Here is a 71,523-nt window from a genome sequence, read left to right as displayed (position 1 = left end):
GCAAACAACCTGTCTTGGTTTAGCCAAGATCAAAGACTTAAATAAACCGTCTATTCCGAAGCCCATACCTGATAGTAATAGCACTACAGATGTGGAGATAGACGTATCCCATATATTACACCAAAACAGAACAAATCCTGATTGGAAAAAATGGTTGATCTGGCCCACAGACACAAATAACTGTCAAGATAGATTCCTGAACAAAAAACAGGGGTTAAAACAGAACAGGCCAGACCCAAGATACTCCCAGAGACAACATCCAGGGATAGTTACAACATACAGTGTAGGGAAACTATGCCTTGAGTGGCTACAGAAATCCACACTGGCTGAAATTAAGCAACACTTGACTTTACTTAAAGACGGTGCTGACTTGCGTGATTACATACTGGGACCACAGCGTCAAAAATGTTTCATATACGCCGGTATATACGCTGCTCACAACAAAGCTAGGAAAGTGACACAAATTGAAACAGCTGAAAAAATACGAGAAATTGATTGTATAAATTTGGAAAAATCACTTTCTGTAGTGAACAATGGGTTAACGACTCTGTCCTCCAGAATATATTCACTGGACAGCATTGTATCATCTGCTATTGATATAATAGAGCAGGACTTACTAATTGCGTTCTATTGTACAACTTGGCTGGACGTTGCAAAATCTGCGTTCAGGCTACGTGCCATGGCGTCTAATCAACATAATGCATTATTCTCTATCTTTAACCTTACTGATAAATAAATCAGTTTGGCACAAAAAGGAGCAAACTATACGATTCTGAGCATTGAAAAACTTGAGAGATTACCATTGACAATGTCAGAGAGACCCGTCATTGAAAGGATAATACACGGAACAATTACAATTCCGATAACAACGTTCCAGTTTAAGTATTGCCAAAAATATATACCAGCAGGCCTGTATGAAAGGTTGGGTAAAGGATACATAAAGTCAACATGGAATTTACCTTATACACACAAATGTTATAGTGAAGGAAAAAAAGAGGTATTCCTTAGTGGTAACAATTGTAAAAAATCACTAAGCGGTACACTTCTGTGTCAAGGTATTAACTTTCTTGGAGCCTGCGAAGGGTCATCAAATAACCTTTCATGTCACCTGCATGGCACTCCTGCAACACAGATAGAGCCATTTTTCAGACAACTTTCCAACGGCAGTTATGCTCTAATAAGTGACCACAGCTGTTGTGGCATGGTGCCAGGAAAAGCCTATCTCGTGAGCGTTACTTCCATGGTCACTTGCTGTATGCAAGTATTGTATCCAAACAGCAATCCAGACATGGAGGCGGCAATATGGCCTTCTTTGAATATCTCTTCTATTCGAATTGATACTTTAAGCAGAATGAAGTCTATTCTTTTACAGACAACTGTGCCTTTAACCTCGTCCAAAGAGACGTATGATCTGCAAGTTGCAAGGACAACAGCAGCGATACATTCCCTATTATCAACAAATTGCCCCGTCCATTTCGTAGAAATGTTAGGTCAAATTTTAAACATGTCTGATACCAGTGGCATCGCACATGTATTTAAGACAATTTTTTCGGGACTGTTAGCACCCTTTGAAACAGTTCTGGGCATCTTTCGGAATTTTGTCCATTCCTTTTTCGGCGGCCTGCCTCTTCTTTTGGGACTCATAGCAGGAATTTTATTTTTGATCCTTCTGTTCCGATATGGCAAGCCAAGCCACAGACAAAACTCCAGCTACGATGGGAGAAACGATCTTAGCAATACGCTACCGAGACCGAATCACTAAAGTCCTCGAATTAGCCCGGCTAAGAGATCTGAGTACAACTTGGTTTCTTTCATTCAGACCAATCTGGCAAGATTGCATCTTACCTGTGTTTCGATGTCTGCTATGCGGAGAAGAATGCATGTTGGACGTCTGTCTTACACTACCATCAGCAGTACCAATGGATATCGATACTTTGCTAGGTCCGGTAACGACTCATGCAACGTGTTGTCCCCAGCGGCTACCTATTCTGATGACGGCATTCGTTGAGACTTCACCATTACGAGTAGGTGGCGGTGAAGTACGAGAGGAAAGCAGCACCAAACAGGTACAACCTTCTGTGAGCATTGCTGATCCAAACATCGATGATAGCAATCATTCTCACATATGCACAATTTCAGCATTTTCGAACTTGGTCGAACTTTCACCTGATGTTGTAGAACAATTTTTCGCAAGCCTGTCCGATATGATGTTGTCCCCTGAACAACGAGAATAACTTTTAAAAAAAACGAGCACACAGCGTTCCCTGAACTCTGAATTCGGCCTTCAGTTTTGATAAACAATATTACTGAAAACATTTGGAACTATTTTTTCCCTGAAAGCGAAATTATTTTTTCCATTTCCAAAATATTTACTTTTTTCTGGCACATGGTACTCTGCTTAAAGTAGAACTATTCTTAGAGAACAGAGCTTCTATTTTTAGAGATACTAGAGACAATATTTTACCTCAGCCTCTAGCACATGTATAGTATTGTATAAATATGTGATGAAATGGTCTCGACCTTCTTTTCTGTATTCAGAGCCATTTCATGTGTAATTTTCGCAATTCATTCAGCTGATATATATATATGCATTTAACTGAATGATACCATTGCTTGAAAAACGTACAGTACCAATACTCATTTTCATGTATATGCAATACACCATTTCAAATGCAATTTATGTATTTTGGGGTGGGTTGGAAAACACATGCATAGTTATATGTTTAGTATTGCTTAGTAATTAGTAATGATGGACATTAATACGTGGAGTGGGTGTTGTGATTCTATCTAGGACCCTAATTCGATATTCCCGATTTATGCCCTTATGTGGTTATAACAAATAATATTCTTATAAAGGCATAAGAATCATATCCATATTTAGTAATAGCCAATGCAGTCCAAATACGGCAAGGCTACTCCCATAGACTCTTAGAAAGTACAACGCGTTCTTTAACCCCTTCAGCGCTAATGACAAGGGTAACTCGTCATGGAGTTTCCATTGATTTCAATGGAGCTCCTAGTAAACCCCTTAGCATCCAAGTGGTTAAACAAACCAAGCCTCCAGCAGCCCGGGAAATCCCCCTGCTTTTGTTTTGATTTGCACAAGAACTCCTGGAGTCCAGAAAGAACTGTTAGTTCTTAGTGACGTCTTATGTCCAACCTTACGTCAAACTCGGCACCTTTCAGGTATAAATATACCAACGTTGCCTTAAGCAAACACATGGTGGTTTGAAGCAGAGCGGCTATCTACTTGCCCGAAGCCCAGGTGATGCGAAAGCCGAAGGAAGCCGACCCTCCCATTTTGATGCACTGAGAGAGACGCTGTCTTTTTCTCCAGCCGAGAAAATCCAGCTCCGGTGTTTCCAGTCACCCTTGCGGGTTGCTGGGAGATCGAGTCCTGAGAGAGAGATACAAGACCTCCTTCATTCTAGAACCGAGGTACGGAGCTGACTAAACCCTTAAGAGAATTCTTGATTCAGATTCTTGGCAAAAACCAACTTAACTTAAACTGCAACTTACTTTCTCCTTCCCAAGTATTAGGCTTAGGTCAGGTACACCGGGGTAGGCGTATCTTAGAAGCACCAGTTGAGTACGTTAGTCAATGTTTTTATGTATGTATATATTTTATCCATTTTAAAGTATCTTATGGCTAAGAAACCATATCAATGCTTTTACAGTATTATTTCATAAAACTACTTTTACTGTACGCACTTTACTTCAAGATAAGTATTGCAATTGTGGCAATTCATTTCTCTTGCATGAGAAAGAAGACTGCTCAATAAATAACACCTTTTATTGAAAACGCCCATCTCTCTATTTCTCTGCACTCTGGTGAAATTAAGCATGCACGATTGACTGAGTGAAATAGCTTTCTATTGTTTTCACACGACTCTAGAGATATACTCTTTATTCTGAGGGAGCAAAGTTGTCATGTTTATGCGGAAACTAATCCCTTCTTGACTAAATCAGGAGAGTTAACTCTTTCCTGAACATTCGAGAAAGTTTCTAGTGACCTCTGAGCTAGCTGGCAAAACTAATTAAGTCTAATATAGTCAGTAGAGACCTAGATGACCTCAGTCCTACGTCTACACTGCTGTTTATATTATTCCAATGCGCAGAGCCTATTGGGAATATAGGAACTACACTACAGGGAGACCAATCTGCGAAACTCTTGCTGCACAACTTTTACGTAGCCCAGTAGTCCCATGAGGGGGGAAAGGGTAATCAGTGTATTTGTGAGATCTTCTATCCAGTAAGGATATATGGCCATTGTTGAATGAACCTAGTGCCCCCCTCAGTTAAACAATGGTATGCCCAAGCTCCAGATACTATCATAGAACATTGCGAGTCTCACCTCCAAACTGGATGATACGGAGTGGGGATGTTCATTGAACATAATGAGATCTGCATGTAGAAATCTATAAAGCCCAAGCTAGAGGTGTGGCCCTGTATGGGGCAGAAATCTGGGGCTACCGGCTACCAGACTCTCTAGCCAAAAAAGAGAATTCCTTTGTTAGATAACTGCTGGGTCTCCCGACAAGCACTCCGCTTACACCACTCCGTATGGACCTTTGGGTCAGACCAATTGCAGTGGAGGTTGCTCTTGGACCCCTTCCATTCTGTCGTCAGCTATGGAGCACCCCAGAATCGGCTGCATTCAGCGAAGAGCTTAAGGAGGTGTTGAGTCTAAGGGAAGCTAGCAAATTCCCATGGCTGGCCTTTATCAAAAACACTTTAGCAGCAATGGGAATGGGTGATCTGTGGGCTAACCCCTAAGAAAACTGTTCAATAACATCTAGGAAGGCTCTGATAGAGAGTTATAGGGAGCTTAATCTTTCCTGAATGCAGGGTAGGCCTGTGTTTGGTGTATTGATTGCAACGTTTTTAGAGATAAAAAGCCAATATAGGTTAGAGCCAATCCAGGTTAGAGCCAATCCTTGATGATATCCAGCTAGCCCTTGCAAAAAAGCTTTATTTACAGTTTAGGTACGGGGTACTCCCATTCACATGTTTTCACAAACAATTGGGGGGTACATTAATCAGGGAATTTACGACATGTAATACTGCACCCGAGACAGATCATCACGTACTATTCTTCTGCTAAGGGTACAAGAAGGTGAGATACGATGGCTTTTGCAGTTATGCAGAAATTTAGGAACTAAACACTGCATGCAGGCATTTATGATACTAAAATATGACACTAGCATGCCGATTGTGTACTCCGTCTCACGTTTTTTATTTTCTATGTGGTGTGTTCGTCGAGCTATTTTAAAGCAAGAACCTGCTTGATTTGATCATATCATTATATTGCAGAATTTGGCTCTTTTTAAGTTGTCTTTGTAATATTTTAACGGCGTAAGACTGTATCTTGTGATGTTGACGGTGCTACACAGCGATGGCAAATAGTTGTGTGTCCCTGTTAACTGGACAAGCATCCGACATTAGTCCATTGAGACGCACTTGAGCAGTTGGTAGGGTGTATAAAAGCTGGAACTGTGTGATAAACCTGGAGCCGAGGCCTAGCCTCTGTAGTAGTGGGTAAAGATACTCCCACTTCAACAAATCAAATGTTTTTGTGGCGTCTAGCAAAGCAGCTGCAGCTGAAGTTTGCGGATACAAATATTGCATCACTACGAAAGGATTCAGAGGTTATGGGACGTAGATCTAACTGGGATGAAGCTGGATTGGTCAGGCCGTATCGTCACAGGTAACAGCAATTGTAGTTGGTTTGCTAGTACTTTAGCAAATATTTTATTGTCAGTATTTATTAAGTACAAGGTGTGGGAAGAGTCACACTGGTTGGCCGGCTTGTCAGGTTTGAGGAGGGTGACTATGACGGCTTCCCACAGGGCATGGGGGAGGGAACCCGCCTCTATCTCATCCTGGTTCATATCCAATAGTTTGGGGGCTAGGAGCTGGGAGTGTTCCCTTGTAAAAGGCCGCAGTTAATCCGTCAAGGCCTGGGGCAGGAAGACTGGCTATCTGGTATATTTCATCCACCGAAACGGGAGAGTTTAGAAATTCCTTGTGGGTATCTAACAACCAGACCAATTAAATAGCGTCCAGGTATGCCTGGAGGTCTGCGCCCCACTATTGCGGTAGCAGAATAAAGGTGCACGTAAAAGGCAGCCGCAGTTGCAAAAGGTCAATTGGGTTGGTTCGGTTTTGGCCCTCTGCATCTAAGAGGTCTGATATGTGGACCGAGACGAGGGGCTTTGGAGCAGACGCGCAGATGTTTTTCCAGGGCGATCCCCTCCCCATATCTACGAGCTTGAGACTCCTTGCCTAAGTGTGAGTTTCACTAAGTGTCTCTTCCTGATATTCAGACATTTTGTCGTGAATACTGGCCATCGTATCCGGATCATTGGAATGGAAGAGGTCAGATTCCAGAGTTGAAATGTCAGTCTCTAGTCTTGCGAGCATTACGCGAATAGTCATAAGATTACCATTTGGTTTTGTGATACATGTGCCGCATATAAATGCCTTGAACGCTCCCAGAGCACGGAGGGTGAGCTGACCCATCCAGTGTTCAGCTCATTTTATTTGGGATTGTGATGAGGAGGAATGGTCATGTTCTTGGTGGCTTGCGTTGTTTTGTGCAGATGTGCTGTACCAGTGCCAAATACATGAAGTGCTGTGTAGTGTAGTGCCTATGCACGTATTTTGGCCAACAACTTTTTATATTCTCTGAACTATCCCCACCCTGAACCCCAGTAACGATTAAACATCCCCTATCCCACCCACACCAACCCCCAATTGGTTTGTGATTCCCTTCCCCCTTAACATTTATAACTGGGAATTATCCCTTGAGGCAGTGGAGACTCCAAGCTGACTACTCGCCAATAAGGCTGGGTGACCGAGTGGTGGGAGCTATCAGGGTCTCCCAGTCTATTGCAAATGTGGCATAGAAACATACATATAATAAACCAAAGCACACAGCAGCAGACCAAGGTTTCGCACATCAACTTTGCCTGTTTCAGAGTTATTAGGTGGTGCTGCTACTCTCACCATCCGCTGCCAAAGATGTATATCATAGCAATAGAAAAAAGGAGCAGAGAGGCGCACTCAATGAAATTAGTAATGCAAGAAGTCCATTAAATAGGCAGATCTTCTGTTTTCTTGAATATATTCTTTATTTTCATTCACATAAAAACGGCACAGCCAACGCGTTTCATCCCCAATTGTGCCTAGGGAATTTCGTCAGGGCTGAAAAAAGACATTTACATACATAAGTATTTAGTTTATCTTATGCTAAAAATTACATATAAAATGGAACATGTCCAGGCTAGTAAGTGGAAGATGTGATCCTTACAAAAAGACAAACTAGCAAAATTTAAAATACAATCAAAACAAACCAATAGATCCAGATATATTGGACAGATTTAGTGTCTGCCATATGACAGAGCTACTTATCCCCTTACGGGTGCATATGCTCCCTCACCAGTGCATTGCAACCATACAACCAGTTCGAGCAATCATGCTTAGAGCTGATGGAAAGGGAACCCAGGCTGTTGGAGAGATAAACGCCTGGAAGATGTTGAGTCATTATAATATGCATAAAGATTAACGTGTCCATAAGAGTGGTGTGTGGTCAAGAAGACCATAGTCCAGAATTCACCAGTACGGACCACCCGTGAGAGAAAAAGAAGAAAACCATTAAGACACCCTTTTTAAAGTTGAAAAAGTCCACAGCCTCAGTGGCCCAGAAGATCTTAAAATACCCTAAAACCGTGACTACATAAGTTTCATTACATCGCTCACCATATATGTAACGATCCGGTTAATGCGGTGGTCCTAGAGAAAGATGCTCTATGGAAGCTGATGTGGAAAAAGATCACAGTAGGTCGCAGAGTTTTCCTAAGGCAAAAATACAACATTGTAATATAAATATGGCTCTTATTAGCCCCCATGCTGGGGCAAGGCGTCCAATACATGACAAGACAAGATGATTTTCTCTCTGTGCCCGTACGGGTGAATGATGTCCCAACATGCATGCTATCCATGATGTTATATTTAAAGGAGGACCCCGTACACATAGATGTAAGTGCAATCATATCCTAATTCAAGATATGCCCCTGGCGGTAACCAGAGAGAAGGGGGAGTTGGATAACCCGAGACCGAAATAAAATGGTGCCATATTGTATCGTATATAGCCAAGAATGGCTGTATAATACCTGAGCAAAGTGAGCCACTCAGGTCCGGTTCGAATAGAAACGGGACGCGATTTTCTATTCGAACCGGACCTGAGTGGCTCACTTTGCTCGGGTTATCCAACTCCCCCTTCTCTCTGGTTACCGCCAGGGGCATATCTTGAATTAGGATATGATTGCACTTACATCTATGTGTACGGGGTCCTCCTTTAAATATAACATCATGGATCTCTTGGGACATCATTCACCCGTACGGGCACAGAGAGAAAATCATCTTGTCTTGTCATGTATTGGACGCCTTGCCCCAGCATGGGGGCTAATAAGAGCCATATTTATATTACAATGTTGTATTTTTGCCTTAGGAAAACTCTGCGACCTACTGTGATCTTTTTCCACATCAGCTTCCATAGAGCATCTTTCTCTAGGACCACCGCATTAACCGGATCGTTACATATATGGTGAGCGATGTAATGAAACTTATGTAGTCACGGTTTTAGGGTATTTTAAGATCTTCTGGGCCACTGAGGCTGTGGACTTTTTCAACTTTAAAAAGGGTGTCTTAATGGTTTTCTTCTTTTTCTCTCACGGGTGGTCCGTACTGGTGAATTCTGGACTATGGTCTTCTTGACCACACACCACTCTTATGGACACGTTAATCTTTATGCATATTATAATGACTCAACATCTTCCAGGCGTTTATCTCTCCAACAGCCTGGGTTCCCTTTCCATCAGCTCTAAGCATGATTGCTCGAACTGGTTGTATGGTTGCAATGCACTGGTGAGGGAGCATATGCACCCGTAAGGGGATAAGTAGCTCTGTCATATGGCAGACACTAAATCTGTCCAATATATCTGGATCTATTGGTTTGTTTTGATTGTATTTTAAATTTTGCTAGTTTGTCTTTTTGTAAGGATCACATCTTCCACTTACTAGCCTGGACATGTTCCATTTTATATGTAATTTTTAGCATAAGATAAACTAAATACTTATGTATGTAAATGTCTTTTTTCAACCCTGACGAAATTCCCTAGGCACAATTGGGGATGAAACGCGTTGGCTGTGCCGTTTTTATGTGAATGAAAATAAAGAATATATTCAAGAAAACAGAAGATCTGCATATTTAATGGACTTCTTGCATTACTAATTTCATTGAGTGCGCCTCTCTGCTCCTTTTTTCTAGAAACATACATATGCAAGTAGGGATAGTCAGATGGAAGCTAATGTAATTTCCATGGACTATCACTATTCGTTAGGGTAATCTTAGCATGCCTGCCGATAATCCCCACACTATATTTAGAACAGCGATAGGACGTATTCACTATAGTAAAACATAAAGAATAACTGGTTATTAGTCATTGTGTCTCTGCTGAGGGTCACAGTGAGTTTATCGGATACAGGCTTGTTTTGTCTTTTGTTTGGCAAACTGGAGAGCTTGTTTTGCATCTGTGAAATAATGTACCTTACCATCTTGTGTGATCTTGAGTTTTTCCGGGTATAATAGGGTGTATTGCACAGTTGCCTTTTGCAGCAGTTGTTTGGCTGGTAGAAAGTCCCGGGGCAGCCTGCACCGCCATGGTGAAGTCGGGATAGAAGGATATATTGTTGCCCAGGTGTTGGATTTGTTCCTTTTCTCAAACTAGCCTGAAGATCGTGTCTCGATCCTTGTAATTTAGCAAACTAGCCACAATGGGCCGGGAGTTGCCCTGGGTGGAGGTATGGGGCAGAGTGACCTGTGGACCCTTTCATTGATGAATACTGGTGACACTCATGATCCTAAGAGATCTTTCCTCAAGGTTTTAACAAAGTCCTCCATCTTGAAGATCGCTGTGGTCTCCGGCACCCCACAATGCAAATGTTGTTGCACCTCGACTGGATTTCGAGGTCTTTGATCTTTATATTCCAGTACTTTATCCATTTGCAGGAGTTGTTCCCTTGCGACTGCTTGGTTGTCGTCGGCATTAGATATGCGGATTTATAGCTGATCAAGCCTGGTGTCGTGGTCGTCTACTCACTTCTTCACGCGGTGTAGGCACGAGATGAGCAGATCCAGCTTGGAGTCTATGGTTTTCAAACTTGATTTGACTTCCATGAGTACTTCCCTTAGATCAATCTCTTGCTCATCGGAATCCTCCCCGCGAGTAGGACCAGCCCCACTGTCCTCTATGTGGTCAGCTTGCTGAGTAGTATGTCGCCTTTGGAATGAGAGCTTGGTCAGTCGACCCTCATGTTTACACCTTGACGTAATGCAGATGGGGTTGTCAATGTATTGTCCGGGGAAGGAGGTGATATGCCACCCGTTAGTGGGGGTTGGGGGGATGGGGCCCAGTCCCACCTCTACACAGTGGCTTACAGAGCCCTCCACGCTGCTAGATGGCAGAGAGTAAACCACTGGAGGCTGCATTTATAGCAGGGGCATTAACGTAAACCACACTAATATTGGGCTTTGTGGGCCTGTTGCAGTGGAGAAGCTAACTAAATTGGTTGGCATTGTGAGGCAATGGCAGTCCGTATTTTTCAGAAGCTGTAAAAGCAGGGTATGTACCCACTCCAGAGTGCTGCACAGCTGAGGGACTTTGGGAAAGTGGTAAAGAAAATGATCTGGGCAGTTATGGGAAACTTATAATCTGGACCTTCTATGAGGCTGAGTAAATGAAAACATTTGAGTACTTAGGTAGTAACTTGGAGGGACCCTTTACCACCTTTAAGAGACTTACCTATGCAATATGTCAGACATGGAATTCTGAGTATGATGAACCCCGAGCGAGTAGGGCATAATAATTCTTACTAGTAATGACGAGCGAGACGCAAACCAGAGACCCAACCACAGAGCCATCGGAAAAAGACCTGCTGTAACCATTGACCATGCCAAATTCAAATGAGAGGCCCACTTGGGTTAGACATTTACAGAAGACGAGTGGGACAGAATTACAGTCTTTCCCCACGAGGTAATATCTAGGCATGCCAGATTTAAATACATACAATTTAATTAGTCACATCAGATGACCCTGACCCCTTTGAAACTATACTGCAATAATCCCAGAATGCCAGTACCTACCCCTGATTTGAGGAAGATAAGTGTCCTCGTCCCCCTGGTTTAAAGGTGCCACAAATGGGCTGACTATTCCAAAGTTATTACGGCAAAGCTGTCAAGCAGAAATAATTTACATAGTCTGCTTTCTGGGGGATGTGCTCAATCCCAAGAAAGCCAAATTTGCATGAAAATTCATCGATGGTTGATTTTACAAGCTAAATATCAGTAAAATGTGCCAGGCTTGCAAGCAACCTGTGAGGTTGTAGTGTAGTTCCTATATTCCCAATAGGCTCTGCACATTGGAATAACATAAACAGCAGTTTAGACGTAGGACTGAGGTCATCTAGGTCTCTACTGACTATGTTAGACTTAATTAGTTTTGCCAGCTAGCTCAGAGGTCACTAGAAACTTTCTCGAATGTTCAAGAAGGAGTTAACCTTCCAGATTTAGACAAAAAGGGATTAGTTTCTGACAACCGCATAAACATGACAACTTTGCTCCCTCAGAATAAAGAGTATATCTCTAGAGACGTGTGAAAACAATAGACAGGTATTTCACTCAAGCTGCAGGCAGTGGCATCGGCACTTTGTTTGAGGACAGAGCATTGCATTATATTGGGGGATTTTAACATCCATATGGACGAAAGGAATGATGTAGATACGATAAAAATTTGTGATATCACTTCTCCCCTTGGTCTTTCCCCCTACCTCACTATGCCCAGTCATAACAAGGGTCATACCCTTGACCAGGTCTTCTCCACTGTCCCCATCGATGTTTCTACCCCTGTTCCGGTGCTTTGGCGGACCATTTTTTGATTAAATTCTATATTCTATGCACTACCAAGCCTCCCTGTAGTACCCCGCTACGGCCGTGTCAGGCCCCTCTGGCGTATCATCGTGTAACCCCTGAAATGCTGGCCCAGGCTTGTTTACTTCATCCTTGTCCACTGTCTGGGGTCTTAGAAAAAGATCTTGCTTCTATGCAGGCATGGCTTATTGAAAGGTTAGATGAACTTGCCCCTGAGACTGCCCCCCGTAAATCTATCAAACGGGTGGGGCGTGGCTTGGGCGCCGACTCTGATGGCGGCGTGAGCCCGGAGCTCCGTCCAGGATCCCGTAATTCTCCTGATAATCCCTGCACCGGTGCAGGCGCAACGACCGGAGAGTTCGCCCCCCACACTAAGCTCGCAGAGGCGAATGTTGCGGGTCCGGCGGAGGTCCTGAGGCGACAGGGAAAGCCGGCGCGGAGCTCCTGCGAGATCGCGACCCAGCGCCTAAGATGGCGGCGGCGGCCCCGAGGCTGCGGTGACGGAGGTCGGCGAAGCTGCCTGGAAGTGTTGCGGGAGGAGCGGCTGCCGGCGGACGCCCGGCGGGACGGCGACCTACCAGCACAGGAGGAGCCGGCGACATCCGCGCTGAGGGGAGCGCTCGCCGGGTCGACGGTGGGTGGGCTGGTGGCCCTTCCCCCACTGCTGCGCAGGTCCGAGGAGCGGGCTGCCATTCGAGGTCGGGGCCATTGCTGGCGATTGCCGAGAGGAGGAGGGGGCGGCCAGCCCGGAGGCTGCCGGGTGTTGGTGCGCTGCCGTGGACCCCTATGCTGAGGCGGACCAGCTGATTGGAGGGAGACCCCGGGCTGCGCCCGACCTTTGGATGGGCCTGGGAAGTTGCAGGCAGAGCTGCGTGCCCGCAGTGGGGCGGCCCTAACTAGGGATCGGGAGCACGAACGGAGAGGACGACGGGGCCTCTGCCTCGTGACGCTGGGGGCTCTCCCAGGGCCTGACCCGGTGGACTGCTTTGAGGGGTCCGCAGAGGTGGCGAACTTGGGGGCCCACTCCTTTTCTACACTTTTGGGCCTCCGGCGTGGGCTGGCGACGGGACGCCGAGTGGTGGAGGACGGCCCGCTTGCGCGGGGCACGGTGGGATGCAACCCCACACTGCAGTGTGGCTGGGGCCTGAGGGAGGCGCAGGGCTGTGCTGATCCTGGGACCACTCATGGACACTGCTCCTTATTTGTCACCGGTGGTGCTTCCTTAAGCTGGACGGCCCTCGGTGGCGGGCGGCGAGCCTGCTCCAGAAATAGGTGCTGTGCTGCCCTAGGGCGATAATCTGACCTGCGGATTGAGGACTGCAGCGGTACAGTTCCCCCTCAAGTGCTGTGTTGAACATTTGGGGGTTCTATCAGATGGCGGATGTGGTTGCCGATATGGCGGCTGGAAGGAGTCAGGGCACGACGGCTGGGCCGGACGGGGCGGACGCCCGACAGGAATGCCCGGATACCACAGCGCAGGAACGCAGGTTGAATGCTCGCCTGGATGGCATATTGGAGGCGATTACTGCGACCAAAGAGTCATTGCACCAGGATATAGGCCAGGTGGCTACGGGGCTGGGTCTCCTGAGGGCGGATCACGCCAAACTGTCTGATAGGGTGAAAGACAATGAGTCGCTTCTTCAGGAGCTTAAGCCTGCGGTGGTCACCGCGGAACATAAACTTTCTGATATCCTGGCCCGACTGGCGACGCTGGAGAAACGAGCGGAGGACTCCGAAGGTCGCAATCGCCGGAACAACGTCAGGGTGGTGGGCCTTCCGGAAAAAATTGAAGGGGACGATGCGGTGCGGTACATGGAGGACTGGTTCAGATCCACGGTTGCTCCTGAAGGCTTGTCCCCGTTCTTTTCTGTTGAGAGGGCGCATAGGGTCCCGTCTCGTCCTCCCATGCAGGGCCGTCCCCCCCCGACCAATGGTAGCCAGGCTTCTGCACTTCAGGGACAGGGACCTTTTGATACAGAGGGCGAGATCGGCGGGACCCTTCCAGGTGGACAATAGCCGAGTGACTATCTTCCCGGATTACACCCAGGAAGTTCAAAGGAATAGAGCGACCTTCCTTGCGGTCAAAAAAGAGCTTCGGGAGGAGGGTGTTCAATATTCGCTGCTCTTTCCGGCCCGGCTGAGAGTGATATTGGATGGACAGACTCAATTTTTCCACACCCCTGATGAGGCCTGGTCATGGCTAGAACGGTATAGGATGGGGACTGACCGCCAACACACAGATGGGAAGGAGAAGAAGAAGCCGACGCAGGTCCGTAAGTCTCAAAGAATCCGCAAACGCGACAGGCTAAAGCAGGCGCTGAAGGAGGAAGCGCTGGCAGCGGAACGGAGGGGAGCGTTGGCTGCCACGGCGACGATAACGGGCTCGCTGCACCGGGAGTTGGAGGAGGACTCGGAATCGGAAAGCGGAGGCCGCAAATCAGGTGGAGAACTTTCCGAGGCGGACAGCTCTGTGGGACCATCGGTCACGCCGCAAACGGCGGATGGGCTGTTTAATGTATAAGTGTGGGGGTGCGCTGAGGGCTCTTCGGTGGTGAACATTGGTCCAGTTGGTCAGCGTTTAGCAGGTACTCTGTTGTAATTTTCACATGGGATCTTGGGCATGGGGAGTGGGTTGGCCTGCCGCGGGTTGGTGTTGAGTTACCCCCCTATTGCCCTTACGGCTTCTGTGGCGGCTGCCACAGATTAGTGAGCTGTGTGTATTGTTGTGGGTTTGGATGGAGGCTGTAGCGCCGTTGTTAGGTCCTGTCCTGGGGAGTGGGGTTGGGGTAGTTTGTTGGGGTGTTGGGGGGGTTGGGTGTGGCTGCAATGATGTGCTGGGTTGGTTGATGCAGGTGGAGGGGAGGAGAGACAACAGCGATGGGGTCGTTACCTGATGTGAAGTGCTTAACATGGAATGTTCGGGGACTCAGGACGATGGCTAAGAGATACAAAGTGCATGCTTATTTGGTGAGGCGGGGTGTTCAAATTGCAATGTTACAGGAGACTCACTTAACCAACCTTGAATGTGATGCACTGCAGAAAAGATGGCGGGGCCAAGTGTTTGGAACCTCTTATTCGGCGTTTGCGAGGGGGGTGCTAATATGGGTCAGGGCGGGGGTCCCATTCCAGGTCACGGACCGAGTGGTGGATCCCGGAGGTCGTTATGTGGCAGTGAGAGGGAGGCTGCATGGTTCTGAGGTGGTGTTAAGTAGTGTTTATGCCCCTAATGTTGACCAGGCCCGTTATTTTGATGTCCTGTCGGGCTCCTTGGCCCAATTTCTGACGTGCCCCATTGTCCTGGGAGGGGACTTTAACTCTATCACAGATATAGAGTGGGATAGGTCCCACCCGCCGCTAGCGGATTCCCCGGTGCGTAAGCTGTCGGAACGCAGAAGGGACTGGCAGAACAGGTGGGGATTGCTGGATGTGTGGAGGATGCAACATCCTACTGATAGAGATTATTCCTTTCATTCGGGGCTGCACGATCTGCATGTCAGAATTGATTCTATATTGTGTGACGCCCACATGGCGGCCATGGTGACCCACACTGAGTATCTGGCTAGGACCATCTCGGACCATAATCCTCTGCTGATGGCGATCAGATGGCAGAGGGCGAGGTCTGCGATCCCTACCTGGAGATTACGACCGGACACCTTAGAGGACCTGGTGTTTGGAGAAACGGTTAGACAGAACTTGACGCTGTATTTTGATGAGAATGAGGGCTCGACTGCTACGAGGTCGCTGGAGTGGGATGCGATGAAGGTGGTGGTGCGAGGAGTGTGCATGGGCAGCTTCTCGAATGTAAGGACGTCCGTCCTGGCGGATTTGGGGAAAGCGGAATGTGTGTTGAGAGACATTGAGAGGGATAGGCCGGAACGACCAGATTTGCAGGAACGACTACTGGAAGCGAAGGAAGTGGTGGCGAGGGAAACGGAAAGATTGCGATGTTATGATTATAAGCTATACCTCATAAAGGTCCATGCGGAGCGGGATAAGGTGGGCACGTTGTTGGCAAAGCTTGCTGACCCAGTGCCGAGGAGTGGCCCAATTATGTGCATCAGAACCGAAACCGGGGAGGTGGTCCATTCACCGGAGGCCATTTTACAGCGTTTTCAGCGGTATTACACGGGCCTATATGATACTCGGTTGGAGGCGGGTCCCTCGGCTGTCGGTGATTATTTACACGAGATACAGCTCCCAATGTTAGACGAGGAGCAGGCGAAGGATCTGGGGGGTCCGATCACTCTTATGGAAATCCGAGGGGCTATTAAACAGATGGCCAGGAACAAGACGCCGGGGGTGGATGGGCTACCTGTTGAGTTTTATGCACAATATGTGGATGTACTGGCGCCCAAATTGTTGGCGGTGTACTCGGAGGCGATGGCACTGGGGCACCTCCCCGTTTCCATGAGAGAGGCACTAGTGATCCCGCTTCTGAAACCGGGTAAGGATGCACTGGAGGTGACGTCCTACAGGCCACTGTCTATGCTGACGGTTGACTACAAAATCTTGAGTCGTATATTGGCTACCCGGCTGCTCCCGCATATGACCATGTTGGTGCACGGTGACCAGGCGGGGTTTATCCCTACTAGGAACACCGCCATTAACACTCGCAGGCTGATCGGTATACTGCAGGATGCCTTGGGTTCAGACGGCGCGTCGGCCGTTCTGTCAGTGGATATCGAGAAAGCCTTTGACAGCCTTGAGTGGTGTTACCTGGATGCGGTGCTGGAGAGGTTCGGACTAGGTGAGGGGTTTGTGAGCTGGACGAAGGTACTATATTCGTCGGCCACGGCCAGGGTGCGAGTGGGGCCACTTATATCGTCTGCTTATCCGTTGCGTAGAGGAACTAGACAGGGCTGCTCGCTCTCTCCCCTTCTGTTCGCTCTTGCGATTGAACCGCTGGCGGCACGGGCCAGGACGGGGGAATCCTTTCTTGGCATCCGCTGCGGTGAGAGTACTCACTACATCTCCTTGTATGCCGACGACCTGTTACTATACTTGGAGGACACGGAGGTGGCCTTGCGTGGGGCCATGGAAATGCTCTCTTCTTTTGGCGGATTGTCGGGGCTCAAAGTGAATTGGGGTAAGACCTGTGTCTTCCCGCTGCGAGCGGAAGCTCAGCGCCCTACTCTTGCGGCGAACGTGGTATGGGAGGATAGGTGCTTCACGTACCTGGGAGTCCGGATCTACCATGATGCGGAGAGCCTTCTGGAGGGGAATGTGGGGCGGTGTATCAGGGGATTGCGCGGCTGCATGTCCTTTTGGGCTACTCTCCCTTTGTCGGTGCAGGGACGGGTAGCGCTGTTGAAAATGGTGGCACTCCCTCGACTGCTGTATTACTTCAGGACCTTGCCTATCTGGATCCCGCAGCGGGTTTTTCAGAATCTGCGCTCACTGGTTATTGAGTTCCTGTGGGGACAGGGTAGGCGCAGGGTGGCGTTGCACACCATGACTCGGCCCAAACTTGAGGGGGGGATGGCAGTGCCGGATTTTGAATTATTTTATCTGGCAGCCCAACTCCAGATTCTGACGCAGAATGTCGCTAGGGAGTTTAGGGGTCCTGACGGGGTCCGGGGGATGGGTATCCAGAGACACGTCCTCTCTTACATTGTTATGCAACAGCGGTTGGCATTGCGGGGGCTTACCTTAGAGGAAAACACCCTCCGACTCTGTTGGAATAGGAGCCTGAGGCGAGCACGGGCGGTACGGCCGTATGCCCCGGAGATTCCCATTGGGATGCTGACGGCTCTACCGCATGGGGGTGATTGGTCTCCGCTGGCGGTGTGGGAAGAGCTGGGGCTACAGGTGGTGGGAGATCTGTTTGTGGAAGGGGTGCTGGCCCCGTTTGCGGTGATCCGGGAGCAGTTTGGTCTCCCAGACGGGGATTTTCTCCTGCACGCGGCGGTTACTACGGCAATACGGAAGCACTGGAAGGGGGTGTGGTAAATAAATAAATAATACCTCTCTTTTTGACTAGACATATATCATAACAGATAGCTCAATAAATAAGAGTCAAGATTCGAGGTAGTAGGAGTTTTGCAGGTTTAATACAGCATAAGGACAGGAACAGGACAACCTGCATAGGAATAGGATGACAGGGCCCAGCAGCTGCTGGGGCTGGATCTGGGATGAGCGCGCTGACTTTTAATAACAATACATGAGCATATATACATAACGCAAACACATAGCATTACATTGTAGTAGGCGTAGCAGTGGGTGGAGCAGAAGGCGTGACGCGTAGCAGTCGCGAAAGATAAGGGCGAAAAGAGGTGTAACAGGGCGTATTCATAGACATGTGATGCAAACGTAACAGAATATGTCATAAATGGGGCGGAAACATTGGAGGGGGCTACCTAAGGAGCCGGGACCTCTAACCTGATGGTGCGCGCAAACTAGCAGTGACGTGTTACTAGGAGAAGCTGGGGGCTATGAACTCTGTGCTAGGAGCGGAGACTGAAGTCTGGAGAGTCAGGGCGACATGTACCTAAACAGTATCTAGTATCTGATGTTTAGAGAACATGTTGATATAAACTAGAAGTCAGGAGAGGAAAGGCTGACTTGATTCTAAGACTGGACCATGCATTATTCTACATGTAGTACGTGATGAAGAATATTAAATGACCATTAAATGCAGTATTTCTCTAACGAGGAGACGTGAAGGCTAGACAATGACGGAAACTATTGATGCGATTCAGTAGTTTAGGAATGCAGAGGAGGAGGACTGAACTGATAACTGGAATCATAACATATTCTTGGCAGACTCAGAGACTGAGCCAGGCTGGGCCGGGCATTGCGAGGTAGGAAGTAAGTGAAGGGTCGAGGATACAGGTGGGGGCTGTATCGCTCCTCAGCGAAGTTGCAGGAGACAGGAGCTGAATCTGGTGTCCAGGCCCTTTTGAGGCCTAGAAACGGGGACTTTATAATAGAATAACGTGCACACTGAGAAACGTGGCAACGTAGCTTTACATAGGCCTGATATTCGTAGTATTCACGAGAACTGGAAACTGGCATACTAGAGGTGGACACAACTATAATTGCGTCATTAATCGAACATGGGGAATGCATATGCATATTTAATCATGCACACATAACATATGATGGATGACACGTAGGGACACAGAACATGGCAAAATTTACTTTTCCACATTCCCTCCTTGTCACTACGTTTCCATCAGGAAACATCAATTTTCATGATACCATCTATCATTTCATACAGTATCATTTGCTTGTCTCGAATTATCCTGGAACGGGATTTAGAACGGGGCTTGGGACTAGGAATACAAGAGGTAGCACAAATGCCGCAAATCGCAGGGCCACATTGTATACAGAGGCAGCAGCTGAATATGATCGCTACTGCAATACCTAGAAAGGACAATATTTTCCATCCCCATGCGGAAATTATATTCCAGAACCAACCGGACCATGTCCAGGTGCCTGGATCTTGGTGTATCAGATGGGCAATCTTATGGAGTCTGGTTATAGCTGAATAAACAGACGGCGCGTTATTTGGAATAAAAATGCAGCAACTAGATCCGATGACTCTACAGGCCCCGCCCCTATCGGACAGTATGACGTCAAGGACGAGACGATTCTGTAAAACGACAAATCTCATAGCAGATTGCTCTTCGGTTAAGTTACCTAGAGCAGAGGCAGTCTCATTTACTACAGCTTCAAGGGTTCTGGTTAACCTACGGATTAGCTTACTATTCTGGATAGGTCCTATAAAGAAGAAGAAACCTCTATTGAAATCTGTATACTGTTCTAGAGCAGTTTCAGTATAATCGACAATTGGGGACTCCCTTCTATGTCTAATGTGTACTAGATGTGTGTTTCTATGATAATCAGGTGGGGCTAGGAAAACAGGTGGCAGTAGGAAGGCAATGTAACAGGTTCCCTCCCAATCGAGGGGCAGACGAACATATGCAGTTTGACCACAAATAAAATAAGAATGACGTGAAGCTTTAAAAATAGATTTCCCACTGTCACTATACTTGACAATAGTAGTACAATCACTATGTCCTACGTGTATGGAACCCTTATTTCGGACACATAATTCACCTTTGACTGGCAGTACTGAAATAGCAAGTAAGTCTGGAGTAGTATCAGACTGAACATTCAAGACCATGAAATTCGAAGAATAGTTACCTAAATTATACACTTCATTTTCTAGATCTAAACCTGTTCTGTGGGGGAGACCTTGCTTGTCTGGGAAACATGTACTGTTAAGAAAAGACATATCTGTTGAGGATGACGTTAACGTGGACCATGCTCCACACGAACCATTATGTGAGAATGGATAAGGAAAAAGTGGCAGAACTCCCTTCTGTGTCTGGAAAGGGGGGAGTCGACCACACACCCAACAATTAGTGGCATTGCTGGTCTGGTGTGAGTAATGTAACATGCGGATGAATGAGTTATTTCGCATGGCGAGGCGGTAAGAGAGTTCATGAGGAGGCAGATCACTAAACGTGTGCTCTACTGTAGCATTAGCAGACTTATTTACATGAAGAACTGGGAAATACAAGAAAAATGCATAACTGGTGCAGGAAATCATAATGCTGAGAAATAATATGAAACATAGAAAAATGATACATCGGATTGAGTTTTGACTAACTCTCTCACTATGGGGGTCTATTTTATACATTGTCAGAAACAGTCTAACCGTTTCACCTAGGGGAGGACTTAGACAATCAAACTGACTGACTTATTTTACTAGACCGGAGTTTTAACTTATACTCCTGTTGCGGAGTTTTCTCTAACAGGGGAGGGGTTGTAGCAATGTCTTTTGCGGGACAGTCCTTGAGAACAATATTTTGGCAATCCTTCAAATCCTGGGAAATGTTCTTTAAGACGGGTTTCAGTCCATTAAAAAGTTTAATATGAGAAAGGTGTACCCAGCCTTTGCGTCCTTCCAACTTCACGGCTGTACGGGTGGTGAGGAGGACCTGTCGGGGCTCTTTCCAACGAGGCTCCAGCGGACTTGATCTGTCAAAGTTGCGGACCATCACCATGGATCCTGGAACGATTTCATGCGGTGCCACCTCGGTATTGTCTGGAAATGCGGCAGCAACCTGTGAACGACATGAGTTGAGGGCAGACATCAAGGAAGCTAGGTAATCTGTCAGCATATTACTTGAAACATCGGTAATACTTCGGGGTCTAGGAGTACCCCACATGTTAGGGGGGCGGCCGAAAACGACCTCATACGGGGACAGACCTGATCTGGAATGTGCGACCATGCGCATATAAAATAAAGCAACTGGCAGAGCTACTAGCCAGTCCACACCTTTTTCTTTGCATACCTTTGCAATACGGATTTTCAGAGTCTGGTTATGTCTCTCTACGAGACCGGCTGCTTCAGGATGGCGTACACAATGAAACTTCCACTGGTACCCTAGCAAAAGGGAAACATGCTTCATGAGTTCAGATGAGAATGGCTGGCCGTTGTCAGAATATACGACTCTAGGGAGTCCATAACGAGGGAAGAACTCACGAACCAACTGCTTGGCAGTGGTCGCGGCTGTGTAATCTGGGACTGGATATGCTTCTGTCCACCTGGACAAAGCGCATACAACTACAAGGACATACTTGAAACCTCGACATCGCTCCATCTGAATATAATCCATCTGGAGGACTTCAAAAGGATGGTCAGGGGGCTGGAATCCACCTTGTTCCACCGGGACACTTTTACCTGGATTAAACTGACAACATATCATACAGGTACGGACTTTCTGCTTGGCTGCAGCCCGTAAATGCTTGTTGAACCAAATGTTCTGGATACTGTCTAACATAGCTTTTTCTCCTAAATGTGCTGGACTATGTGCGGTATTAATAATGACTTGAACCATAGAGTCGGGGAGAAACCATGTGGCTCTACCCTTCGTTAACCATCCTTGATCTGTCTGGACCCCTCCTTGTTCGGACCATTTCTTGATTTCTTCAGGAGTAGCATGTAACTGGATATCTATGACATCTTGTGTAGGGTCCTTAACTGTCATACATGTAGTCGGATCTGGAGTATGTGTCTGTGTCGGATTAACTTGAATGTCTGGAGTCTGTGCTGTAAGCTTGGCTGTGCGATCTGCTAGATCATTACCTTGGGAAATAATGTCAGTAACTTTCGTATGTGCTTTGCACTTCATGATAGCGATAGATGTCGGTAAATGTATGGCATCTAACAGAGCTTGAATAAGGAGACCATGCTGAATCTTGGTTCCATGAGAAGTCATGAAACCTCTCTCCTGCCAGAGCACTCCGAAGTCGTGTACAACTCCAAATGCGTAACGTGAATCTGTGTAAACATTAACTTTCAAGTTCTTGGCGTGTATGCAGGCTTGTGTCAGAGCAACTAGCTCTGCTGCTTGAGCAGACAGGGTGTCAATACGGTGTGTTTCAATAACTTCAGTGTCAGTAGTCACTGCATACGCGGCGACTAGTTCTCCTGTACTAGTTCTCATACATGAACCATCCACATAAAGTGTCAGGTCGGGGTTTGGTAACGGAGTATCTGTCAGATCTTGTCTTGGCTTTGTCGTAATGTTAACTACTTCCACGCAATCATGTGTGGCTGGATTTGAATTAACTGATGGTAACAGTGTAGCAGGATTCAGGATGTTGCAGCGTCTGATTTCTATGTGTGGCTGGAACAGTGTCAATTCATAACCTGTTAAACGTGCAATTGTCAAGTGCTGAGTTTGTGTTCGGTTTAAAAGAACTTCCACGGAATGTGGAACTTGTACTGTCAAGGTATGTCCTAAGACTATGGAATCACTTTGTCTGATAGCTAGTGCTGTGGATGCAACTGACTTGAGGCACGCAGGCAGAGCCTGGGCTACAGGATCTAATGTGCTCGAAAAATAAGCACAAGGCTTGTATTGTCCTGCTTGATCTTGTGTGAGAACAGATAATGCTGTACCTTCACGTTCAGTGACGAAAAGTGTAAAAGGCTTACTGTAGTTCGGTGTCGCTAGAACTGGAGCTTGGCATAGGGCTTTCTTTAACTCATTGAAACTAAGTGTATGTTCAGATGTCCAAGGGAGGACAGTCGATACGGCTGCCTCCTGTGTCGTTAACTGTATCAGTGGTTTGGCTAGAAATGCATACTGAGGAATCCATTGTCTGCAGTAAGAAGTAAGGCCAATAAAAGCACGTACCTCCTTCTGTGTCTTGGGCTGAGGAAGACTCGCTATTAACTGGATACGGTCAGGTGTCAACTGCCTACCCCTCTTGGACAGCAAGTGTCCTAAGTAGACCACTTGCTGGACACAGAATTGAAGCTTAGAAGGGGACACCTTGTGCCCCGTCTCGGCTAGGAAATACAGAACTGTCAGTGATGCTCGCTCGCAAGCACGTTCAGAACGGGCTGTGATCAGTAGATCATCGACATACTGGAGCAGGGCAGTGTCAGTTGGCATGTGAATGTTGTCTAGTTGTCTCTTGAGTGCTTGACTGTAAATACTAGGACTTTCTGTGAAACCTTGAGGAGCTCGTGTAAACATATAGCTCCTTCCATTTAAACAAAATCCGAAAAGGAACTGGCTGTCTGGATGAATAGGGACACTGAAAAATGCATTCTTGAGGTCGATTACAGTGAAGAACGTGGCTTCGGAATCAATGGCCGTTAATAGGGAAGAGATATCTGGGACAACTGGGTACTGAGGAATAATACATTTATTAAGTTCTCGTAGGTCGATCACTAATCGATATACTGGGGGTGCATTTGGATCAGTACGTTTCATGACTGGAATGATCGGAGAATTACATACATTGGAGTCAGTTTCTACAACCACTCCTTGAGCAATAAGCTCGTCAATAATTTTGGATAAGGCTGCTACAGCCTCAGGTGGCAATCTGTACTGTCTGATTCGTGGTAACACTACACCTGGCTTGAGAGTCACACGATAGGGTGTGATTTGCATGTAACCTACATCAGTTGGACCTTGTGCCCATAAGTGCTGCGGAACATTAGACAGTCTTGAATCAAAATCTCGTAATACATAGTGACCCTTAAAGTCACGTAGGAACAATCGTATTCCCTCTGGGGAACAGCATATAACTGCACCTAACTCTTTCAGTGTCTTAATGCCTAATAGGTTTTCTGGACATGACTTAGTAAGTAACAGATCAGTAGTGCGGGACAATGGACCTACTTCTAGAGTAACTGGCTTTGATATTTCATTTACGATAGGTTTTCCTGAAAATCCAAGGGAAACATTTCTTGAGCCTGAGAGCGGAGCCCCTGGAACTTCGGCATGACTAATTGTGGTCCTACTTGCCCCTGTATCAATCAAAAACTTTCTGTCTTTCCCTAATACTTGACTATGAACATAGGGACCTTCTTGATCTACAGGTATCTCGATGAGAGGCAAGCCTACCTCCTTCTCTAGGCTGTTTCATGAATACTGCTGGTACTCTGGATACTCAGACTGTGCATACTGGTACATCTGCTGTGTAACGTGCTGTGTTGCAGCAATAGGCTGTGGTGCGGTAACGGTCTGTGGTGCATTCTGTAGCTGAGGAATCTGTGAAACTTGTTCTTGTCTAGGCGGACGTGGTCTTTCTTTAGTCTTACCGGTAGCTATGTTGTGTTTCAGAACTGCACACTCATTTATAAAATGACCTGGCTGTTTACAATAATTGCAGTTCCCTTTAACGGGAGCTGCAGGATGACTGGCTTGATTCGGACCCCTCTTCTGACTGTCTTGAGGAACAGATTGTGCAACTAGTACTTTCATTTTCGTGTCTTTCATACGTTTTCTTTCGTGTTCTTGTTCTTCTCTGATTCTATTCTGGTGGTATTGGAGCATCTGCAACATCTGGGACGGGGTATTAGCTTGCCAGGTACTTTCGACTTTCAGAACTCGATTTTTAATTTGTGGGCTTGAATTCTCGACTAATTTAGTAACAAAAAGGTGAGGGTATGACTCACTACTTGTCTTGAGGCCACTGTTGATGCTAAAACATTTTTCAAATCTAGAATAAAAATCACTAATATCCTCATCTTGTTTCTGTTTACAGGCTGAGATTGCATCCCAGTCTTCTTTTCTAGTTGTCAATAATCTGGGTAAAACTTGTATTAATAATTCTGGTAATTCTTTACATTTATCTCCAAGACCGGTACCTGGTACTCGTGCCTTGTCTTCAGCTTCTAGAACTGCCCAATCGATCTTTTTCTCTCCCACCTCCCATTCTTTTTCCTTGAGCTTTTCATACACCCCTGCGGGCAGCAGAACCTTTAACATTTTAATTATATCTGGATATGTGTATTCTCCCATACGGAGCATGTCTTTTAATTCTCTATGGAACCCTGCTGGATCTTTGTCATGACAGGGAATTAATTTCTTCATCTCGAGGAGTTCCATCTTTGTAATTGGAGTGTAAACAAACACTCGTTCTAGTTCGCCACCCGTTCCTCTAACTGGGTGGACTTCTCGTAACGGATTCTGTCTTTCCATGTAAAATGGTTTACTTTCTGGGGGTGAGACATGAACAAAATGCGGGTTCAAAAACGTTCTATATTTGTGGCGCTGTTCTAGAATGACACTAATTAAGTCGGTACCTAAACCTTTCCATCTATACTGGAGTAACTCGTTCAGGACATCATGTAACGGACCTGGATCAGAGTGCTGACCCTCATACAAAGTAATGAGGTGCTGAATCATATACATACCCACCAGTCGTTGCTCGGCTGGGGGCATTTTCAGAAACATTTGTGCCACTATTTCGTCTGGAAAAGTGGTAGAATCAGTAACCCATCGGACTGCTGATCGGGCTAGTTCTTGTTCATGCATGGTACTTAACTCACTGTAACCGATTCGTGATTTCAGAATGTGATCGGTAGCTTGAAACACTTGTTCTAGTGAACCTTGTTCTGGTGCTGGAGAATGAAAAATAGACTTGTGTTCTAGGCGTAAATGGCGATCTGGAAATCTAGGTTTTCCTACATACGCTATTCTGGCGGGATTCTCGTCCTCTACCTCTTCAGTATCAGAGTTACTTTCTTTCTCGCTTACTTGTGCTGCTTTACGTTGTTCGTGTATCTTTATTATTTCTCTACGGATTTCCTTGTACATACTCTCCACAGCACCGACGGTCTTGTGCTTACCCTCGGCTATATTATCACTCCACCTTGTCAGGATTTTCATTTCGGCCGGATCTTTAGACGGGTAATCTTGTTCTCTTATTAGACAATTGATCAGAAACTTTAATATCATGAGCTGGATCTCGGCTTTCCTTTGAGACATGGCCTCGCTAATGCTTTCTGGATCATCCCCTGTACGGATGAAACGATATATTCTGTCTAGATCTTCTTTCATATTCGGTAAGGTGACTAGATACTCGGCCACCTTTCTTACGCGGAATGAATATAAAACCATATTATCCTCGCCTGGGACTGGATCATAGCCGCATTCGGCAAGGGATTTTCTTATTTCTGCTACAGTCTGATGTCTAGGCGTACGCTGTGACGCTTGTGCATGTAATTCGGCTGTCGTTAAACGCTTGTGTGGCGGCGGGGTTTGAGGAATACCTCCCCCTGCGGCCCCTAAACTAGAATCGTCTACTGAGGCTCTTCGTCCTGGCAGAGTGGGAAATGGAAATGCAGGCTGGACTTGTATGGCGGGCTGGACCGGGGGTACCGTAACAGGTACTCCGGTGTCTGGAAGAGCGGGAAGTGCCTGATTTACAGGGACTGGTGGAGCGCGAACAGGATTTGCATATTCTGGGACTGTGTCGTCTAAATAGGACGAAATAAAAATATCAGCTGCGGTCTGTTTGTGACGTAGCTTGGTCGGAACTAATGGTGGCGGGAAATTACTGGATGCCTCTGGGGTCGCTTTTGGCAAGCCCTCGGCAAAGAGAGGATACATACCCCTATCAAGGGCATGCCTCTGTCTGTCTGATTGTTCAGTTTTAACTCGTTCACCAATCTCGATTAATTCCCTTTCTTGGGCTCGTTCTAAGGATTCTCTACTTAATTCTGACTTTCTGATTTCTTTTTCAGTTCTTTTATGAGCTTCTTTGCGCCATAACTCGATGGCATCTTTCTGTGATTGTCTGGCTTTCTTTTTCCATAATGCTTCTTCTACTCGCATGATGCACTCGGCATCCCATGTACCCGATACGGGCCATCTATACTTTTCTTCTAACTGTTTGGTATACTCTACCCATAAATCTAGATACAATATGGCGCTTATGCCATGCTTCTGATACATAAAGTGACCTGGACTGTCCCTCGGCGGAACAGGAACTGCTTCTTCTAACAAACCTTTTCTAGTTTTTAGCTGACGTAATCTCGAAAAGAGAGACATTGTAAACTTGAATCGGAACACAATACAATACACGAGGAACAATAACAATTGGGAGAACAATTCAGGCATACCACGACATTGGAAATACATTGAACAACATCATAACATAACAGTTCGGACAAAATATTACCTGGAATACTGAAAACAGAAACACAAGAATTCCTCGAGAACGGAACAGACTAGAGTTACTGGATGCACTGCTGAAACAGTACGGAACATACCGGTCCCATAAAGGGACGCATCAAGACCCGTATCCACCTAGGTGAACACTTCGTTTGTGAGTCTGTGTACCACCAACCCACGGACCAGAGTCAATTTAGATTGACCCTGTCTAGATACTACCCCAGTAATGGTACTCACCGGGCAGCAAGAACGGAAGGCCTCGGATCGGACTGGACTGCTACGACGACGGACGACGAACTTTGGACTTCAGTTACGGGTGGACCTCCGGATACCTCGGACCTTGGACTCTCGGCTTGGGCTCTGGTCGGGACTCGCCGCGTTCCTCCACCGTCTCGTTTGGATGCTGGACCGCCTCCTCCGTCTCCTCCGTGGGCCTGAGGGATACTTGAAGCAGAAATATCTGCATGTGCACGGTATGGTTCCGTCACGGCTGCAGAGGGTCAGGGGGTCGGCGTGGCTTCACCGACGCGTGGGGAAAGGGCAAGTCCCTGTTCGGGCGCCATTATGTGGTAAATAAATAAATAATACCTCTCTTTTTGACTAGACATATATCATAACAGATAGCTCAATAAATAAGAGTCAAGATTCGAGGTAGTAGGAGTTTTGCAGGTTTAATACAGCATAAGGACAGGAACAGGACAACCTGCATAGGAATAGGATGACAGGGCCCAGCAGCTGCTGGGGCTGGATCTGGGATGAGCGCGCTGACTTTTAATAACAATACATGAGCATATATACATAACGCAAACACATAGCATTACATTGTAGTAGGCGTAGCAGTGGGTGGAGCAGAAGGCGTGACGCGTAGCAGTCGCGAAAGATAAGGGCGAAAAGAGGTGTAACAGGGCGTATTCATAGACATGTGATGCAAACGTAACAGAATATGTCATAAATGGGGCGGAAACATTGGAGGGGGCTACCTAAGGAGCCGGGACCTCTAACCTGATGGTGCGCGCAAACTAGCAGTGACGTGTTACTAGGAGAAGCTGGGGGCTATGAACTCTGTGCTAGGAGCGGAGACTGAAGTCTGGAGAGTCAGGGCGACATGTACCTAAACAGTATCTAGTATCTGATGTTTAGAGAACATGTTGATATAAACTAGAAGTCAGGAGAGGAAAGGCTGACTTGATTCTAAGACTGGACCATGCATTATTCTACATGTAGTACGTGATGAAGAATATTAAATGACCATTAAATGCAGTATTTCTCTAACGAGGAGACGTGAAGGCTAGACAATGACGGAAACTATTGATGCGATTCAGTAGTTTAGGAATGCAGAGGAGGAGGACTGAACTGATAACTGGAATCATAACATATTCTTGGCAGACTCAGAGACTGAGCCAGGCTGGGCCGGGCATTGCGAGGTAGGAAGTAAGTGAAGGGTCGAGGATACAGGTGGGGGCTGTATCGCTCCTCAGCGAAGTTGCAGGAGACAGGAGCTGAATCTGGTGTCCAGGCCCTTTTGAGGCCTAGAAACGGGGACTTTATAATAGAATAACGTGCACACTGAGAAACGTGGCAACGTAGCTTTACATAGGCCTGATATTCGTAGTATTCACGAGAACTGGAAACTGGCATACTAGAGGTGGACACAACTATAATTGCGTCATTAATCGAACATGGGGAATGCATATGCATATTTAATCATGCACACATAACATATGATGGATGACACGTAGGGACACAGAACATGGCAAAATTTACTTTTCCACAGGGGGACTGATGGAACCGAGCACGACCATGGCCTGCCAATATGTGGTGATGGCTGCGGGTACAATCAAGGCAGTGACCTGTCTCCAGTCCCGGATGTTGAACGAAGGGCTGGAACCACTCACGGCGCTGAAAGCTAAATGGGAGGACAGCGTGGGCAGACCGATTCCGGATACCGAGTGGGGCCACATTCTGGCTCGGACGTGGAAAGGTAGTCGGAACGCCAGGTTCCAACAAATACATTTCTTCCTTTTGCACAGGGCGTATCTGACCCCGGGGAAGCTCCACCGGCACTTTAAGGTGCGAGACGCGGCATGCCCGAGATGCCTGGCCGGGGGGGTTGAACTGGACCACATGATGTGGGGTTGCCCGAGGTTGGGTACGTATTGGCCCGAGGTGGGCGCCCTTTTGAATGCGGTTACGGATAGGGAGGTGGAATTTGACATGGCGGCTTGCCTCCTGTTGTGGTTTCCCCACACGGCGAAAACGAAAGTCACGAGCAAGTTCATTGACTTGGGGCTTATGTTAGCGCAGAGGGAGATCACTTGGCGTTGGAAAACCAGAGAAGGCCCGGCTGTGGGACGTTGGACGAATGAGTTGTTGAAGTGGTCGAGGTGCGAGAGTGTATTGAGACTGCGGCAGGCCACGAGGCTGGGGAAGGAGAAGGGCTTAGAGGCAGCTAGAGCTTGGGAAACAATAGTGCAGGCTTTGAGCGATCACTTAACGGTGGACACGGAGGAGAGACTCTCGGAGGCTGAGTTCCAGGGCACTGGTAACACGAACATTTAATCAGTATTGACGACGCATAGTTATTTCAGACGCACATCATTGCCACCCACACCAGCAGCAGTTAGAGGGAGGGGGGGAATAGAGGAGTACGTACACTGCCCTGGTAGAGCAGGGAGGTAGTTGGAGCGGAGTGTTCCCTGGGCGAATTGGCCTGTTGCAGTAGGAGCGGGTTAGGCTCTATGGATCTACTGGGCTGGAGAGTTGTTAATGTGATGGGTACGAACCCTCTAGGGGGCATTTGGGGGGGGGGGAGTTGTGGTTGTGAGTACAGAAAGTGCGGAAACAGGATTGTGTTGTTGACCTACCGTCCCTATGTGCCAAGCGGGGAGACTTCTCTTGCACACTGATTTCACGCCGCCCTGCCTCCGGGATGTGGGCTGATGGGCTGTGTACTGCTGAGGTTAAATGTGGTGTCTTGTATGGGGACGGGGCTGGTGGTTGACATTCTCGATGTTTTGTCTGTAATTCTGCAATAAAAACATACTTTCAAAAAAAAAAAAAAAAATCTATCAAACGGGCCTCCGCTCCTTGGTCCACTGAAGCCCTGGCCTTGGCTCGACGACAGTGTAAGGTGGCGGAGAGGGCCTGGCGTCGGCAGTACGACATCATGGCCAAGCTGGCGTACAGAGCTTCCATCAAAGCCTACCACCAAGATATTCTGCTGGAGAAGAAATATTATTTCTCAAGGAGAATTGAGATGGCTACCAATTCTTGCAAGGAGATATTTACTATTGTAAGGGAACTTACTGCCCCTAAAATGAGTGCACCGTTACGGACGCACTCGGAACCATGCGTGACCTCTCTGGACAACTTTTTTACCACCAAAATTAAGTCCATCCAGGACTCCTTCTTGCTGTCTGGGGTGGTGGCAGTCCCCGGCGCTAACGTCCTGGCAGGACCTGTAGTTAGCTTGGAGCCCATTCTTTCGGAATTTCCACCCTTATCCGCCGCTACATCTTTGGAACTCCTAGCTAAATTAAAGTCAGGGTCCGCTCTTGATCCCTGCCCTGCCAAATATTTGGCGAAGATGGCGGAGGTAATAAATCCCCTTGTCAATCCCTTGCTGAACCTTTCTCTAAGCAGTGGGGTGGTACCTTCAGTTTGGAAACAAGCCATGGTTATTCCATTACTGAAAAAGCCCAGTCTGGATCCTGAGGTCTTTGCCAATTATAGGCCTATTTCCCTCCTGCCAGCTTTCGCCAAAATTGTGGAGAAACATGTACACACATCCCTCTCCAACTTCCTTGAATCCCACAATCTGTTACATTCTACACAATCCGGCTTCCGTACCAACATGAACACCGAGAAGTCACGGAGGCGATCAAGGAGGTATTGGATGTAGGAGGCAAGGCCATGCTGGTGATTCTCGACCTGTTGGCGGCTTTTGACTCCGTCCCCCATGAGGGTCTCCTCATTGGACTCAGTGAGATCGGTCTGCGGGGGACGGTGCTCAGTTGGTTTAGATCTTTTTTAGCTGGCCGCTGTCAAACGGTCTGGGCCCCGCCCTGCTCTGCGATAGTGCCGCCATTGGAGGTCGGAGTTCCCCAGGGCTCTGTTTTGAGCCCTACTCTTTTTAACATCTTCCTGACCCCTCTGGCAACACTGGCGGAGTCTTTTGGGGCCCAGATTGTTTCATACGCCGACGATACCCAGCTCCTCTTCACTTGTGGGAAGGGGTCTGAGTTTGACGGAGAGAGCATCCGAGAGTGCCTTGGGGCGGTTTTTAAATGGTTCCAGCTAAACGGCCTCAAGTGCAACTTGAATAAATCTGAGGTGCTCTTCTTCGGTTGTCGATCTGATCCGAGCTGGCAGGACTGGTGGCCTGTAACTATGTTTCCCCCTTCAGCTGCATCTTTGATAGCCAAGAACCTTGGTGTTAAAATCGATAACGGCTTAGCGCTGAAGTCCCAGATTCTTGGCATCACGGGAACATGTTTTGGCCTCCTCAAGACGCTCCGTAAGTTTCTTCCTCTGCTCCTGTTGGCGCATAGAAAGATTACGGTGCAGGCCCTTATTGAGTCGCGGCTTGATTACGCCAATGTCCTGTATTTGGGCCTGCCGGAGTATCTTCTCCAACGTCTGCAGGTGGTTCAGAACTCGGCCGCACGGGCCATTTTTGGCCTACACGGCCGAGCTAGAACATCGGACCTCTTGCAGTCTCTTCATTGGCTACCTATCCGAAAACGGATAGTTTTTAAAGCTCTTACTCTGGCTCACAAAGCCTTGCATGCTTCCGGGGCCAAATACATTCAAAAACGGCTGGCGCTTTATCATCCTGCCAGATCTCTGAGGTCTGAGTCGCAGGCTTTGGTAGCGGTCCCAGTCATAAGAAGGGCTCGGATTGGGGGCCGGTCCTTTAAGTACCTGGCGCCTCAGCTCTGGAATACTATGCCAATTGCTCTTCGCAGAAATGCCAATCTGCTGGCTTTTAGAAAGGACCTGAAATCTTGGCTATTTGTTCAGTAGGCCATACCTCTTTCTCGCCTGCCCCCTTGTTTCTGTTCTAAGTCATAAAGCGCCGGGACACTCTTCGGAGTAGCCGAGCGCTATACAAAACACCACTAACATTAACATTAACTCAGTCAATCGTGCATACTTAGTTTCACCAGAGTGCAGAGAAATAGAGAGACAGGCGTTTTCAATAGAAGGTGTTACTTATTGAGCAGTTTTCTTTCTCATGCAAGAGAAGTGAGTTGCCACAATTGCAATACTTATCATGAAGTAAAGTGCGTACAGTAAAAGGAGTATTATGAAATAATACTGTAAAAGCATTGATATGGTTTCTGAGCCATATAATACTTTAAAATGGATAAAATATATACATACATAAAAAACATTGACTAACGTACTCAACTGGTGCTTCTAAGATACGCCTACCCCGGTGACCTGACCTAAGCCTAATACGTGGGAAGGAGTAAGTAAGTTAGAGTTTAAGTTAAGTTGGTTGTTGCCAAGAATCTGAATCAAGAATTCTCTTAAGGTTTTAGTCAGCTCCGTACCTTGGTTCTAGAATGTAGGAGGTCTTGTATCTCTCTCTCAGGATTCGATCTCCCAGCAACCCGCAAGGGTGACTTGAAACACCGGAGCTGGATTTCTCGGCAGGAGAAAAGACAGCGTCTCTCTCAGTGCGTCAAATGGGAGGGTCGGCTTCCTTCGGCTCTCGCATCAGCTGGGCGTCGGGCAAGTAGATAGCCGCGCTGCTCCAAACCACCGTGTGTTTACTTAAGGCAACGTTGGTATATTTATACCTGGAAGGTGCCGGGTTTGATGTAAGGTTGGACATAAGACGTCACTAAGAACTAACAGTTCTTTCTGGACTCCAGGAGTACTTGTTCAAATCAAAACAAAAGCAGGGGGATTTCCCGGGCTGCTGGAGGCTTGGTTTGTTTAAAGAACACGTTGTACTTTCTAGGAGTCTATGGGAGTAGCCTTGCCGTATTTGGACTGCATGGGCTATGACTAGATATGGACATGATTCCTATGCCTTTATAAGGATATGTTTTGTAGCCTAGTCAGATTGGGTGGGGTCAGACAGCAGAGGAGGGGTTTGGGAGGAGCTTAGTGAGATTGGGTGGGGTCAGAGAGGAAGGGGGAGGAGCCTGGGCAGATTGGGTGGGCTCAGAGAGGAAGGGGGAGGAGCCTGGACAGATTGGGTGGGCTCAGAGAGGAAGGGGGAGGAGCCTAGTCAGAATGGGTGGGGTTAGAGAGGAAGGGGGAGGAGCTTGAGCAGATTGGGTGGTGTCAGAGAGGAAGGGGGAGGAGCCTGGGCAGATTTGGTGGGGTCAGAGAGGAGGAGTATAGGAGGAGCCTGGACAGAAAGGGTGGGGTCAGACAGCAGAGGAGGGGTTTGGGAGGAGCCTAGTCAAATTGGGTGGGGTCAGAGAGGAAGGGGAGGAGCCTGGGCAGATTGGGTGGGCTCAGAGAGGAAGGGGGAGGAGCCTGGACAGATTGGGTGGGCTCAGAGAGGAAGGGGGAGGAGCCTAGTCAGATTGGGTGGGGTTAGAGAGGAAGGGGGAGGAGCTTGAGCAGATTGGGTGGTGTCAGAGAGGAAGGGGGAGGAGCCTGGGCAGATTTGGTGGGGTCAGAGAGGAGGAGTATAGGAGGAGCCTGGACAGAAAGGGTGGGGTCAGACAGGAGAGCAGGGGTTTGGGAGGAGCCTAGTCAGATTGGGTGGGGGTCAGAGAGGAAGGGGGAGGAGCCTGGGCAGATTTGGTGGGGTCAGAGAGGAGGAGTATAGGAGGAGCCTGGACAGAAAGGGTGGGGTCAGACAGCAGAGGAGGGGTTTGGGAGGAGCCTAGTCAAATTGGGTGGGGTCAGAGAGGAAGGGGGAGGAGCCTGGGCAGATTGGGTGGGGTCAGAGAGGAGGAGTATAGGAGGAGCCTGGACAGAAAGGGTGGGGTCAGACAGCAGAGGAGGGATTTGGGAGGAGCCTAGTCAAATTGGGTGGGGTCAGAGAGGAAGGGGGAGGAGCCTGGGCAGATTGGGTGGGGTCAGACAGCAGAGGAGGGGTTTGGGAGGAGCTTAGTGAGATTGGGTGGGGTCAGACAGCAGAGGAATAGGCGTAGGTACTGAGGGACTATGAAGAGATCCTGACTTATGGTGGGGAACTGCAAAAACTTTTTTAATGCACCCCTTATACTCTCTGATTTCTGTTGGGAGGGGGCAGTCAAAATTTGGGGGAGCAGTATTAAAGGTGCTTGGGCGCAACGTGAAGGGCGATGAGGTGCACAGAACGGCATGGCTGCTAGGTACTTTTTGGGGGGCTACCATTAGTTTTTATTGCTCTGATCCTCCCTCATGGGGTGTACCCCAACTGGTTAGGGGCAACGGGGGAGGGGGGGCGGCAAAAGGCTGTTTGACAGTTTCTTTTACCAACAGGGGTGACCATACGATTCTGCTGCAGTTATTGTATTGAAAGGTACAACAAGGAGCATGTGGCTGTATTTTTGCAGGTGGGGTGCCCCAACATTTTACTGCCAGCAGCAGCAGCCCCCCTCCTCCCCACCCTGCAGATTGGTATAGGTACCTTTAGGACATTTCTGTTGAAAACAGAGGCTATAGCGAATCGCGCTACGAAATCCTAGAGCACTAACAATTGCTAAATAAAGGTGGCATCGGAGCATACGAATGAGGCAGGGAGAGGCTACTGTTGGCAATTGGTTTGGTGGGTCATAGTGAATAACCTCGGCATGCAAATAGGCAGAAGTGTGAGGATTGGCAGTGTCTGTAGAGAATTTTGGCATGCTCTTCAGTTTATTTTTTCCTCCTTACATTGGCTATGAACTACAGAGGAAAGGCCTGGCCTTACTGTTGGGCAAAACATGTATTTATGATTTTACGAAGTGTAGTCTGGGTGTACTGAGAGGGGCTGTACATTACGGTAAATGCCTGTATACCCCTGCAATGTGCATCCAACTGTCGCTTGAGATTGAACAGCGAACGAAGCAGCTGGGTTACTGACTGAATGTAAATAGAAGGCACATAGGAAGGGTGTTTGTGGTCACTCAAATGATTGAAACCTAGTTGATGCACTACCAAAGCTGGGGTACCAGGAAGGAACATTTGAGGGGTATTGAGATGGTGGTGTCCAGAGGTCAAAATACGTTTTAGAGGCAGAGAGGTGCTGTGGTCCTGGTCCCACATTGGGGGTAGTCAAAAGTCCCTGCTAAAGATTTCTGTCCAACTGTTACCACATTTTGTGCAGCCTGGCTCCCTCTGTAACAATTCCCCAGTGTCTTTCGATCCTACAGATGACTGTATCAAACATCCCAATTTTTTTCTTGGCCTCATACCCCCAAAGTAGTGCCTGACATTTGCCAGCCTAACGATACTCACATTCTGGGAAAAACCTCACTAACCATGCATATTTATGCACCACACATGGCAAATCCTTACAATTGCAGAACATCATATCGCACTTGTCATCTTTGAGGTGCTGTATGTATTTGGATTTGAGGGAAATATTCATCCTTGCTTGCTCTCCCATCTGAAGTCTATGGTGCTGCTGTTCCTTTCTCACATGTCCCTTCAAAGAGACAAGTGACACACAGACTCAATCACTCAGCAAACATATATACTTTGACGCTTTCATCTTGCTGTTTACCTTCCAAATATTCCCCCCTCACCACAAATACAGGCCAGCCATTCCTCATCCCCTCAGTCATCGCAGTCCTTCACTCCTTAGGCCCTGCAAGACCCCCATGAACAAGAATCATGTCAGCAAGCAGAAGAAAAGCCTCAGTGTGCTCTTTTGTTCATACTGCTGCCCTCTAGTAACACTTGTTACCCCACTTGTTGGCTTACCCCGAAGGAGCTCTGTCTCGGGAATTTTGAGATCTTTGCATTGGCTCCCCATTAAATCACGCATCCAGTTTAAGGTGTTGTGCGTGGCGTTTAAGATCTTGAGGGGAGTTGGTCCGCCAATTCTTGATGATCTCCTGTCATGGTATGTTCCTTCCCGCGCTTTGAGATCGGGAAGTCAAGCGCTCGCGGTGGTCCCCCGATACAGGCTGTGTCGGGCTGGGGGTCGCTCTTTCCGGGTTAGGGCGGCTGAACTCTGGAATTCCCTCCCAGCGGACTTGCGGCTATTGGATGACCTTTTGGCCTTTCGCAAAGCGCTGAAAACTTTCCTTTTTTAAATTAATTTTCTTATTTCTGATGTGTTTCTGCTATCTGTTGCACTTTGCCTGCCATGCGCCAGGACGCCCCTTAGCTGGGGCAGCTGTGCGCAATACAAAAGTGCATAACATAACATAACATAACATAACTTCATGGCAACTGCAGCATAAGAATGGGTCTGAGAAGAGGGCTGTCCTATGCAAATAATGTCCTCCCATGCATACTTTCTTCTGAGACGGTCGGCGGCTTGTGCCGTGATACCGCCTTCAACATATGGTCTTCAACCAAATTTTTTAAAAGCCCACCTGCCTTAGACGAAGGATTTTGCCACTCACAGGAAGCACATGGGGACATCACCCTCATTTAGCAGGGTCCTAAATTGCCTGCTGTCAGCCTGTAAACAGAACAAGGGCGTTTGTGGGCCTTCGTGAGCGTTCCTCAAAGGAAGGAGGTGGGTGATTAAATCCACAGTGCCAGGGCAGGCCCAGCCCAGCCCAGCCCAGCGCAGCCCAGTCTGGCACAGCGCACTGCTGTGGAGGTCCATTCCTTCACATCCTGCAGCAGGCATGATGCAGACCTACTAGAGCAAAGGCTTGACTCTGCCCTTGTCTGTCTCTTAAAGGAAACAATCTTTCTAGCTTCTTATTGCACCTAATAAATGGACTCTAGCTTGCCTCAAACTCAACCCATCATTTCATTAGCCAGAGTTCATACTTGACCTTTATTTCTATCCAAGTACACTGGCACCAAACCCCTGATTTGAGCGAGTGGCTCACACCAAAATGAAAAATCACCATCATCCAACCTATTTTACAATAAGTGTAGCACCTTCCTTGCATTCTTGTGCTCAGTTATAACCCCCAATACCACAATTGCACTCTGAAATTAACCAAACTTAAAGGACAAAGAATGAAGACATTGATAAAGGAAGATAAGGCCTTGTCCCTATTGCACCTACTTGAGAAATAGGGCGGTTGGTAGAAGGTCATGAGGGAAAACATTTGAAATGTTTGGACAAACCTGCCAAAAAAAAAACTTAGCAAAAAAAAAAAAACATTTACTGTTTGAAAATTTCCCACCTTGGTATACTTCTACAGCATTGGCAGGATTCGAACCCTGGCCTGTGAGGGCTGTCCCCACCAAAGGTACAAGACTTACCTTTGAGCTATAGCTCCTTGGTGGTCTTGAGGATTGCAGTAGTAACTATAAGCAACATACAGGCCTTGGTGTCCTTCCCTGCAGCTTCCATTGCACATAAAAAGGATGACCATGACATAAGGACAATTTGATAGGCTATTTACATGGAAACCAGTGTGGTCCAGTGGGTAAGTTCCTGCCTTCGATCCAGGCAACCAGGGTTCAAATCCCGGGTTCGGCACCAGGTGACTGATGGTGGCAGAGCAGAGGTAAGTTGGAGGTGGGCCTAAATGGCCAATTGGTAAGTAAAATGAGTCTGTGTGTTGTGTAAGAGTGGAATCATGCCTAGCGAATGAGGGATTGCAGATTGGTTGGTAAGTAAAATAGGTGTGGCCTGAAGAGAGACAGGTGAAAGAAAGGGAACAGGTGTTGTGTGTAGTCAGATTGGGGGTGGTCAGAGAGGCGGGGTTCAGGAGGAGCCTAGTCACATTGGGGGGGGGTCAGCGAGGAAGGGGGAGGAACCTGGGCAGATTGGGTGGGGTCAGACAGCAGAGGAGGGGTTTGGGAGGAGCTTAGTGAGATTGGGTGGGGTCAGACAGCAGAGGAGGGGTTTGGGAGGAGATTAGTGAGATTGGATGGGCTCAGAGAGGAAGGGGGAGGAGCCTGGGCAGATTGGGTGGGGTCAGAGAGGAGGAGTATAGGAGGAGCCTGGACAGAAAGGGTGGGGTCAGACAGCAGAGGAGGGGTTTGGGAGGAGCCTAGTCAAATTGGGTGGGGTCAGAGAGGAAGGGGGAGGAGCCTCGACAGAAAGGGAGGGGTCAGACAGCAGAGGAGGGGTTTGGGAGGAGCCTAGTCACAATGGGTGGGGTCAGAGAGGAAGGGGAGAAGCCTGGGCAGATTGGGTGGGGTCAGAGAGGAAGGGGGAGGAGCCTAGTCAGATTGGGTGGGGTCAGACAGCAGAGGAGGGGTTTGGGAGGAGCCTAGTCAGATTGGGTGGTGTCAGAGAGGAAGGGGGAGGAGCCTGGGCAGATTTGGTGGGGTCAGAGAGGAGGAGTATAGGAGGAGCCTGGACAGAAAGGGTGGGGTCAGACAGCAGAGGAGGGGTTTGGGAGGAGCCTAGTCAAATTGGGTGGGGTCAGAGAGGAAGGGGGAGGAGCCTGGGCAGATTGGGTGGGCTCAGAGAGGAAGGGGGAGGAGCCTGGACAGATTGGGTGGGCTCAGAGAGGAAGGGGAGGAGCCTAGTCAGACTGGGTGGGGTTAGAGAGGAAGGGGGAGGAGCTTGAGCAGATTGGGTGGGGTCAGAGAGGAGGAGCCTGGACAGAAAGGGTGGGGTCAGACAGCAGAGGAGGGGTTTGGGAGGAGCCTAGTCAGATTGGGTGGTGTCAGAGAGGAATGGGGAGGAGCCTGGGCAGATTGGGTGGGGCCAGAGAGGAGGAGCCTGGACAGAAAGGGTGGGGTCAGACAGCAGAGGAGGGGTTTGGGAGGAGCCTAGTCAGATTGGGTGGGGGTCAGAGAGGAAGGGGGAGGAGCCTGGGCAGATTGGGTGGGGTCAGAGAGGAGGAGCCTGGACAGAAAGTGTGGGGTCAGACAGCAGAGGAGGGGTTTGGGAGGAGCCTGGGCAGATTGGGTGGGGTCAGAGAGGAAGGGGGGGGAGCCTGGGCAGATTGGGTGGGGTCAGAGAGGAGGAGCCTGGACCGAAAGGGTGGGGTCAGACAGCAGAGGAGGGGTTTGGGAGGAGCTTAGTGAGATTGGGTGGGGTCAGACAGCAGAGGAGGGGTTTGGGAGGAGCCTAGTCAAATTGGGTGGGGTCAGAGAGGAAGGGTGGGGTCAGAGAGGAAGGGGAGGAGCCTGGGCAGATTGGGTGGGCTCAGAGAGGAAGGGGGAGGAGCCTGGGCAGATTGGGTGGGGTCAGACAGCAGAGGAGGGGTTTGGGAGGAGCTTAATGAGATTGGGTGGGGTCAGACAGCAGAGGAGGGGTTTGGGAGGAGCTTAGTGAGATTGGGTGGGGTCAGACAGCAGAGGAGGGGTTTGGGAGGAGCCTAGTCAAATTGGGTGGGGTCAGAGAGGAAGGGTGGGGTCAGAGAGGAAGGGGAGGAGCCTGGGCAGATTGGGTGGGCTCAGAGAGGAAGGGGGAGGAGCCTAGTCAGATTGGATGGGCTCAGAGAGGAAGGGGGAGGAGGCTGGACAGATTGGGTATGGTCAGAGAGAAAGGGGGAGGAGCCTGGGCAGATTGGGTGGGGTTAGAGAGGAAGGGGGAGGAGCTTGAGCAGATTGGGTGGGGTCAGAGAGGAAGGGGGAGGAGCCTGGGCAGATTTGGTGGGGTCAGAGAGGAGGAGTATAGGAGGAGCCTGGACAGAAAGGGTGGGGTCAGACAGCAGAGGAGGGGTTTGGGAGGAGCCTAGTCAAATTGGGTGGGGTCAGAGAGGAAGGGGGAGGAGCCTGGGCAGATTGGGTGGGGTCAGACAGCAGAGGAGGGGTTTGGGAGGAGCTTAGTGAGATTGGGTGGGGTCAGACAGCAGAGGAATAGGCGTAGGTACTGAGGGACTATGAAGGGATCCTGACTTATGGTGGGGAACTGCAAACACTTTTTTAATGCACCCCTTATACTCTCTGATTTCTGTTGGGAGGGGGCAGTCAAAATTTGGGGGAGCAGTATTAAAAGGTGCTTGGGCGCAACGTGAAGGGCGATGAGGTGCACAGAACGGCATGGCTTCTAGGTACATTTTGGGGGGCTACCATTAGTTTTTATTGCTCTGATCCTCCCTCATGGGGTGTACCCCAACTGGTTAGGGGCAACGGGGGAGGGGGGGCGGAAAAAGGCTGTTTGACAGTTTCTTTTACCAACAGGGGTGACCATACGATTCTGCTGCAGTTATTGTATTGAAAGGTACAACAAGGAGCATGTGGCTGTATTTTTGCAGGTGGGGTGCCCCAACATTTTACTGCCAGCAGCAGCAGCCCCCCTCCTCCCCACCCTGCAGATTGGTATAGGTACCTTTAGGACATTTCTGTTGAAAACAGAGGCTATAGCGAATCGCGCTACGAAATCCTAGAGCACTAACAATTGCTAAATAAAGGTGGCATCGGAGCATACGAATGAGGCAGGGAGAGGCTACTGTTGGCAATTGGTTTGGTGGGTCATAGTGAATAACCTCGGCATGCAAATAGGCAGAAGTGTGAGGATTGGCAGTGTCTGTAGAGAATTTTGGCATGCTCTTCAGTTTATTTTTTCCTCCTTACATTGGCTATGAACTACAGAGGAAAGGCCTGGCCTTACTGTTGGGCAAAACATGTATTTATGATTTTACGAAGTGTAGTCTGGGTGTACTGAGAGGGGCTGTACATTACGGTAAATGCCTGTATACCCCTGCAATGTGCATCCAACTGTCGCTTGAGATTGAACAGCGAACGTAGCAGCTGGGTTACTGACTGAATGTAAATAGAAGGCACATAGGAAGGGTGTTTGTGGTCACTCAAATGATTGAAACCTAGTTGATGCACTACCAAAGCTGGGGTACCAGGAAGGAACATTTGAGGGGTATTGAGATGGTGGTGTCCAGAGGTCAAAATACGTTTTAGAGGCACAGAGGTGCTGTGGTCCTGGTCCCACATTGGGGGTAGTCAAAAGTCCCTGCTAAAGATTTCTGTCCAACTGGTACCACATTTTGTGCAGCCTGGCTCCCTCTGTAACGATTCCCCAGTGTCTTTCGATCCTACAGATGACTGTATCAAACATCCCAATTTTTTTCTTGGCCTCATACCCCCAAAGTAGTGCCTGACATTTGCCAGCCTAACGATACTCACATTCTGGGAAAAACCTCACTAACCATGCATATTTATGCACCACACATGGCAAATCCTTACAATTGCAGAACATCATATCGCACTTGTCATCTTTGAGGTGCTGTATGTATTTGGATTTGAGGGAAATATTCATCCTTGCTTGCTCTCCCATCTGAAGTCTATGGTGCTGCTGTTCCTTTCTCACATGTCCCTTCAAAGAGACAAGTGACACACAGACTCAATCACTCAGCAAACATATATACTTTGACGCTTTGATCTTGCTGTTTACCTTCCAAATATTCCCCCCTCACCACAAATACAGGCCAGCCATTCCTCATCCCCTCAGTCATCGCAGTCCTTCACTCCTTAGGCCCTGCAAGACCACCATGAACAAGAATCATGTCAGCAAGCAGAAGAAAAGCCTCAGTGTGCTCTTTTGTTCATACTGCTGCCCTCTAGTAACACTTCATGGCAACTGCAGCATAAGAATGGGTCTGAGAAGAGGGCTGTCCTATGCAAATAATGTCCTCCCATGCATACTTTCTTCTGAGACGGTCGGCGGCTTGTGCCGTGATACCGCCTTCAACATATGGTCTTCAACCAAATTTTTAAAAAGCCCACCTGCCTTAGACGAAGGATTTTGCCACTCACAGGAAGCACATGGGGACATCACCCTCATTTAGCAGGGTCCTAAATTGCCTGCTGTCAGCCTGTAAACAGAACAAGGGCGTTTGTGGGCGTTCGTGAGCGTTCCTCAAAGGAAGGAGGTGGGTGATTAAATCCACAGTGCCAGGGCAGGCCCAGCCCAGCCCAGCGCAGCCCAGTCTGGCACAGCGCACTGCTGTGGAGGTCCATTCCTTCACATCCTGCAGCAGGCATGATGCAGACCTACTAGAGCAAAGGCTTGACTCTGCCCTTGTCTGTCTCTTAAAGGAAACAATCTTTCTAGCTTCTTATTGCACCTAATAAATTGACTCTAGCTTGCCTCAAACTCAACCCATCATTTCATTAGCCAGAGTTCATACTTGACCTTTATTTCTATCCAAGTACACTGGCACCAAACCCCTGATTTGAGCGAGTGGCTCACACCAAAATGAAAAATCACCATCATCCAACCTATTTTACAATAAGTGTAGCACCTTCCTTGTATTCTTGTGCTCAGTTATAACCCCCAATACCACAATTGCACTCTGCAATTAACCAAACTTAAAGGACAAAGAATGAAGACATTGATAAAGGAAGATAAGGCCTTGTCCCTATTGCACCTACTTGAGAAATAGGGCGGTTGGTAGAAGGTCATGAGGGAAAACATTTGAAATGTTTGGACAAACCTGCCAAAAAAAAACTTAGCAAAAAAAAAAAAACATTTACTGTTTGAAAATTTCCCACCTTGGTATACTTCTACAGCATTGGCAGGATTCGAACCCTGGCCTGTGAGGGCTGTCCCCACCAAAAGTACAAGACTTACCTTTGAGCTATAGCTCCTTGGTGGTCTTGAGGATTGCAGTAGTAACTATAAGCAACATACAGGCCTTGGTGTCCTTCCCTGCAGCTTCCATTGCACATAAAAAGGATGACCATGACATAAGGACAATTTGATAGGCTATTTACATGGAAACCAGTGTGGTCCAGTGGGTAAGTTCCTGCCTTCGATCCAGGCAACCAGGGTTCAAATCCCGGGTTCGGCACCAGGTGGCTGATGGTGGCAGAGCAGAGGTAAGTTGGAGGTGGGCCTAAATGGCCAATTGGTAAGTAAAATGTGTCTGTGTGTTGTGTAAGAATGGAATCATGCCTAGCGAATGAGGGATTGCAGATTGGTTGGTAAGTAAAATAGGTGTGGCCTGAAGAGAGACAGGTGAAAGAAAGGGAACAGGTGTTGTGTGTAGTCAGATTGGGGGTGGTCAGAGAGGCGGGGTTCAGGAGGAGCCTAGTCACATTGGGGGGGGGGGGTCAGCGAGGAAGGGGGAGGAGCCTGGGCACATTGGGTGGGGTCAGACAGCAGAGGTGGGGTTTGGGAGGAGCCTAGTCAGATTGGGTGGGGTCAGAGAGGAAGGGGGAGGAGCTTGGGCAGATTGGGTGGGGTCAGACAGCAGAGGAGGGGTTTGGGAGGAGCCTAGTCAGATTGGATGGGCTCAGAGAGGAAGGGGGAGGAGCCTGGGCAGATTGGGTGGGGTCAGAGAGGAAGGGGGAGGAGCCTGGGCAGATTGGGTGGGGTTAGAGAGGAGGAGGAGTATAGGAGGAGCCTGGACAGAAAGGGTGGGGTCAGACAGCAGAGGAGGGGTTTGGGAGGAGCCTAGTCAGATTGGGTGGGGTTAGAGAGGAAGGGGGAGGAGCTTGAGCAGATTGGGTGGTGTCAGAGAGGAAGGGGGAGGAGCCTGGGCAGATTTGGTGGGGTCAGAGAGGAGGAGTATAGGAGGAGCCTGGACAGAAAGGGTGGGGTCAGACAGCAGAGGAGGGCTTTGGGAGGAGCCTAGTCAGATTGGGTGGGGTTAGAGAGGAAGGTGGAGGAGCTTGAGCAGATTGGGTGGTGTCAGAGAGGAAGGGGGAGGAGCCTGGGCAGATTTGGTGGGGTCAGAGAGGAGGAGTATAGGAGGAGCCTGGACAGAAAGGGTTGGGCCAGACAGCAGAGGAGGGGTTTGGGAGGAGCCTAGTCAGATTGGGTGGGGTCAGACAGCAGAGGAGGGGTTTGGGAGGAGCCTAGTCAGATTGGGTGGGGTTAGAGAGGAAGGGGGAGGAGCTTGAGCAGATTGGGTGGTGTCAGAGAGGAAGGGGGAAGAGCCTGGGCAGATTTGGTGGGGTCAGAGAGGAGGAGTATAGGAGGAGCCTGGACAGAAAGGGTGGGGTCAGACAGCAGAGGAGGGGTTTGGGAGGAGCCTAGTCAAATTGGGTGGGGTCAGAGAGGAAGGGGGAGGAGCCTGGGCAGATTGGGTGGGCTCAGAGAGGAAGGGGGAGGAGCCTGTACGGCTCAGAGAGGAAGGGGAGGAGCCTAGTCAGACTGGGTGGGGTTAGAGAGGAAGGGGGAGGAGCTTGAGCAGATTGGGTGGGGTCAGAGAGGAGGAGTATAGGAGGAGCCTGGACAGAAAGGGTGGGGTCAGACAGCAGAGGAGGGGTTTGGGAGGAGCCTAGTCAGATTGGGTGGGGGTCAGAGAGGAAGGGGGAGGAGCCTGGGCAGATTGGGTGGGGTCAGACAGCAGAGGAGGGGTTTGGGAGGAGCTTAGTGAGATTGGGTGGGGTCAGACAGCAGAGGAGGGGTTTGGGAGGAGCCTAGTCAGATTGGGTTGTGTCAGAGAGGAATGGGGAGGAGCCTGGGCAGATTGGGTGGGGTCAGAGAGGAGGAGCCTGGACAGAAAGGGTGGGGTCAGACAGCAGAGGAGGGGTTTGGGAGGAGCCTAGTCAGATTGGGTGGGGGTCAGAGAGGAAGGGGGAGGAGCCTGGGCAGATTGGGTGGGGTCAGAGAGGAGGAGCCTGGACAGAAAGGGTGGGGTCAGACAGCAGAGGAGGGGTTTGGGAGGAGCCTGGGCAGATTGGGTGGGGTCAGAGAGGAGGAGTATAGGTGGAGCCTGGACCGAAAGGGTGGGGTCAGACAGCAGAGGAGGGGTTTGGGAGGAGCTTAGTGAGATTGGGTGGGGTCAGACAGCAGAGGAGGGGTTTGGGAGGAGCCTAGTCAAATTGGGTGGGGTCAGAGAGGAAGGGTGGGGTCAGAGAGGAAGGGGAGGAGCCTGGGCAGATTGGGTGGGCTCAGAGAGGAAGGGGGAGGAGCCTGGGCAGATTGGGTGGGGTCAGACAGCAGAGGAGGGGTTTGGGAGGAGCTTAATGAGATTGGGTGGGGTCAGACAGCAGAGGAGGGGTTTGGGAGGAGCCTAGTCAGATTGGGTGGGGTTAGAGAGGAAGGGGGAGGAGCCTGAGCAGATTGGGTGGGGTCAGAGAGGAGGAGTATAGGTGGAGCCTGGACAGAAAGGGTGGGGTCAGACAGCAGAGGAGGGGTTTGGGAGGAGCCTAGTCAGATTGGGTGGGGTCAGAGAGGAAGGGGAGGAGCCTGGGCAGATTGGGTGGGGTCAGAGAGGAGGAGTATAGGTGGAGCCTGGACAGAAAGGGTGGGGTCAGACAGCAGAGGAGGGGTTTAGGAGGAGCCTAGTCAGATTGGGTGGGGTTAGAGAGGAAGGGGGAGGAGCTTGAGCAGATTGGGTGGGGGTCAGAGAGGAAGGGGGAGGAGCCTGGGCAGATTTGGTGGGGTCAGAGAGGAGGAATATAGGAGGAGCCTGGACAGAAAGGGTGGGGTCAGACAGCAGAGGAGGGGTTTGGGAGGAGCTTAGTCAGATTGGGTGGGGTCAGAGAGGAAGGGGGAGGAGCCTGGGCAGATTGGGTGGGGTCAGACAGCAGAGGAGGGGTTTGGGAGGGGCTTAGTGAGATTGGGTGGGGTCAGACAGCAGAGGAGGGGTTTGGGAGGAGCCTAGTCAGATTGGATGGGCTCAGAGAGGAAGGGGGAGGAGCCTGGGCAGATTGGGTGGGGTCAGAGAGGAAGGGGGAGGAGCCTGGGCAGATTGGGTGGGGTCAGACAGCAGAGGAGGGGTTTGGGAGGAGCTTAGTGAGATTGGGTGGGGTCAGACAGCAGAGGAGGGGTTTGGGAGGAGCCTAGTCAGATTGGATGGGCTCAGAGAGGAAGGGGGAGGAGCCAGGGCAGATTGGGTGGGGTCAGAGAGGAAGGGGGAGGAGCCTGGGCAGATTGGTTGGGGTCAGACAGCAGAGGAGGGGTTTGGGAGGAGCCTAGTCAGATTGGGTGGGGTTAGAGAGGAAGGGGGAGGAGCCTGAGCAGATTGGGTGGGGTCAGAGAGGAGGAGTATAGGTGGAGCCTGGACAGAAAGGGTGGGGTCAGACAGCAGAGGAGGGGTTTGGGAGGAGCCTAGTCAGATTGGGTGGGGTCAGAGAGGAAGGGGAGGAGCCTGGGCAGATTGGGTGGGGTCAGAGAGGAGGAGTATAGGTGGAGCCTGGACAGAAAGGGTGGGGTCAGACAGCAGAGGAGGGGTTTGGCAGGAGCCTAGTCAGATTGGGTGGGGTCAGAGAGTAAGGGGGAGGAGCCTGGGCAGATTGGGTGGGGTCAGACAGCAGAGGAGGGGTTTGGGAGGAGCTTAGTGAGATTGGGTGGGGTCAGACAGCAGAGGAGGGGTTTGGGAGGAGCCTAGTCAGATTGGGTGGGGTCAGAGAGGAAGGGGAGGAGCCTGGGCAGATTGGGTGGGGTCAGAGAGGAGGAGTATAGGTGGAGCCTGGACAGAAAGGGTGGGGTCAGACAGCAGAGGAGGGGTTTGGCAGGAGCCTAGTCAGATTGGGTGGGGTCAGAGAGTAAGGGGGAGGAGCCTGGGCAGATTGGGTGGGGTCAGACAGCAGAGGAGGGGTTTGGGAGGAGCCTAGTCAAATTGCGTGGGGTCAGAGAGGAAGGGGGAGGAGCTTGGGCAGATTGGGTGGGCTCAGAGAGGAAGGGGGAGGAGCCTGGGCAGATTGGGTGGGGTCAGACAGCAGAGGAGGGGTTTGGGAGGAGCCTAGTCAGATTGGGTGGGGTTAGAGAGGAAGGGGGAGGAGCCTGAGCAGATTGGGTGGGGTCAGAGAGGAGGAGTATAGGTGGAGCCTGGACAGAAAGGGTGGGGTCAGACAGCAGAGGAGGGGTTTGGGAGGAGCCTAGTCAGATTGGGTGGGCTCAGAGAGGAAGGGGAGGAGCCTGGGCAGATTGGGTGGGGTCAGAGAGGAGGAGTATAGGTGGAGCCTGGACAGAAAGGGTGGGGTCAGACAGCAGAGGAGGGGTTTGGGAGGAGCCTAGTCAGATTGGGTGGGGTCAGAGAGGAGGAGTATAGGAGGAGCCTGGACAGAAAGGGTGGGGTCAGACAGCAGAGGAGGGGTTTGGGAGGAGCCTATTCAGATTGGGTGGGGGTCAGAGAGGAAGGGGGAGGAGCCTGGGCAGATTTGGTGGGGTCAGAGAGGAGGAGTATAGGAGGAGCCTGGACAGAAAGGGTGGGGTCAGACAGCAGAAGAGGGGTTTGGGAGGAGCCTAGTCAGATTGGGTGGGGTTAGAGAGGAAGGGGGAGGAGCTTGAGCAGATTGGGTGGGGTCAGAGAGGAAGGGGGAGGAGCCTGGGCAGATTTGGTGGGGTCAGAGAGGAGGAGTATAGGAGGAGCCTGGACAGAAAGGGTGGGGTCAGACAGCAGAGGAGGGGTTTGGGAGGAGCCTAGTCAAATTGGGTGGGGTCAGAGAGGAAGGGGGAGGAGCCTGGGCAGATTTGGTGGGGTCAGAGAGGAGGAGTATAGGAGGAGCCTGGACAGAAAGGGTGGGGTCAGACAGCAGAGGAGGGGTTTGGGAGGAGCTTAGTGAGATTGGGTGGGGTCAGACAGCAGAGGAATAGGCGTAGGTACTGAGGGACTATGAAGGGATCCTGACTTATGGTGGGGAACTGCAAAAACTTTTTTAATGCACCCCTTATACTCTCTGATTTCTGTTGGGAGGGGGCAGTCAAAATTTGGGGGAGCAGTATTAAAAGGTGCTTGGGCGCAACGTGAAGGGCGATGAGGTGCACAGAACGGCATGGCTTCTAGGTACATTTTGGGGGGCTACCATTAGTTTTTATTGCTCTGATCCTCCCTCATGGGGTGTACCCCAACTGGTTAGGGGCAACGGGGGAGGGGGGGCGGAAAAAGGCTGTTTGACAGTTTCTTTTACCAACAGGGGTGACCATACGATTCTGCTGCAGTTATTGTATTGAAAGGTACAACAAGGAGCATGTGGCTGTATTTTTGCAGGTGGGGTGCCCCAACATTTTACTGCCAGCAGCAGCAGCCCCCCTCCTCCCCACCCTGCAGATTGGTATAGGTACCTTTAGGACATTTCTGTTGAAAACAGAGGCTATAGCGAATCGCGCTACGAAATCCTAGAGCACTAACAATTGCTAAATAAAGGTGGCATCGGAGCATACGAATGAGGCAGGGAGAGGCTACTGTTGGCAATTGGTTTGGTGGGTCATAGTGAATAACCTCGGCATGCAAATAGGCAGAAGTGTGAGGATTGGCAGTGTCTGTAGAGAATTTTGGCATGCTCTTCAGTTTATTTTTTCCTCCTTACATTGGCTATGAACTACAGAGGAAAGGCCTGGCCTTACTGTTGGGCAAAACATGTATTTATGATTTTACGAAGTGTAGTCTGGGTGTACTGAGAGGGGCTGTACATTACGGTAAATGCCTGTATACCCCTGCAATGTGCATCCAACTGTCGCTTGAGATTGAACAGCGAACGTAGCAGCTGGGTTACTGACTGAATGTAAATAGAAGGCACATAGGAAGGGTGTTTGTGGTCACTCAAATGATTGAAACCTAGTTGATGCACTACCAAAGCTGGGGTACCAGGAAGGAACATTTGAGGGGTATTGAGATGGTGGTGTCCAGAGGTCAAAATACGTTTTAGAGGCACAGAGGTGCTGTGGTCCTGGTCCCACATTGGGGGTAGTCAAAAGTCCCTGCTAAAGATTTCTGTCCAACTGGTACCACATTTTGTGCAGCCTGGCTCCCTCTGTAATGATTCCCCAGTGTCTTTCGATCCTACAGATGACTGTATCAAACATCCCAATTTTTTTCTTGGCCTCATACCCCCAAAGTAGTGCCTGACATTTGCCAGCCTAACGATACTCACATTCTGGGAAAAACCTCACTAACCATGCATATTTATGCACCACACATGGCAAATCCTTACAATTGCAGAACATCATATCGCACTTGTCATCTTTGAGGTGCTGTATGTATTTGGATTTGAGGGAAATATTCATCCTTGCTTGCTCTCCCATCTGAAGTCTATGGTGCTGCTGTTCCTTTCTCACATGTCCCTTCAAAGAGACAAGTGACACACAGACTCAATCACTCAGCAAACATATATACTTTGACGCTTTGATCTTGCTGTTTACCTTCCAAATATTCCCCCCTCACCACAAATACAGGCCAGCCATTCCTCATCCCCTCAGTCATCGCAGTCCTTCACTCCTTAGGCCCTGCAAGACCACCATGAACAAGAATCATGTCAGCAAGCAGAAGAAAAGCCTCAGTGTGCTCTTTTGTTCATACTGCTGCCCTCTAGTAACACTTCATGGCAACTGCAGCATAAGAATGGGTCTGAGAAGAGGGCTGTCCTATGCAAATAATGTCCTCCCATGCATACTTTCTTCTGAGACGGTCGGCGGCTTGTGCCGTGATACCGCCTTCAACATATGGTCTTCAACCAAATTTTTAAAATTTTAAAAAGCCCACCTGCCTTAGACGAAGGATTTTGCCACTCACAGGAAGCACATGGGGACATCACCCTCATTTAGCAGGGTCCTAAATTGCCTGCTGTCAGCCTGTAAACAGAACAAGGGCGTTTGTGGGCGTTCGTGAGCGTTCCTCAAAGGAAGGAGGTGGGTGATTAAATCCACAGTGCCAGGGCAGGCCCAGCCCAGCCCAGCCCAGCGCAGCCCAGTCTGGCACAGCGCACTGCTGTGGAGGTCCATTCCTTCACATCCTGCAGCAGGCATGATGCAGACCTACTAGAGCAAAGGCTTGACTCTGCCCTTGTCTGTCTCTTAAAGGAAACAATCTTTCTAGCTTCTTATTGCACCTAATAAATGGACTCTAGCTTGCCTCAAACTCAACCCATCATTTCATTAGCCAGAGTTCATACTTGACCTTTATTTCTATCCAAGTACACTGGCACCAAACCCCTGATTTGAGCGAGTGGCTCACACCAAAATGAAAAATCACCATCATCCAACCTATTTTACAATAAGTGTAGCACCTTCCTTGCATTCTTGTGCTCAGTTATAACCCCCAATACCACAATTGCACTCTGCAATTAACCAAACTTAAAGGACAAAGAATGAAGACATTGATAAAGGAAGATAAGGCCTTGTCCCTATTGCACCTACTTGAGAAATAGGGCGGTTGGTAGAAGGTCATGAGGGAAAACATTTGAAATGTTTGGACAAACCTGCCAAAAAAAAACTTAGCAAAAAAAAAAAAAACATTTACTGTTTGAAAATTTCCCACCTTGGTATACTTCTACAGCATTGGCAGGATTCGAACCCTGGTCTGTGAGGGCTGTCCCCACCAAAAGTACAAGACTTACCTTTGAGCTATAGCTCCTTGGTGGTCTTGAGGATTGCAGTAGTAACTATAAGCAACATACAGGCCTTGGTGTCCTTCCCTGCAGCTTCCATTGCACATAAAAAGGATGACCATGACATAAGGACAATTTGATAGGCTATTTACATGGAAACCAGTGTGGTCCAGTGGGTAAGTTCCTGCCTTCGATCCAGGCAACCAGGGTTCAAATCCCGGGTTCGGCACCAGGTGGCTGATGGTGGCAGAGCAGAGGTAAGTTGGAGGTGGGCCTAAATGGCCAATTGGTAAGTAAAATGTGTCTGTGTGTTGTGTAAGAATGGAATCATGCCTAGCGAATGAGGGATTGCAGATTGGTTGGTAAGTAAAATAGGTGTGGCCTGAAGAGAGACAGGTGAAAGAAAGGGAACAGGTGTTGTGTGTAGTCAGATTGGGGGTGGTCAGAGAGGCGGGGTTCAGGAGGAGCCTAGTCACATTGGGGGGGGGTCAGCGAGGAAGGGGGAGGAGCCTAGGCACATTGGGTGGGGTCAGACAGCAGAGGTGGGGTTTGGGAGGAGCCTAGTCAGATTGGGTGGGGTCAGAGAGGAAGGGGGAGGAGCTTGGGCAGATTGGGTGGGGTCAGACAGCAGAGGAGGGGTTTGGGAGGAGCCTAGTCAGATTGGATGGGCTCAGAGAGGAAGGGGGAGGAGCCTGGGCAGATTGGGTGGGGTCAGAGAGGAAGGGGGAGGAGCCTGGGCAGATTTGGTGGGGTCAGAGAGGAGGAGTATAGGAGGAGCCTGGACAGAAAGGGTGGGGTCAGACAGCAGAGGAGGGGTTTGGGAGGAGCCTAGTCAGATTGGGTGGGGGTCAGAGAGGAAGGGGGAGGAGCCTGGGCAGATTTGGTGGGTAAGAGAGGAGGAGTATAGGAGGAGCCTGGACAGAAAGGGTGGGGTCAGACAGCAGAGGAGGGGTTTAGGAGGAGCCTAGTCAAATTGGGTGGGGTCAGAGAGGAAGGGGGAGGAGCCTGGGCAGATTGGGTGGGGTCAGAGAGGAGGAGTATAGGAGGAGCCTGGACAGAAAGGGTGGGGTCAGACAGCAGAGGAGGGGTTTGGGAAGAGCCTAGTCAGATTGGATGGGCTCAGAGAGGAAGGGGGAGGAGCCTGGGCAGATTGGGTGGGGTCAGAGAGGAAGGGGGAGGAGCCTGAGCAGATTGGGTGGGGTCAGAGAGGAGGAGTATAGGTGGAGCCTGGACAGAAAGGGTGGGGTCAGACAGCAGAGGAGGGGTTTGGGAGGAGCCTAGTCAGATTGGGTGGGGTCAGAGAGGAAGGGGAAGAGCCTGGGCAGATTGGGTGGGCTCAGGGAGGAAGGGGGAGGAGCCTGGGCAGATTGGGTGGGGTCAGACAGCAGAGGAGGGGTTTGGGAGGAGCCTAGTCAGATTGGGTGGGGTTAGAGAGGAAGGGGGAGGAGCTTGAGCAGATTGGGTGGGGTCCGAGAGGAAGGGGGAGGAGCCTGGGCAGATTTGGTGGGGTCAGAAAGGAGGAGTATAGGAGGAGCCTGGACAGAAAGGGTGGGGTCAGACAGCAGAGGAGGGGTTTGGGAGGAGCTTAGTGAGATTGGGTGGGGTCAGACAGCAGAGGAATAGGCGTAGGTACTGAGGGACTATGAAGGGATCCTGACTTATGGTGGGGAACTGCAAAAACTTTTTTAATGCACCCCCTATACTCTCTGATTTCTGTTGGGAGGGGGCAGTCAAAATTTGGGGGAGCAGTATTAAAAGGTGCTTGGGCGCAACGTGAAGGGCGATGAGGTGCACAGAACGGCATGGCTTCTAGGTACATTTTGGGGGGCTACCATTAGTTTTTATTGCTCTGATCCTCCCTCATGGGGTGTACCCCAACTGGTTAGGGGCAACGGGGGAGGGGCGGCGAAAAAAGGATGTTTGACAGTTTCTTTTACCAACAGGGGTGACCATACGATTCTGCTGCAGTTATTGTATTGAAAGGTACAACAAGGAGCATGTGGCTGTATTTTTGCAGGTGGTGTGCCCCAACATTTTACTGCCAGCAGCAGCAGCAGCCCCCCTCCTCCCCACCCTGCAGATTGGTATAGGTACCTTTAGGACATTTCTGTTGAAAACAGAGGCTATAGCGAATCGCGCTACGAAATCCTAGAGCACTAACAATTGCTAAATAAAGGTGGCATCGGAGCATACGAATGAGGCAGGGAGAGGCTACTGTTGGCAATTGGTTTGGTGGGTCATAGTGAATAACCTCGGCATGCAAATAGGCAGAAGTGTGAGGATTGGCAGTGTCTGTAGAGAATTTTGGCATGCTCTTCAGTTTATTTTTTCCTCCTTACATTGTCTATGAACTACAGAGGAAAGGCCTGGCCTTACTGTTGGGCAAAACATGTATTTATGATTTTACGAAGTGTAGTCTGGGTGTACTGAGAGGGGCTGTACATTACGGTAAATGCCTGTATACCCCTGCAATGTGCATCCAACTGTCGCTTGAGATTGAACAGCGAACGAAGCAGCTGGGTTACTGACTGAATGTAAATAGAAGGCACATAGGAAGGGTGTTTGTGGTCACTCAAATGATTGAAACCTAGTTGATGCACTACCAAATCTGGGGTACCAGGAAGGAACATTTGAGGGGTATTGAGATGGTGGTGTCCAGAGGTCAAAATACGTTTTAGAGGCACAGAGGTGCTGTGGTCCTGGTCCCACATTGGGGGTAGTCAAAAGTCCCTGCTAAAGATTTCTGTCCAACTGTTACCACATTTTGTGCAGCCTGGCTCCCTCTGTAACGATTCCCCAGTGTCTTTCGATCCTACAGATGACTGTATCAAACATCCCAATTTTTTTCTTGGCCTCATACCCCCAAAGTAGTGCCTGACATTTGCCAGCCTAACGATACTCACATTCTGGGAAAAACCTCACTAACCATGCATATTTATGCACCACACATGGCAAATCCTTACAATTGCAGAACATCATATCGCACTTGTCATCTTTGAGGTGCTGTATGTATTTGGATTTGAGGGAAATATTCATCCTTGCTTGCTCTCCCATCTGAAGTCTATGGTGCTGCTGTTCCTTTCTCACATGTCCCTTCAAAGAGACAAGTGACACACAGACTCAATCACTCAGCAAACATATATACTTTGACGCTTTCATCTTGCTGTTTACCTTCCAAATATTCCCCCCTCACCACAAATACAGGCCAGCAATTCCTCATCCCCTCAGTCATCGCAGTCCTTCACTCCTTAGGCCCTGCAAGACCACCATGAACAAGAATCATGTCAGCAAGCAGAAGAAAAGCCTCAGTGTGCTCTTTTGTTCATACTGCTGCCCTCTAGTAACACTTGTTACCCCACTTGTTGGCTTACCCCGAAGGAGCTCTGTCTCGGGAGTCTTGAGATCTTTGCATTGGCTCCCCATTAAATCACGCATCCAGTTTAAGGTGTTGTGCGTGGCGTTTAAGATCTTGAGGGGAGTTGGTCCGCCAATTCTTGATGATCTCCTGTCATGATATGTTCCTTCCCGCGCTTTGAGATCGGGAAGTCAAGCGCTCGCGGTGGTCCCCCGATACAGGCTGTGTCGGGCTGGGGGTCGCTCTTTCCGGGTTAGGGCGGCTGAACTCTGGAATTCCCTCCCAGCGGACTTGCGGCTATTGGATGACCTTTTGGCCTTTCGCAAAGCGCTGAAAACTTTCCTTTTTAAATTAATTTTCTTATTTCTGTTGTGTTTCTGCTATCTGTTGCACTTTGCCTGCCATGCGCCAGGACGCCCCTTAGCTGGGGCAGCTGTGCGCAATACAAAAGTGCATAACATAACATAACATAACATAACTTCATGGCAACTGCAGCATAAGAATGGGTCTGAGAAGAGGGCTGTCCTATGCAAATAATGTCCTCCCATGCATACTTTCTTCTGAGACGGTCGGCGGCTTGTGCCGTGATACCGCCTTCAACATATGGTCTTCAACCAAATTTTTAAAAAGCCCACCTGCCTTAGACGAAGGATTTTGCCACTCACAGGAAGCACATGGGGACATCACCCTCATTTAGCAGGGTCCTAAATTGCCTGCTGTCAGCCTGTAAACAGAACAAGGGCGTTTGTGGGCGTTCGTGAGCGTTCCTCAAAGGAAGGAGGTGGGTGATTAAATCCACAGTGCCGGTGCAGGCCCAGCCCAGCCCAGCCCAGCGCAGCCCAGTCTGGCACAGCGCACTGCTGTGGAGGTCCATTCCTTCACATCCTGCAGCAGGCATGATGCAGACCTACTAGAGCAAAGGCTTGACTCTGCCCTTGTCTGTCTCTTAAAGGAAACAATCTTTCTAGCTTCTTATTGCACCTAATAAATGGACTCTAGCTTGCCTCAAACTCAACCCATCATTTCATTAGCCAGAGTTCATACTTGACCTTTATTTCTATCCAAGTACACTGGCACCAAACCCCTGATTTGAGCGAGTGGCTCACACCAAAATGAAAAATCACCATCATCCAACCTATTTTACAATAAGTGTAGCACCTTCCTTGCATTCTTGTGCTCAGTTATAACCCCCAATACCACAATTGCACTCTGCAATTAACCAAACTTAAAGGACAAAGAATGAAGACATTGATAAAGGAAGATAAGGCCTTGTCCCTATTGCACCTACTTGAGAAATAGGGCGGTTGGTAGAAGGTCATGAGGGAAAACATTTGAAATGTTTGGACAAACCTGCCAAAAAAAACACTTAGCAAAAAAACCCAAAAATTTACTGTTTGAAAATTTCCCACCTTGGTATACTTCTACAGCATTGGCAGGATTCGAACCCTGGCCTGTGAGGGCTGTCCCCACCAAAGGTACAAGACTTACCTTTGAGCTATAGCTCCTTGGTGGTCTTGAGGATTGCAGTAGTAACTATAAGCAACATACAGGCCTTGGTGTCCTTCCCTGCAGCTTCCATTGCACATAAAAAGGATGACCATGACATAAGGACAATTTGATAGGCTATTTACATGGAAACCAGTGTGGTCCAGTGGGTAAGTTCCTGCCTTCGATCCAGGCAACCAGGGTTCAAATCCCGGGTTCGGCACCAGGTGACTGATGGTGGCAGAGGTAAGTTGGAGGTGGGCCTAAATGGCCAATTGGTAAGTAAAATGTGTCTGTGTGTTGTGTAAGAGTGGAATCAAGCCTAGCGAATGAGGGATTGCAGATTGGTTGGTAAAAAAATAGGTGTGGCCTGAAGAGAGACAGGTGAAAGAAAGGGAACAGGTGTTGTGTGTAGTCAGATTGGGGGTGGTCAGAGAGGTGGGGTTCAGGAGGAGCCTGGGCACATTGGGTGGGGTCAGAGAGGAAGGGGGAGGAGCTTGGGCAGATTGGGTGGGGTCAGACAGCAGAGGAGGGGTTTGGAGAAGCCTAGTCAAATTGGGTGGGGTCAGAGAGGAAGGGGGAGGAGCCTGGGCAGATTGGGTGGGGTCAGAGAGGAGGAGTATAGGTGGAGCCTGGACACAAAGGGTGGGGTCAGACAGCAGAGGAGGGGTTTGGGAGGAGCCTAGTCAGATTGGGTGGGCTCAGAGAGGAAGGGGGAGGAGCCTGGGCAGATTGGGTGGGGTCAGAGAGGAGGAGCCTGGACAGAAAGGGTGGGGTCAGACAGCAGAGGAGGGGTTTGGGAGGAGCCTAGTCAGATTGGGTGGGGGTCAGAGAGGAAGGGGGAGGAGCCTGGGCAGATTGGGTGGGGTCAGAGAGGAAGGGGGAGGAGCCTGGGAGAAGCTTAGTGAGATTGAGTGGGGTCAGACAGCAGAGGAGGGGTTTGGGAGGAGCCTAGTCAGATTGGGTGGGCTCAGAGAGGAAGGGGGAGGAGCTTGAGCAGATTTGGTGGGGTCAGAGAGGAGGAGTATAGGAGGAGCCTGGACAGAAAGGGTGGGGTCAGACAGCAGAGGAGGGGTTTGGGAGGAGCTTAGTGAGATTGGGTGGGGTCAGACAGCAGAGGAGGGGTTTGGGAGGAGCCTATTCAGATTGGGTGGGGTTAGAGAGGAAGGGGGAGGAGCCTGAGAAGAGTGGGTGGGGTCAGAGAGGAGGAGTATAGGTGGAGCCTGGACAGAAAGGGTGGGGTCAGACAGCAGAGGAGGGGTTTGGGAGGAGCCTGGGCAGATTGGGTGGGGTCAGACAGCAGAGGAGGGGTTTGGGAGGAGCTTAGTGAGATTGGGTGGGGTCAGACAGCAGAGGAGGGGTTTGGGAGGAGCTTAGTGAGATTGGGTGGGGTCAGACAGCAGAGGAGGGGTTTGGGAGGAGCCTAGTCAGATTGGGTGGGCTCAGAGAGGAAGGGGGAGGAGCCTGGGCAGATTGGGTGGGCTCAGAGAGGAAGGGGGCGGAGCCTGGGCAGATTGGGTGGGGTCAGACAGCAGAGGAGGGGTTTGGGAGGAGCCTAGTCAGATTGGGTGGGGTTAGAGAGGAAGGGGGAGGAGCTTGAGCAGATTGGGTGGGGGTCAGAGAGGAAGGGGGAGGAGCCTGGGCAGATTTGGTGGGGTCAGAGAGGAGGAGTATAGGAGGAGCCTGGACAGAAAGGGTGGGGTCAGACAGCAGAGGAGGGGTTTGGGAGGAGCCTAGTCAGATTGGGTGGGGGTCAGAGAGGAAGGGGGAGGAGCCTGGGCAGATTTGGTGGGTAAGAGAGGAGGAGTATAGGAGGAGCCTGGACAGAAAGGGTGGGGTCAGACAGCAGAGGAGGGGTTTAGGAGGAGCCTAGTCAAATTGGGTGGGGTCAGAGAGGAAGGGGGAGGAGCCTGGGCAGATTGGGTGGGGTCAGAGAGGAGGAGTATAGGAGGAGCCTGGACAGAAAGGGTGGGGTCAGACAGCAGAGGAGGGGTTTGGGAAGAGCCTAGTCAGATTGGATGGGCTCAGAGAGGAAGGGGGAGGAGCCTGGGCAGATTGGGTGGGGTCAGAGAGGAAGGGGGAGGAGCCTGAGCAGATTGGGTGGGGTCAGAGAGGAGGAGTATAGGTGGAGCCTGGACAGAAAGGGTGGGGTCAGACAGCAGAGGAGGGGTTTGGGAGGAGCCTAGTCAGATTGGGTGGGGTCAGAGAGGAAGGGGAAGAGCCTGGGCAGATTGGGTGGGCTCAGGGAGGAAGGGGGAGGAGCCTGGGCAGATTGGGTGGGGTCAGACAGCAGAGGAGGGGTTTGGGAGGAGCCTAGTCAGATTGGGTGGGGTTAGAGAGGAAGGGGGAGGAGCTTGAGCAGATTGGGTGGGGTCCGAGAGGAAGGGGGAGGAGCCTGGGCAGATTTGGTGGGGTCAGAAAGGAGGAGTATAGGAGGAGCCTGGACAGAAAGGGTGGGGTCAGACAGCAGAGGAGGGGTTTGGGAGGAGCTTAGTGAGATTGGGTGGGGTCAGACAGCAGAGGAATAGGCGTAGGTACTGAGGGACTATGAAGGGATCCTGACTTATGGTGGGGAACTGCAAAAACTTTTTTAATGCACCCCCTATACTCTCTGATTTCTGTTGGGAGGGGGCAGTCAAAATTTGGGGGAGCAGTATTAAAAGGTGCTTGGGCGCAACGTGAAGGGCGATGAGGTGCACAGAACGGCATGGCTTCTAGGTACATTTTGGGGGGCTACCATTAGTTTTTATTGCTCTGATCCTCCCTCATGGGGTGTACCCCAACTGGTTAGGGGCAACGGGGGAGGGGCGGCGAAAAAAGGATGTTTGACAGTTTCTTTTACCAACAGGGGTGACCATACGATTCTGCTGCAGTTATTGTATTGAAAGGTACAACAAGGAGCATGTGGCTGTATTTTTGCAGGTGGTGTGCCCCAACATTTTACTGCCAGCAGCAGCAGCAGCCCCCCTCCTCCCCACCCTGCAGATTGGTATAGGTACCTTTAGGACATTTCTGTTGAAAACAGAGGCTATAGCGAATCGCGCTACGAAATCCTAGAGCACTAACAATTGCTAAATAAAGGTGGCATCGGAGCATACGAATGAGGCAGGGAGAGGCTACTGTTGGCAATTGGTTTGGTGGGTCATAGTGAATAACCTCGGCATGCAAATAGGCAGAAGTGTGAGGATTGGCAGTGTCTGTAGAGAATTTTGGCATGCTCTTCAGTTTATTTTTTCCTCCTTACATTGTCTATGAACTACAGAGGAAAGGCCTGGCCTTACTGTTGGGCAAAACATGTATTTATGATTTTACGAAGTGTAGTCTGGGTGTACTGAGAGGGGCTGTACATTACGGTAAATGCCTGTATACCCCTGCAATGTGCATCCAACTGTCGCTTGAGATTGAACAGCGAACGAAGCAGCTGGGTTACTGACTGAATGTAAATAGAAGGCACATAGGAAGGGTGTTTGTGGTCACTCAAATGATTGAAACCTAGTTGATGCACTACCAAAGCTGGGGTACCAGGAAGGAACATTTGAGGGGTATTGAGATGGTGGTGTCCAGAGGTCAAAATACGTTTTAGAGGCACAGAGGTGCTGTGGTCCTGGTCCCACATTGGGGGTAGTCAAAAGTCCCTGCTAAAGATTTCTGTCCAACTGTTACCACATTTTGTGCAGCCTGGCTCCCTCTGTAACGATTCCCCAGTGTCTTTCGATCCTACAGATGACTGTATCAAACATCCCAATTTTTTTCTTGGCCTCATACCCCCAAAGTAGTGCCTGACATTTGCCAGCCTAACGATACTCACATTCTGGGAAAAACCTCACTAACCATGCATATTTATGCACCACACATGGCAAATCCTTACAATTGCAGAACATCATATCGCACTTGTCATCTTTGAGGTGCTGTATGTATTTGGATTTGAGGGAAATATTCATCCTTGCTTGCTCTCCCATCTGAAGTCTATGGTGCTGCTGTTCCTTTCTCACATGTCCCTTCAAAGAGACAAGTGACACACAGACTCAATCACTCAGCAAACATATATACTTTGACGCTTTCATCTTGCTGTTTACCTTCCAAATATTCCCCCCTCACCACAAATACAGGCCAGCCATTCCTCATCCCCTCAGTCATCGCAGTCCTTCACTCCTTAGGCCCTGCAAGACCACCATGAACAAGAATCATGTCAGCAAGCAGAAGAAAAGCCTCAGTGTGCTCTTTTGTTCATACTGCTGCCCTCTAGTAACACTTCATGGCAACTGCAGCATAAGAATGGGTCTGAGAAGAGGGCTGTCCTATGCAAATAATGTCCTCCCATGCATACTTTCTTCTGAGACGGTCGGCGGCTTGTGCCGTGATACCGCCTTCAACATATGGTCTTCAACCAAATTTTTAAAAAGCCCACCTGCCTTAGACGAAGGATTTTGCCACTCACAGGAAGCACATGGGGACATCACCCTCATTTAGCAGGGTCCTAAATTGCCTGCTGTCAGCCTGTAAACAGAACAAGGGCGTTTGTGGGCGTTCGTGAGCGTTCCTCAAAGGAAGGAGGTGGGTGATTAAATCCACAGTGCCGGTGCAGGCCCAGCCCAGCCCAGCGCAGCCCAGTCTGGCACAGCGCACTGCTGTGGAGGTCCATTCCTTCACATCCTGCAGCAGGCATGATGCAGACCTACTAGAGCAAAGGCTTGACTCTGCCCTTGTCTGTCTCTTAAAGGAAACAATCTTTCTAGCTTCTTATTGCACCTAATAAATGGACTCTAGCTTGCCTCAAACTCAACCCATCATTTCATTAGCCAGAGTTCATACTTGACCTTTATTTCTATCCAAGTACACTGGCACCAAACCCCTGATTTGAGCGAGTGGCTCACACCAAAATGAAAAATCACCATCATCCAACCTATTTTACAATAAGTGTAGCACCTTCCTTGCATTCTTGTGCTCAGTTATAACCCCCAATACCACAATTGCACTCTGCAATTAACCAAACTTAAAGGACAAAGAATGAAGACATTGATAAAGGAAGATAAGGCCTTGTCCCTATTGCACCTACTTGAGAAATAGGGCGGTTGGTAGAAGGTCATGAGGGAAAACATTTGAAATGTTTGGACAAACCTGCCAAAAAAACACTTAGCAAAAAAAAAAAAAATTTACTGTTTGAAAATTTCCCACCTTGGTATACTTCTACAGCATTGGCAGGATTCGAACCCTGGCCTGTGAGGGCTGTCCCCACCAAAGGTACAAGACTTACCTTTGAGCTATAGCTCCTTGGTGGTCTTGAGGATTGCAGTAGTAACTATAAGCAACATACAGGCCTTGGTGTCCTTCCCTGCAGCTTCCATTGCACATAAAAAGGATGACCATGACATAAGGACAATTTGATAGGCTATTTACATGGAAACCAGTGTGGTCCAGTGGGTAAGTTCCTGCCTTCGATCCAGGCAACCAGGGTTCAAATCCCGGGTTCGGCACCAGGTGACTGATGGTGGCAGAGGTAAGTTGGAGGTGGGCCTAAATGGCCAATTGGTAAGTAAAATGTGTCTGTGTGTTGTGTAAGAGTGGAATCAAGCCTAGCGAATGAGGGATTGCAGATTGGTTGGTAAAAAAATAGGTGTGGCCTGAAGAGAGACAGGTGAAAGAAAGGGAACAGGTGTTGTGTGTAGTCAGATTGGGGGTGGTCAGAGAGGTGGGGTTCAGGAGGAGCCTGGGCACATTGGGTGGGGTCAGAGAGGAAGGGGGAGGAGCTTGGGCAGATTGGGTGGGGTCAGACAGCAGAGGAGGGGTTTGGAGAAGCCTAGTCAAATTGGGTGGGGTCAGAGAGGAAGGGGGAGGAGCCTGGGCAGATTGGGTGGGGTCAGAGAGGAGGAGTATAGGTGAAGCCTGGACACAAAGGGTGGGGTCAGACAGCAGAGGAGGGGTTTGGGAGGAGCCTAGTCAGATTGGGTGGGCTCAGAGAGGAAGGGGGAGGAGCCTGGGCAGATTGGGTGGGGTCAGACAGCAGAGGAGGGGTTTGGGAGGAGCCTAGTCAGATTGGGTGGGGTTAGAGAGGAAGGGGGAGGAGCTTGAGCAGATTGGGTGGTGTCAGAGAGGAATGGGGAGGAGCCTGGGCAGATTTGGTGGGGTCAGAGAGGAGGAGCCTGGACAGAAAGGGTGGGGTCAGACAGCAGAGGAGGGGTTTGGGAGGAGCTTAGTGAGATTGGGTGGGGTCAGACAGCAGAGGAGGGGTTTGGGAGGAGCCTAGTCAGATTGGGTGGGGTTAGAGAGGAAGGGGGAGGAGCCTGAGCAGAGTGGGTGGGGTCAGAGAGGAGGAGTATAGGTGGAGCCTGGACAGAAAGGGTGGGGTCAGACAGCAGAGGAGGGGTTTGGGAGGAGCCTGGGCAGATTGGGTGGGGTCAGACAGCAGAGGAGGGGTTTGGGAGGAGCTTAGTGAGATTGGGTGGGGTCAGACAGCAGAGGAGGGGTTTGGGAGGAGCCTAGTCAGATTGGGTGGGCTCAGAGAGGAAGGGGAGGAGCCTGGGCAGATTGGGTGGGGTCAGAGAGGAGGAGTATAGGTGGAGCCTGGACAGAAAGGGTGGGGTCAGACAGCAGAGGAGGGGTTTGGGAGGAGCTTAGTGAGATTGGGTGGGGTCAGACAGCAGAAGAGGGGTTTGGGAGGAGCCGAGTCAGATTGGATGGGGTCAGAGAGGAAGGGGGAGGAGCCTGGGCAGATTGGGTGGGGTCAGACAGCAGAGGAGGGGTTTGGGAGGAGCCTAGTCAGATTGGGTGGGCTCAGAGAGGAAGGGGGCGGAGCCTGGGCAGATTGGGTGGGGTCAGACAGCAGAGGAGGGGTTTGGGAGGAGCCTAGTCAGATTGGGTGGGGTTAGAGAGGAAGGGGGAGGAGCTTGAGCAGATTGGGTGGGGGTCAGAGAGGAAGGGGGAGGAGCCTGGGCAGATTTGGTGGGGTCAGAGAGGAGGAGTATAGGAGGAGCCTGGACAGAAAGGGTGGGGTCAGACAGCAGAGGAGGGGTTTGGGAGGAGCCTAGTCAGATTGGGTGGGGTCAGAGAGGAAGGGGGAGGAGCCTGGGCAGATTGGGTGGGGTCAGACAGCAGAGGAGGGGTTTGGGAGGAGCTTAGTGAGATTGGGTGGGGTCAGACAGCAGAGGAGGGGTTTGGGAGGAGCCTAGACAGATTGGATGGGCTCAGAGAGGAAGGGGGAGGAGCTTGGGCAGATTGGGTGGGGTCAGACAGCAGAGGAGGGGTTTGGGAGGAGCTTAGTGAGATTGGGTGGGGTCAGACAGCAGAGGAGGGGTTTGGGAGGAGCCTAGTCAGATTGGATGGGCTCAGAGAGGAAGGGGGAGGAGCCTGGGCAGATTGGGTGGGGTCAGAGAGGAAGGGGGAGGAGCCTGGGCAGATTGGTTGGGGTCAGACAGCAGAGGAGGGGTTTGGGAGGAGCCTAGTCAGATTGGGTGGGGTTAGAGAGGAAGGGGGAGGAGCCTGAGCAGATTGGGTGGGGTCAGAGAGGAGGAGTATAGGTGGAGCCTGGACAGAAAGGGTGGGGTCAGACAGCAGAGGAGGGGTTTGGGAGGAGCCTAGTCAGATTGGGTGGGGTCAGAGAGGAAGGGGAGGAGCCTGGGCAGATTGGGTGGGGTCAGAGAGGAGGAGTATAGGTGGAGCCTGGACAGAAAGGGTGGGGTCAGACAGCAGAGGGGGGGTTTGGGAGGAGCCTAGTCAGATTGGGTGGGGTCAGAGAGGAAGGGGGGGAGCCTGGGCAGATTGGGTGGGGTCAGACAGCAGAGGAGGGGTTTGGGAGGAGCTTAGTGAGATTGGGTGGGGGTCAGAGAGGAAGGGGGAGGAGCCTGGGCAGATTGGGTGGGGTCAGAGAGGAAGGGGGAGGAGCCTGGGAGGAGCTTAGTGAGATTGGGTGGGGTCAGACAGCAGAGGAGGGGTTTGGGAGGAGCCTAGTCAGATTGGGGGGCTCAGAGAGGAAGGGGGAGGAGCTTGAGCAGATTGGGTGGGGGTCAGAGAGGAAGGGGGAGGAGCCTGGGCAGATTTGGTGGGGTCAGAGAGGAGGAGTATAGGAGGAGCCTGGACAGAAAGGGTGGGGTCAGACAGCAGAGGAGGGGTTTGGGAGGAGCTTAGTGAGATTGGGTGGGGTCAGACAGCAGAGGAGGGGTTTGGGAGGAGCCTAGTCAGATTGGGTGGGGTTAGAGAGGAAGGGGGAGGAGCCTGAGCAGAGTGGGTGGGGTCAGAGAGGAGGAGTATAGGTGGAGCCTGGACAGAAAGGGTGGGGTCAGACAGCAGAGGAGGGGTTTGGGAGGAGCCTGGGCAGATTGGGTGGGGTCAGACAGCAGAGGAGGGGTTTGGGAGGAGCTTAGTGAGATTGGGTGGGGTCAGACAGCAGAGGAGGGGTTTGGGAGGAGCCTAGTCAGATTGGGTGGGCTCAGAGAGGAAGGGGGAGGAGCCTGGGCAGATTGGGTGGGCTCAGAGAGGAAGGGGGCGGAGCCTGGGCAGATTGGGTGGGGTCAGACAGCAGAGGAGGGGTTTGGGAGGAGCCTAGTCAGATTGGGTGGGGTTAGAGAGGAAGGGGGAGGAGCTTGAGCAGATTGGGTGGGGGTCAGAGAGGAAGGGGGAGGAGCCTGGGCAGATTTGGTGGGGTCAGAGAGGAGGAGTATAGGAGGAGCCTGGACAGAAAGGGTGGGGTCAGACAGCAGAGGAGGGGTTTGGGAGGAGCCTAGTCAGATTGGGTGGGGTCAGAGAGGAAGGGGGAGGAGCCTGGGCAGATTGGGTGGGGTCAGACAGCAGAGGAGGGGTTTGGGAGGAGCTTAGTGAGATTGGGTGGGGTCAGACAGCAGAGGAGGGGTTTGGGAGGAGCCTAGTCAGATTGGATGGGCTCAGAGAGGAAGGGGGAGGAGCCTGGGCAGATTGGGTGGGGTCAGAGAGGAAGGGGGAGGAGCCTGGGCAGATTGGGTGGGGTCAGACAGCAGAGGAGGGGTTTGGGAGGAGCTTAGTGAGATTGGGTGGGGTCAGACAGCAGAGGAGGGGTTTGGGAGGAGCCTAGTCAGATTGGGTGGGGTTAGAGAGGAAGGGGGAGGAGCCTGAGCAGATTGGGTGGGGTCAGAGAGGAGGAGTATAGGTGGAGCCTGGACAGAAAGGGTGGAGTCAGACAGCAGAGGAGGGGTTTGGGAGGAGCCTAGTCAGATTGGGTGGGGTCAGAGAGGAAGGGGAGGAGCCTGGGCAGATTGGGTGGGGTCAGAGAGGAGGAGTATAGGTGGAGCCTGGACAGAAAGGGTGGGGTCAGACAGCAGAGGAGGGGTTTGGGAGGAGCCTAGTCAGATTGGGTGGGGTCAGAGAGGAAGGGGGAGGAGCCTGGGCAGATTTGGTGGGGTCAGAGAGGAGGAGTATAGGAGGAGCCTGGACAGAAAGGGTGGGGTCAGAGAGCAGAGGAGGGGTTTGGGAGGAGCCTAGTCAAATTGGGTGGGGTCAGAGAGGAAGGGGGAGGAGCCTGGGCAGATTGGGTGGGGTCAGAGAGGAGGAGTATAGGAGGAGCCTGGACAGAAAGGGTGGGGTCAGACAGCAGAGGAGGGGTTTGGGAGGAGCCTAGTCAAATTGGGTGGGGTCAGAGAGGAAGGGGGAGGAGCCTGGGCAGATTGGGGGGGGTCAGACAGCAGAGGAGGGGTTTGGGAGGAGCTTAGTGAGATTGGGTGGGGTCAGACAGCAGAGGAGGGGTTTGGGAGGAGCCTAGTCAGATTGGGTGGGGTTAGAGAGGAAGGGGGAGGAGCCTGAGCAGATTGGGTGGGGTCAGAGAGGAGGAGTATAGGTGGAGCCTGGACAGAAAGGGTGGGGTCAGACAGCAGAGGAGGGGTTTGGGAGGAGCCTAGTCAGATTGGGTGGGGTCAGAGAGGAAGGGGAGGAGCCTGGGCAGATTGGGTGGGGTCAGAGAGGAGGAGTATAGGTGGAGCCTGGACAGAAAGGGTGGGGTCAGACAGCAGAGGAGGGGTTTGGGAGGAGCCTAGTCAGATTGGGTGGGGTCAGAGAGGAAGGGGGAGGAGCCTGGGCAGATTGGGTGGGGTCAGACAGCAGAGGAGGGGTTTGGGAGGAGCTTAGTGAGATTGGGTGGGGTCAGACAGCAGAGGAGGGGTTTGGGAGGAGCCTAGTCAGATTGGGTGGGCTCAGAGAGGAAGGGGGCGGAGCCTGGGCAGATTGGGTGGGGTCAGACAGCAGAGGAGGGGTTTGGGAGGAGCCTAGTCAGATTGGGTGGGGTTAGAGAGGAAGGGGGAGGAGCTTGAGCAGATTGGGTGGGGGTCAGAGAGGAAGGGGGAGGAGCCTGGGCAGATTGGGTGGGGTCAGACAGCAGAGGAGGGGTTTGGGAGGAGCCTAGTCAGATTGGGTGGGGTTAGAGAGGAAGGGGGAGGAGCCTGAGCAGATTGGGTGGGGTCAGACAGCAGAGGAGGGGTTTGGGAGGAGCCTAGTCAGATTGGGTGGGGTCAGAGAGGAAGGGGAGGAGCCTGGGCAGATTGGGTGGGGTCAGAGAGGAGTATAGGTGGAGCCTGGACAGAAAGGGTGGGGTCAGACAGCAGAGGAGGGGTTTGGGAGGAGCATAGTCAGATTGGGTGGGGTCAGAGAGGAAGAGGGAGGAGCCTGGACAGAAAGGGTGGGGTCAGACAGCAGAGGAGGGGTTTGGGAGGAGCTTAGTGAGATTGGGTGGGGTCAGACAGCAGAGGAGGGGTTTGGGAGGAGCCTAGTCAGATTGGGTGGGGTTAGAGAGGAAGGGGGAGGAGCCTGAGCAGAGTGGGTGGGGTCAGAGAGGAGGAGTATAGGTGGAGCCTGGACAGAAAGGGTGGGGTCAGACAGCAGAGGAGGGGTTTGGGAGGAGCCTGGGCAGATTGGGTGGGGTCAGACAGCAGAGGAGGGGTTTGGGAGGAGCTTAGTGAGATTGGGTGGGGTCAGACAGCAGAGGAGGGGTTTGGGAGGAGCCTAGTCAGATTGGGTGGGCTCAGAGAGGAAGGGGGAGGAGCCTGGGCAGATTGGGTGGGGTCAGACAGCAGAGGAGGGGTTTGGGAGGAGCCTAGTCAGATTGGGTGGGGTTAGAGAGGAAGGGGGAGGAGCTTGAGCAGATTGGGTGGGGGTCAGAGAGGAAGGGGGAGGAGCCTGGGCAGATTTGGTGGGGTCAGAGAGGAGGAGTATAGGAGGAGCCTGGACAGAAAGGGTGGGGTCAGACAGCAGAGGAGGGGTTTGGGAGGAGCCTAGTCAGATTGGGTGGGGTCAGAGAGGAAGGGGGAGGAGCCTGGGCAGATTGGGTGGGGTCAGACAGCAGAGGAGGGGTTTGGGAGGAGCTTAGTGAGATTGGGTGGGGTCAGACAGCAGAGGAGGGGTTTGGGAGGAGCCTAGTCAGATTGGATGGGCTCAGAGAGGAAGGGGGAGGAGCCTGGGCAGATTGGGTGGGGTCAGAGAGGAAGGGGGAGGAGCCTGGGCAGATTGGGTGGGGTCAGACAGCAGAGGAGGGGTTTGGGAGGAGCTTAGTGAGATTGGGTGGGGTCAGACAGCAGAGGAGGGGTTTGGGAGGAGCCTAGTCAGATTGGGTGGGGTTAGAGAGGAAGGGGGAGGAGCCTGAGCAGATTGGGTGGGGTCAGAGAGGAGGAGTATAGGTGGAGCCTGGACAGAAAGGGTGGGGTCAGACAGCAGAGGAGGGGTTTGGGAGGAGCCTAGTCAGATTGGGTGGGGTCAGAGAGGAAGGGGAGGAGCCTGGGCAGATTGGGTGGGGTCAGAGAGGAGGAGTATAGGTGGAGCCTGGACAGAAAGGGTGGGGTCAGACAGCAGAGGAGGGGTTTGGGAGGAGCCTAGTCAGATTGGGTGGGGTCAGAGAGGAAGGGGGAGGAGCCTGGGCAGATTGGGTGGGGTCAGACAGCAGAGGAGGGGTTTGGGAGGAGCTTAGTGAGATTGGGTGGGGTCAGACAGCAGAGGAGGGGTTTGGGAGGAGCCTAGTCAAATTGCGTGGGGTCAGAGAGGAAGGGGGAGGAGCTTGGGCAGATTGGGTGGGCTCAGAGAGGAAGGGGGAGGAGCCTGGGCAGATTGGGTGGGGTCAGAGAGGAGGAGTATAGGAGGAGCCTGGACAGAAAGGGTGGGGTCAGACAGCAGAGGAGGGGTTTGGGAGGAGCTTAGTGAGATTGGGTGGGGTCAGACAGCAGAGGAGGGGTTTGGGAGGAGCCTAGTCAGATTGGGTGGGCTCAGAGAGGAAGGGGGAGGAGCCTGGGCAGATTGGGTGGGGTCAGACAGCAGAGGAGGGGTTTGGGAGGAGCTTAGTGAGATTGGGTGGGGTCAGACAGCAGAGGAGGGGTTTGGGAGGAGCCTAGTCAAATTGCGTGGGGTCAGAGAGGAAGGGGGAGGAGCTTGGGCAGATTGGGTGGGCTCAGAGAGGAAGGGGGAGGAGCCTGGGCAGATTGGGTGGGGTCAGAGAGGAGGAGTATAGGAGGAGCCTGGACAGAAAGGGTGGGGTCAGACAGCAGAGGGGGGTTTTGGGAGGAGCCTATTCAGATTGGGTGGGGGTCAGAGAGGAAGGGGGAGGAGCCTGGGCAGATTTGGTGGGGTCAGAGAGGAGGAGTATAGGAGGAGCCTGGACAGAAAGGGTGGGGTCAGAGAGCAGAGGAGGGGTTTGGGAGGAGCCTAGTCAAATTGGGTGGGGTCAGAGAGGAAGGGGGAGGAGCCTGGGCAGATTGGGTGGGGTCAGAGAGGAGGAGTATAGGAGGAGCCTGGACAGAAAGGGTGGGGTCAGACAGCAGAGGAGGGGTTTGGGAGGAGCCTAGTCAAATTGGGTGGGGTCAGAGAGGAAGGGGGAGGAGCCTGGGCAGATTGGGTGGGGTCAGACAGCAGAGGAGGGGTTTGGGAGGAGCTTAGTGAGATTGGGTGGGGTCAGACAGCAGAGGAGGGGTTTGGGAGGAGCCTAGTCAGATTGGGTGGGGTTAGAGAGGAAGGGGGAGGAGCCTGAGCAGATTGGGTGGGGTCAGAGAGGAGGAGTATAGGTGGAGCCTGGACAGAAAGGGTGGGGTCAGACAGCAGAGGAGGGGTTTGGGAGGAGCCTAGTCAGATTGGGTGGGGTCAGAGAGGAAGGGGAGGAGCCTGGGCAGATTGGGTGGGGTCAGAGAGGAGGAGTATAGGTGGAGCCTGGACAGAAAGGGTGGGGTCAGACAGCAGAGGAGGGGTTTGGGAGGAGCCTAGTCAGATTGGGTGGGGTCAGAGAGGAAGGGGGAGGAGCCTGGGCAGATTGGGTGGGGTCAGACAGCAGAGGAGGGGTTTGGGAGGAGCTTAGTGAGATTGGGTGGGGTCAGACAGCAGAGGAGGGGTTTGGGAGGAGCCTAGTCAGATTGGGTGGGCTCAGAGAGGAAGGGGGCGGAGCCTGGGCAGATTGGGTGGGGTCAGACAGCAGAGGAGGGGTTTGGGAGGAGCCTAGTCAGATTGGGTGGGGTTAGAGAGGAAGGGGGAGGAGCTTGAGCAGATTGGGTGGGGGTCAGAGAGGAAGGGGGAGGAGCCTGGGCAGATTTGGTGGGGTCAGAGAGGAGGAGTATAGGAGGAGCCTGGACAGAAAGGGTGGGGTCAGACAGCAGAGGAGGGGTTTGGGAGGAGCCTAGTCAGATTGGGTGGGGTCAGAGAGGAAGGGGGAGGAGCCTGGGCAGATTGGGTGGGGTCAGACAGCAGAGGAGGGGTTTGGGAGGAGCTTAGTGAGATTGGGTGGGGTCAGACAGCAGAGGAGGGGTTTGGGAGGAGCCTAGTCAGATTGGATGGGCTCAGAGAGGAAGGGGGAGGAGCCTGGGCAGATTGGGTGGGGTCAGACAGCAGAGGAGGGGTTTGGGAGGAGCTTAGTGAGATTGGGTGGGGTCAGACAGCAGAGGAGGGGTTTGGGAGGAGCCTAGTCAGATTGGATGGGCTCAGAGAGGAAGGGGGAGGAGCCTGGGCAGATTGGGTGGGGTCAGAGAGGAAGGGGGAGGAGCCTGGGCAGATTGGTTGGGGTCAGACAGCAGAGGAGGGGTTTGGGAGGAGCCTAGTCAGATTGGGTGGGGTTAGAGAGGAAGGGGGAGGAGCCTGAGCAGATTGGGTGGGGTCAGAGAGGAGGAGTATAGGTGGAGCCTGGACAGAAAGGGTGGGGTCAGACAGCAGAGGAGGGGTTTGGGAGGAGCCTAGTCAGATTGGGTGGGGTCAGAGAGGAAGGGGAGGAGCCTGGGCAGATTGGGTGGGGTCAGAGAGGAGGAGTATAGGTGGAGCCTGGACAGAAAGGGTGGGGTCAGACAGCAGAGGAGGGGTTTGGGAGGAGCCTAGTCAGATTGGGTGGGGTCAGAGAGGAAGGGGGAGGAGCCTGGGCAGATTGGGTGGGGTCAGACAGCAGAGGAGGGGTTTGGGAGGAGCTTAGTGAGATTGGGTGGGGTCAGACAGCAGAGGAGGGGTTTGGGAGGAGCCTAGTCAGATTGGGTGGGCTCAGAGAGGAAGGGGGAGGAGCCTGGGCAGATTGGGTGGGGTCAGACAGCAGAGGAGGGGTTTGGGAGGAGCCTAGTCAAATTGCGTGGGGTCAGAGAGGAAGGGGGAGGAGCTTGGGCAGATTGGGTGGGCTCAGAGAGGAAGGGGGAGGAGCCTGGGCAGATTGGGTGGGGTCAGACAGCAGAGGAGGGGTTTGGGAGGAGCCTAGTCAGATTGGGTGGGGTTAGAGAGGAAGGGGGAGGAGCTTGAGCAGATTGGGTGGGGTCAGAGAGGAAGGGGGAGGAGCCTGGGCAGATTGGGTGGGGTCAGAGAGGAGGAGTATAGGAGGAGCCTGGACAGAAAGGGTGGGGTCAGACAGCAGAGGAGGGGTTTGGGAGGAGCCTAGTCAAATTGGGTGGGGTCAGAGAGGAAGGGGGAGGAGCCTGGCCAGATTGGTTGGGGTCAGACAGCAGAGGAGGGGTTTGGGAGGAGCTTAGTGAGATTGGGTGGGGTCAGACAGCAGAGGAATAGGCGTAGGTACTGAGGGACTATGAAGGGATCCTGACTTATGGTGGGGAACTGCAAAAACTTTTTTAATGCACCCCTTATACTCTCTGATTTCTGTTGGGAGGGGGCAGTCAAAATTTGGGGGAGCAGTATTAAAAGGTGCTTGGGCGCAACGTGAAGGGCGATGAGGTGCACAGAACGGCATGGCTTCTAGGTACATTTTGGGGGGCTACCATTAGTTTTTATTGCTCTGATCCTCCCTCATGGGGTGTACCCCAACTGGTTAGGGGCAACGGGGGAGGGGGGGCGGAAAAAGGCTGTTTGACAGTTTCTTTTACCAACAGGGGTGACCATACGATTCTGCTGCAGTTATTGTATTGAAAGGTACAACAAGGAGCATGTGGCTGTATTTTTGCAGGTGGGGTGCCCCAACATTTTACTGCCAGCAGCAGCAGCCCCCCTCCTCCCCACCCTGCAGATTGGTATAGGTACCTTTAGGACATTTCTGTTGAAAACAGAGGCTATAGCGAATCGCGCTACGAAATCCTAGAGCACTAACAATTGCTAAATAAAGGTGGCATCGGAGCATACGAATGAGGCAGGGAGAGGCTACTGTTGGCAATTGGTTTGGTGGGTCATAGTGAATAACCTCGGCATGCAAATAGGCAGAAGTGTGAGGATTGGCAGTGTCTGTAGAGAATTTTGGCATGCTCTTCAGTTTATTTTTTCCTCCTTACATTGGCTATGAACTACAGAGGAAAGGCCTGGCCTTACTGTTGGGCAAAACATGTATTTATGATTTTACGAAGTGTAGTCTGGGTGTACTGAGAGGGGCTGTACATTACGGTAAATGCCTGTATACCCCTGCAATGTGCATCCAACTGTCGCTTGAGATTGAACAGCGAACGAAGCAGCTGGGTTACTGACTGAATGTAAATAGAAGGCACATAGGAAGGGTGTTTGTGGTCACTCAAATGATTGAAACCTAGTTGATGCACTACCAAAGCTGGGGTACCAGGAAGGAACATTTGAGGGGTATTGAGATGGTGGTGTCCAGAGGTCAAAATACGTTTTAGAGGCACAGAGGTGCTGTGGTCCTGGTCCCACATTGGGGG

Source organism: Lissotriton helveticus, chromosome 5_1 (assembly GCF_964261635.1).
Source record: "Lissotriton helveticus chromosome 5_1, aLisHel1.1, whole genome shotgun sequence".
Lineage (NCBI taxonomy): Eukaryota > Metazoa > Chordata > Amphibia > Caudata > Salamandridae > Lissotriton > Lissotriton helveticus.
The sequence above is the reverse complement of the archived record's forward strand: the minus strand, read 5'-3'. Positions refer to the sequence as shown.